The sequence below is a fragment of the Loxodonta africana genome, chromosome 7 (assembly GCF_030014295.1).
Source record: "Loxodonta africana isolate mLoxAfr1 chromosome 7, mLoxAfr1.hap2, whole genome shotgun sequence".
In the NCBI taxonomy this organism is placed as follows: Eukaryota; Metazoa; Chordata; class Mammalia; order Proboscidea; family Elephantidae; genus Loxodonta; species Loxodonta africana.
In genome coordinates this window covers 133,399,618-133,471,706 of record NC_087348.1, presented here as the reverse complement: position 1 = coordinate 133,471,706, position 72,089 = coordinate 133,399,618, and the positions used below count along the sequence as shown (strand labels likewise).

Sequence of the window (72,089 nt, the reverse complement as noted above, 5' to 3'; positions counted from 1 at the left end):
GACGGCAGTTCAGGGAGGCTAGAAGGAATTACAAGCAACAGAAAAGGTATAGATGTGAGTAAATGGGTAGTATGGGCAATTATGACTGCATAAAACAACAATAATAATGCCTGGCAGGCTTTTATACACACACACACATATGTACAAATATTTATATATATATATATATATAAATCAGGAGTAGAGTAAACGGAGTTGAAGTATTCTATGGTCCTTGCGTTGTCAGGAAAGACTCAATCTATAATATACTTTGATAAGTCAAGGATCTTTATTTTAATGACCAAGATAACACATAAAGAATATATAATTACTAATGGAATGGGCAGGGTTAGGGTGAGGTTTGCGGGAAAAGGCTGGGGAATGGAATAGTAAAATAGACTCAACCAATCCAGAGAAGGCAGGAGAAGAGAGAGAGGAAAAAAACTAATGGCATAAACAGAAAGCAAAGTAAAATGGTATATTTAATCTCAGTATTAATTTGACTAAATGCCCAGTTAAAAGTGAAAAACTAGAACACAGATTTTTAAAATATGTGTTATTTACAAGAGAAACACTTAGAAATATTAAAAGAAAAAGGATGGAAAAGTTCAGCATGCAAACACTGAGCAAAAAATGGACTTTAAGGCAAAAAGCATTGTTGTTTTTGCTATTGTTGCTGTTGCTGTTGTTGCTATTGCTGTGGTTGCTGTTGTTCCTGCTGCTGCTGCTGTTGTTAGTGCTGTTGTTGCTGTTATTGTTGCTGCTGCTGTTGTTGCTGTCATTGCTGTTTTCATTGCTGTTGTTGCTACTCGTGCTCTTGTTGCTGCTGTTGCTGTTCCTGCTGTTGCTGCTGTTGCTGTTGCTGCTAGTGCTGCTGCTGTTGTTGCTGCTGCTGCTGTTGTTGCTGTTGCTGCTGTTGTTACTGTTGCTGTTGCTCTTTTCACTATTGTCATTACTGTTGTTGCTGCAGCTGTTGTTGCTGTTGTTGCTTTTGTTGCTGCTGTCATTGCTGTTGTCATTGCTGCTGCTGTTATTACTGCTGTTGTTGCTGTTGTTACTCCTATTGTTGTTGTTGTCATTGCTGCTGTTGCTGTTGTTGCTGCTGTTGTTACCGCTGCTGCTGATGTTGTTGCTGTTGCTGTTGCTGCTGCTGTTGCTGCTGTTGTCATTGCTGCTGTTGCTGCTGCTGTTGTTGCCATTGTTGCTGTTGTTGCTGCTGTTGCTGTCATGGCTGCTGTTGCTGTTGCTGCTGTTGTCATTGCTGTTGTCATTGTTGCTGTTGCTGCTGCTGCACTGTTGTTGCTGCTCTTGCTGTTGCTGTTATTGCTGTTGCTGCTGCTGCTGTTTTGCCACTGGTGTTGCTGTTGCTGCTGCTGTTGTTGCTGCTATTGCTATTGTTGCTGTTGCTGTCATTGTCACTATCGTTGCTGTTGCTGCTGCTGTTGCTGTTGTCATTGCTGTTGTAGTTGTTGCTGCTGTTGCTGCTGCTTCTGCTGTTGTTGCTGCCGCTGCTGTTATTGCTGTTGTTGCTGCTGCTGCTGTTATTGCTGCTGTCACTGCTGCTGTTGCTGTTGTTGTCATTGCTGTTGCTGCTGCTGCTGTTGTTGCCACTGTTGTTGCTGTTGCTGTTGTTGCTGCTGTCATTGCTGCTGTCGTTGATGTTATTGTTGCTGCTGCAGGTGTTGTGGCTGCTGTTGCTGCTGTTGCTGCTGCTGTTGCTGTTATTGTGGTTGTTGCTGTTGCCGGTGTCATTGCTGTTGTTGCTGTTGCTGCTATTGCTGTTGTTACTGTCATTGCTCCTGTCATTGCTGTTGCTGTTGTTGCTGCTGTTGCTGCTGCTGTTATTGTGGTTGTTGCTGCTGTCATGGCTGCTATTATTGCTGTTGCTGCTGTCATTGCTGCTGTCGTTGCTGTTGTTGCTGTTGTTGGGGCTGCTGCTGTGGCTCCTGCTGTGGCTGTGACTGCTGCTGCTTTTGCTGTTGCTGTTGTTGCTGCTGCTGTTATTGCTGTTGCTGTCATTGTTGTTGTCATTACTGTTGTTGCTGTTGCTGTTGTCATTGTTGCTGTTGTTACTGCTGTTGCTGCTGTTGCTGCTGTTGTTGCCTTTGTTCTTGCTGCTGCTGCCGCTGCTGTTGCTGCTGTTGCTGCTGTTGTTGCCGTTGCTGCCATGGTTGCTGTTATTGCTGTTGTCGTTGCTAGTGTCATTACTGTTTTGCTGTCGTTGCTGTTGTCATTGCTGCTGTTTTTGCTGCTACTGCTGTTGTTGCTGTTGCTGTTGATTTTGCCATTGTTGCTGCTGTTGTTGCTGTTGTCATTTTTTTCGCTGCTGTTGTTGCTGCTATTGCTGTTGTTGTTGCTGTTGTCATTGCTATTATTGTTGTAGCTGCTGTTGCTTTTTTGTTGCTGCTGTTGTCATTGCTGTTATTGCTGCTGCTGTTGCTGTTGTTGCTGTTGCTGCTGCTGTTGTTGTTGCTGCTGTTGTTGCTGTTGTTGCTGCTGTCATTGTTGCTGCACCTGTTGCTGTTGTTGCTGCTACTGTTGTTGCTGCTGCTATTGCCATTTTTGATGCTGTTGTTGCTGCTGTCATCACTGTTGTCATTGTTGCTATTGTTGCTGCTGCTGTTGCTGGTGCTGCTGTCACTGCTGTTGTTGCTGCTGTTGTTGCTGTTACTGTTGTCATTGCTGTTGTTGCTGCTGCTGTTGTTGCTGTTGTTGTCATTGCCGTCGTTGCTGCTGCTGTTGTCGCTGCTGTTGCTGTTGCTGCCTCTGTTGTTGTTGCTGTATTGCTGCTGCTGCCTCTGTTGTTGCTGTTGATCTCTGTTGTTGTTGCTGTTATTGCTGCTGCTGTCGTTGCTGTTGTTTCTGACTGCTGGCTCATGGCAACCCCATGTGTGCAGAGTAGAACTGCTCCATAGAGTTTTCAAGGCTGTGACCTTTCGGAAGCAGGTTGCCAGGCCTGTCTTCCAAGGTGTCTCTGGGTGGGTTGGGACCACCAGCTTTGGGCTGGCAGTCGAGCGTTTAACCGTTTGTGCTACCCACTTTAAAGATATCACCTTAAGACAAAAAGCATTACTCAGAGATAAATGTGCCATAAAATAGGAAGGTAAAACAGTTCTCAATTTGTATGTGCTTAATAACAGAACGCTAACATATATAAAGTAAAAATTAACAGAACTATAAGGAGAAATAGAAAAATTCATAATCCAAGTGGAAGATTTTAACACACTTCCCCATAACTGATATAACAAAGATCTATAAGGATAGAGAAGATTTAAACAATATTATTGGAAGTCCCTAATTGACACATATAAAACCACCAAAACCCACTGCCGTCGAGGACATCCAGAATTGAAGGATATGCATTCTTTTCAGATACACATGGAACATTTACAAAATGATCTTATGCTGAACTATAAAGCAAATCTCAATACATTTCAAAGGATTAAAATCATATAGCAAAATTACACTAGAAATTAATGACCAAAAAAAGAAAAATCCCCATGTCAGAAAATTAAGACACATGTTTCAAAGGAGAAATCTCAATGAAAGTTAGAAAATACTTTAACTGAAAGATAATAAAAATAAAACATACCAAAACTTGTGTGTTCTTAAAACCCTGCTGGGAGATAAATTTATAATCTCAAGGGCATATATTAGAGAGGAAAGGATGAAAAACAACAAAGGATTCATGTCAAGAAGTTAAAAAAAGAACAACACAGTAAATATAAAGAAAGTAGAAAAGGAAATAATAAAAATAAGGGCAGAAATTAATGAAATGGAAAACAGACATACATTAAAGAGGATCAACAAAGCCAAAAAGATGGTTCTTTGAAAATCCTTATAAAATTGATAATACCTGGCAAATCTAAACAAAAAAAAAAAAAAGGAAAAATCACAATATCAGGAATAAAAATATCTTGAAAAAGAATAGAGCTAAAGAATTTATACTACAGATAACCAGACCTATTATAAAATTATAATAAAAAACCAAACCCATTGCCATTGAGTCAATTGTGACTCATAGAAACCCTGTAAGACACAGTAGAACTAACTGCCCCACAGAGTTTTCAAGGATCAGCTGGTGGATTCGAACTGCTGACCTTTGGTTTATCAGCCAGTCACTTAACCACTGCACCACCAGAGCTCCAATAATGGTATAAGTAAACTTAATACGTAATAAAGTTTTTAAAGATTTAAAAACAAAACTATAGTTGAAGACAATTTACATTACATAATCCAAGGAAAAATTTACTTCGAGTCCAGAATCAGGAAAAGTTAATCTCTCCTAGTAGATAAATTTATGAACCTTTTTTTTTTTTTTAAGAGAATTAAGATTGTAGTCCATTTCGCTATCCCTTATGGGGAACTTAAATACATTTAGTGCTCAAATGTAATAACAAACTAATTACAAGTGCTTTAAAACACAGCTCTCGGCTCTCTTTTAACGTACTTTTTATTTATTCTACAGAATGTTCTATGTGCACTAGAAAAGAAAGTATACTTGGCTGCTGTTGGGTGGAGTGTTCTGTATTTGTCTATGAGGTCAAGTTGATTGATTGCGGCATTTAGATCTTCTGTGTCTTTATTGAGCTTCTTTCTGGATGTCCTGTCCTTCACCGAAAGTGGTGTGTTGAAGTCTCCTACTATAACTGTGGAGGTGTCTATCTCACTTTTCAGTGCTTTTAGAGTTTGTTTTATGTATCTTGCAGCCCTGTCATTGGATGCATAAATATTTAATATGGTTATATCCTCCTGGTATAGAAACAGTCCCTTTAATCATTATATAGTGTCCTTCCTTGTCCTTTGTGGTGGATTTAACTTTACAGACTATTTTGTCAGAAATTAATATTGCCACTCCTGCTCTTTTTTGATTGTTGTTTGCTTGATGTATTTTTTCCATTCTTTGAGTTTTAATTTGTTTGTGTCTCTAAGTCTGAGGTATGTCTGTAGACAGCATATAGACAGATTGTGTTTTTTTATCCATTCTGCCACTCTCTGTCTCTTTTTTGGTGCATTTAGTCCATTTACATTCAGCATAATTATGAGTAGGTACGAGTTTAATGCTGTCATTTTGATGTTTTTTTTGTGTGTGTTATTGACAGTTTCTTTTTCCCACTTAACTTTTTGTGCAGAGTAGTTTGTCTTTATATATTGTCTTTTCCTCTTATTTGTTGTTGATTTTGTTTCTGCTGAGTCTATTTTTTTCTTGTGTTTTATTTTGATGAATAGGATACTTAGTCTCCTTCGTGGTTACCTCAATATTTGCCCCGATTTTTTTAAGTTTAAACCTAAGTTTTATTTCTTTATATCACCTTGTCTTCCCCTCCTTTAGAAAGATCTATGACTATATTTCTTAGTCCCTCTTTATTGTTTTAATATCATCTTCTTTTACATAATAACATCACTGTTTCCCTGTTTTGAGTGCTTTTTTTTCTCTTGGTTTATTTTTGTGATTTCACTGTCTGGCTTGACATCTGATTGCTCTGTCCAGTGTTCTAGTCTTGGGTAGATACCTGATATTATTGATTTTCTAACCTAAGAACTCCCTTTAGTATTTCTTGTAGTTTTGGTTTGGTTTTTACAAATCCCCTAAACCTCTGTTTATCTGGAAATGTCCTGATTTCACCTTCATATTTGAGAGACAGTTTTGCTTGATATGTGATTCTTGCTGGCAATTTTTTTCCTTCAATACTTTATATAAGTCATCCCACTGACTTCTTGCCTGCATGATTTCTGCCAAATAGTCCAAGCTTATTCTTATTGACTCTTCTTTGTAGATGACTTTTCATTTATCCCTAGCTGCTCTTAAAATTCTCTCTTTATCTTTGGTTTTGGCAAGTTGGATTATAATATGTCTTGGTGACTCTTTTAAAATCTACCTGTGTGGAGTTCAGTGAGCATCTTAGACAGATATCTTCTCATCTTTCACAATATCAGGAAGTTTTCTGCCAACAAATCTTCAACAATTTTCTCTGAATTTTCTGTTATCCCTCCCTGTTGTTGTACTACAATCACTCATAGGTTATTTCTCTCTATAGAGTCCAACATGATTCTTAAGGTCTCTTCATCTTTTTAATTCTTTTATCTGATTTTTCTTCAAATATATTGGTGCCAATTGCTTTACCTTCAAGCGCACCAATTCTGCCTTCCATGTGCTCAATTCTACTCCTCTGACTTTCTGCTGAGTTGTCTATTTCTGTAATTTTATTGTTAATCTTCTGAATTTCTGATTGCTGTCTCTCTACGGATTCTTGCAACCTATTAAATTTTTCAGTACATTCTTGAGTAACCTTTTTAATTTCTTCAACTGCGTTATCTGTGTGTTCCTTGGCTTGTTCTGCATCTTGCCTGATCTCCTTCCTGATTTCTTGAAGGATTCTGTATATTAATCTTTTGTATTCTGCATCCAGTAATTCAAGGAAGGCCCTTTCATCTAGAAGAGCCCTGTATTCTCTGTTTTGAAAGCTTGTTGAGGTGATCATGGTCTGTTTCCTTATGTGATTTGATATTGACTATTGTCTCCGAGCCATCTATAAGTTATTGTATTAGTTTATTTTGTTTGTTTGCTGTATCCTAGCTTCTTGCTTTGTTTTGTTTCGATATGCCTAAATGGGTTGCTTGAGTGAGCTAGCTTGATTATTTTCACCTTTGAAGCTCTGATGTCCTGTCACCAGATGGTTAGAGCTGTTATCAGGTATATCAGTTTACGAGTCCATTCACTTTTCTTGTATGGATTCAGCTCAGGTGTCCAGGTAGCTGGTCATCAAGTGTGTTGTACAGGCTCTGTCCTACAGCCTTAGAGGGGCAGGGGTGATTGGTGTAAGTACTGGTATCTGATTGCAGCAGGGGGGTCATGCTGTAAACAAGGCAAGGGGCTGAGAATCATCCCCCAAATGTCCTTGAGGAAAGCATGTTCCTCTTCCCTAGAGCATACAAGTGGGTGGGTTCTGCAGACAGACCATGGGCACCCAATGCTTTTGGTTGTAAGGACTGGGAGGTACCAGTTATCCTTGGACTCCTGTCTCGGGTGGCTGGGTGAACTGAGTGGAGACACCAGTCCTTAGGCCCCTGATGTGGGTAGGTGAGGACCCTGTTTAATAGGCAGAGCAGTGTCAAACATCAAACACCCACCTCTCCACCACACAGCTGAAACAGTTGCAGTCTGCCAACAAGGGCCTCTTCTCCCAAAATAGGTCCACATGGTCCATGCAAGGGGGAAGGTATTCAAAGTCTACGGACCATTTATGCCTGGACAGGAGCTGCTTCTGTCCTGAGCTCCCCAGTTTAGTGAAGCTGGCAAATTATCTTTTCCCCCAATTGCAAATTTATTCCTTTTCCAAGGCCAGGATAATGGCTCCAGGCACTCAACAGGGCCTATCTCAGGCCCAGGGAAATCAACAGCCTCTGAAGCTGGCTTGGGGGTGGAAAACTAAAAAAAAAATTTTTTTTTTTTTTTTTTTTTTTTTAGTGGTAAAATATACACAAGTACTTAGCTTTTGCCAAAAGTGCTGTTCTTCTCTGGTTCCGGAGGTGTGAGTAGGCTGTGTGGCTGGCTGCTTCTCCCTGAGGAAACTGTGGCGGAATGCTACCAGCCCGCCACAGCTGCTCCCAGAAACGGTGCCTGAGGGATCCCAGCAATTCAGGTCCAGCTACTTCTCTCCACTTCTGAACCATCTCTCCCTCCCCCTGCTGCTCATTCCATTTTCTAACTTCGCCTTTGATGTTCAAGGCTCCTAGCTTCTCATAAATGTAGTCGTTTCACTTGTTTTTTGGGGTCTTTGTTGTAAGAGGGATCGCCAGAAGCATCTGTCTATTCCACCATCTTGGCCCCGCCTCCACACTTTTTATTTATTAACTATTAAGTAAGCTCCCTCAAATTGTTTTTAATATTAAATAAATAAATGACAAACCTGTGTCTTCAACAACTGTTCTTCCTACTGGTTTGCCACTGCAGGCAAAAGAAACAACTAATTTCAAAGATAGCCAGAACTTGGTTAGGTCAAGATGCTTTGACAGTTCCTGATGAATCAAACACATTTACCTGATCAAGCCCTTCTCCAGCTTCCCTGAGATTCTGTAGTTGGTAAACTTCTAGGCTTCTTCCATCATCTCAACAGCACAAATCAATTACAACACACCCCTGGTCCTCAAAGGCGGTAGTTTGATGAAAAGTAACCAAAGGTTTACTGTAGTACATCCCTGAAAGAAGGTGCAGAGTAAAACACAATGAAAAGAGATTCTTTCTTTTCTTTTCTTTAGGAAATGGATCCACAAAATTCACATTAAGAAAATTAAATGATTTTTTTCCCCCTTAATTGACAGGCCTCATAGGTATAAAAGAAGCAGAATCCGCATGTAGGAGCAAATATGCTTTGATTTAGGCATTGTTTGCTTAAATCCCTTGCTGTCCAGTCAGAATCAACTAAAAGAAAAAAACAGGTCATTCAACTGGATTCTGACTCATAGTGACCCTACAGGACAGAGTAAAACTGTCCCTTAGGGTTTCCAAGGAGCTGCTGGTGGATTCAAACTGTCGACCTTTTGGTTAATACCCAAGCTATTAGGTACTGCACCACCAGGGCTCTACTTTTTGCTTATGTCACCTCATATTAATTAACGAATTGGGGCTATTTGATGTAGGCAAACTGTTACAACTAACTTAAAAGTCCTCATGAAATACAGTCCAATGTTTTGAAGGATGATAAATACATTCTTATTACATGGTTAAATACAAAATACTTCTATACTTAAAATTAGTGACTAATTCTTTGAGCGATACGCTCATTACTAAAATTTTCTTATGAAATTCAGTTAGAAAGTAGACAAATATAATAACGTTATGAATGAGGAATATAGAAAGATATTCAGCCAATGTGCTTTGGACTTTGGTAGGATTATCATATTCACATATCAGGAAGTCACAGAAGCAACGAATTAAAGGTCATTGCGAAAACCACAGAAGACCTCTGCAAAAGCAACTTTCTCTTTAGCAGGTATCGTGATATGGAAGCAAACCACGCTAAGAGGATATCTACATGCCATTTTAATTGAATCAGAAAATTAAAAGGATAAAATCATTTCTTAACATTTTCTAGTATACAAAATCCACTGTACTAATTAATAAGTAGCTAGCGCTATCTATGGAAGAAGTAATATCTTTGATAAAGAGAGTATTATATAAGTACTATCCAATGAAGGTAAAAAACCAACCACACGGAAATTTGCCTTTGTGTCCATTTTCATGACAAATATACTCAAAATACTCCACCTGTCCATTATACCAGGGTTCCCAGCCTACCCCGTCTGAAAAGGCCTTCCCCTGAATTTTAGAAGTGAAATTTTCCACAGATTTATCTTTAGAGGCTGTTCAATGAAGATTATGTAGTTCTTGTCATTCCTAAAATGTTCCAGCAAATAATAAAACATTATTTGGCAAAATAGAGTTGTCTGAAATGTGACAGTTATGGGGGCTTGTTTCAATGCCTGGTCGTATCATTGCTGACCTAAACAAATGCCAGCAGTTATCATTCTTCACTGTTTGCCAGCTTTGGTGTGCATATTTCCTGTCTCTACATAAAAAGGGGAACTGCTTAGAACAGCTTGAGTTGAATGTCCTCAGTTTTGTTTGGTTTTAAAACAAAGTAAAGAAGAGTAATATTAAAGTATTATTTGTGATCTGCCCCTTTATTCTTTAATCCTTTTCCTATTATGCTGGGGATAAGGATTTAGGAGTAGTTTGAATAAAAGTGTTTAGAATACAGAAGATAAATATTCTGATGGAAAGCTGAAGCAACCTATATAGAAAATGAATTTCCCCAAAAAATACACTCAAGACTTTTTCATGTATGATTATTATTTGTGGACTTTAAAGTTGCCTAAAATTTTGAATTCTGTCTATTAATTTTTTTAGTAATTGTCTATACTAAGGCAACTATATTTTTTTCAAGGTGACTAGGGTAAGGAGTACATGACCACTAAACAGAATAAATTTAAATAGCATTAAAATGCAACCTTGGTCTCATTAGTACCATACTCTGACAACCTGTGTTAACATAACTCTTGCCAAAGCTACAGAGACTAAAAGTAGGCCCCATTATAATTTGTCTTATCTCTGGGCTCACCAAAGCTATGGTAGTAAGAAGGCATCATTCTCCCTGAAGAAGCAATAGAACATATCACCTGGGCTCCATGGATTGTCTTTCCAAGGCCCACCTTCTCTGGAGGAATCCGAATAACATTATAGCAGAAACTTGGTAAATGGAAAATCCTTTCTTAACTGTTTTACTTAGATTCTAGAATAAAAGATAACCCTTGTATTTGTGAACTAGGCAAGCAGTTAAGAGATTTGTGCAATACACTTGACATTCATATTTAATGGAAGGTTATTTCAAACAAAAGACTTGGGTATTAAAAATATATTAACTTGTGAAAGTCATCATCTAAGGTTTTGAAACAATACACACAAAGTAATCAATCAACAATTCATTATATTTTAATGCTATCAAATGGTGACGCCTTGCTCTCCACAGATAAACTAGATTCCTGCTTTACAAGAAAAGAGAAGATATCAGCCAGGATCATCTTCAATTTCTGTTTGTCCCTCCCCTCCCCAACCCCAACAACTACACTCTCCATTTGCACCCATGCTTGACACCTTCCCTTGGGTGCTCTGGATCTCATGGGGTCATTCTAGATCCCATCCCATCCTGTCTCATCAATATTCATTTATGCAATTATTCATCTAGCTGTTGCTTACTAGTTCTTCTGGAATCTCCTAAAATATCTAATCCTCAAGTGGCACCTTCCCTGACCCTTCCCCACGCCAAAGGCATTTGGTGCCCCTCCTGTATGCCCTCATTTTATCCAATACAGTGATAGAGCTTATCAGATAGTATAATAATTTTCTGCTTGTTCATCTGCTTCCCGCAGTTGACTACTGAGCTACTCAAGGGTAGGAATTGCATCCGATTCATCTTTGCATCCTCATACCAAACAAGAACCTGGCATTTTGGTAGGCCCACAATAAATAGATATTGATGGATTCACTAATGTCATACGGAAACCCTGGTGGCTTAGTGGTTAAGAGCTACAGCTGCTAACCAAGAAATCGGCAGTTCGAATCCACCAGGTGCTCCCTGGAAACTCTGTGGAGCAGTTCTACCCTATCCTATACGGTTGCTATGAGTCGGAATCGACTTGACAGCAACGTCTGTGGTTTGGTTTGTCTAATTATTCAATGAATAAACAAATACTTGTGGTTGTGTGCCGTGGCGTTGAATCCGGTTCATAGTGACCCAATGTGACAGAGTAGGACTGCCCTGTAAGGTTTCCTAGACTGTAATCTTCACAGGAGCAGATCGTCAGGTCTTTTCTCCCACAGAGCAGCTGATGAGTTTGAACCACCAACCTTTCAGTTAGCAGTCAAGCACTTAGCCAATGTACCACCAGGGCTCCATAAACAAACATTTAGGTCATATTAAATTATATTCCTGGTATTTGGTTATCAGTGTAGGTCCTGAAGAACTTGAGTAGCTTACAGAATTTTGTAATCTGTAATATCCTTTGAAGTAAGATCACTATATCGTTCTCTATTCATTTATGCAGCAACTACTTACTGAGTGCCTACTATATTCCAAACACTATTTTAAGTGCTGGGAATACAGCAGTGTACAAAATAGGCAAAAGCCCCTTCTTTTATGAAGCTCAAAATCTAATAAATAATATAATAAGTAAAAATGCAATGCATCAGATGATAATAAGGACTATGATGAAAAATAAACCAAGGAACAAAGATCAGAAATGAGTGTATAAGGATGAGGGCTACTATTTGTAGAAAAAAAATACATGACAAAATCCAGCACCCATTCTTGATCAAAAATCTCAGCTAACTAGGAATAGACGGGAACTTCCTCAACTTGATAAAGAACATCTACCAAAAAGCCTATAGCTAACATCATACTAAATGGTGAGAAACTAGATGCTTTCCCCTAAGACTGGGAACAAGACAAGGATGTCCCCCTGTCACCTCTTACCCCTCCTATTCAACATTGTATTGGAAGTCCTGGCTAATGCAATTAGATAAGTAAAGGAAATAAAAGGTGTACAGAATGAGAAGGAAAAAATAAAACTGTCTTTGCAGATAATATAATTTTCTATGTAGAAAATTCCAAAGAACTGACCAAAAAAAAATACCCCTTGAACTAATAAACAATTATAACAAGTTGCAGGACACAAGGTTAATATACAAAAGCCAATTGTCCTATATACCAAAAAGGAACAACTGGAACTCGAAATGAAAAACACAACACTATTTACACTGGCAAAAATAAAATACTTGATTTAAACCTAACAAAATATGTACAACATCTCTTTAAGGAGAACTATAAAATTTTGATGAAAGAAGATTTAAATAAATGGAGAAATATTTCATGCTCATCTGTGGGAAGACTTAATATTATTTAAGATGTCAATTCTTCCCAACATGATCAACACAATTCCAACCAAAATCCCAGCAAGTTGTTTTATGAACATCAACAAACTGATTCCAAAGTATATATGGAAAGGCAATAGGCCTGTAACCAAACGCCACTCGGGTTCTTGTCCTGTCTTATTAGCCAAATGAAGTAAGACGGACACTGATTGCAACGGAAACAGAAAGTGGCAAGTTTATTGTCTGCACATTTAAGGAGTGCGTGGGGTCTAGGGACCTTAAGGCCACGTGCTCACTGACTAACAGGGCTGGGGAACTTTTTGTTTCCAATGGCATCAGGGGGCTGGGTTTGGTACCCAGAATTTTCTGCCTTTAGCCTTCCCATGCCTGTATTTGGGGGTCAGGGGGGTCAGTTGAAGGATGTGATTTCAATCTGTGCATGCTTCAAGGTGTAACTAGGGCTAGTCAGCAGACGGAGCCTTCCTGCTCAAAACAAGCCTGCTGCGCCTTCCTGCTCAAAACAAGCTTGTGGTTAGCAAGACAAAGAGAGGGCGGAAGGGGTGTTGATTGGGGTTTTCAATACGGCTGAACAGCCTGTTTCAGGCCCGCAATACCAAACACAATACTGAAGAACAGTATATTCCACTGATGTATTTATATATTCATTCAATAATACCACACTGTCTTGATCACTGTAGCTTTGTACTGTAATGGTGGACACATGATATTATGTGTTTGTCAAAGTCCATAGGACTGTACAATAAAAGAGTGAACCCTAAGGTAAACTATGGACTTTAGTTAACAATAATGTATCAGTACTGGTCCATCAGTTGTAACAAATGTACCTCAGCATGCAGGATGTTAATAATAGAAGAAAGTGTTCAAGGGTAAGGAGTATATGGGAACTCTCTGAACTGTCTGCATAATTTTGCTATAATCTTAAAACTGCCGTAAAAAAAAAATAGCCATAACTTAAAAAAAAAAAAACTAATTAGACTGATTAATGTTTAGAGGATTTTTGTTAATTTCAAAAAGCCTTTTTAAAATATATGGAAAGGCTAAAACGTGTGAAAGCTTTTCCACTACAAACAAGCATTTTATTTTATTACAGTGAGAGTCACTACATTTCCCTCAAACACATCCTAGGTAGATGAGGTCCCTGCAGTTACATCTACATTGAGTTACAGTTCAAAAACTTCTCACTGAACCAAGTAATCAAGAGAGACAATAGGAAGTAAATTGTAATTAGAAGATAAAGAGAGGAAGGCGGAGCCAAGATGGCAGAATAGAGAGACGCTTCCAGCGAGCCCTCTTTACAACAAAGACCCGAGAAAACAAGTGAAAGGAGTATATTTACAAGCTAGGAGCCCTGAGCATCAAAGACAAACTTAGAAAACAAACAGAGCAGCGGGGAGAGAAAGAGATCGTTCAGAAGCAGAGGAGTTATCGGACTTGAATCACAGGGAGCCCTCAGGCACCATTTCCAGAGCTGCGGCAGCGGGCAGGTACTAGCGTTTGGCTGCAGTTTGCTCAGGGAGAAGCAGCCAGCCACACAGCCTACTCAAACCTCCAGAACCAGAGAAGAATGGCGCTCTTGGCAAAAGCTAAGTACTTGCATATATTTTACCGCTTCCCCCCACCCCCAAGCCGGCTTCAGCAGCTAGATTCCCTGGGCCCGAGATAGGCCTGGTTGAGCACCTAGAGCCATCCTCCCAGCCTTGGAGAAGGAAAAATTTTGCATTTTTGGGAAAAGATAATTTGCCAGCTCCACTGGGGGAGCTCAGGACAGAAGTGGCTCCTGTCCAGGCATAAATGGTCTGTGGACCTTGAGCATCTTTCCCCTCTGCATGGACCTGTGTGGGCCTATTTCAGGAGAATAGGCCCTTGTTGGCAGACTACAACCGTTTCAGCTGTATGGAGGAGAGGTGGGTGTTTGATGTTTGACATTACTTTGCCTATTAAACAGGGTCCTCACCTACCCACATCAGTGGCCTAAGGACTGGTAGCTCCACTCAGGTCACCCAGCCACCTGCAACATGGGTCCAAGGATAACTGGTACCTCCCAGTCCTTATAACCAAAAACATTGGGTACCCATGGTCCATCTGCAGAACCCACCCACCTGTACACTCTAGGGAACGGGGACACGCTTTCCTCAGAGACACTCGGGGGTCAGTTCTCAACCCCCTGCCTTGTTCAGAGCATGACCGCCTGCTGCAACCAGATACCAGTACCTACACCAATCACCCCTGCCCCTCTAAGACTGTAGGACAGAACCTGTACCACATACTTGATGATCAGCTACCTGGACACCTGAGCTGAATTTATACAAGAAAAGTGAATGGACTTATACACTGATATACCTGATAACATCTCTAGCCCTCTGGGGACAGGATGTCAGAGCTCCAAATGCAAACATAATCAAGCTAGCTCATTCAAACAACCCATCTGGGCATATCAAAACAAAACAAAGCAAGAAGCTATGACACAGTAAGCAAACATAAACTAATACAATAACTTATAGATGGCTCGGAGACAGCAGTCAATAGCAAGTCACATAAAGAAACAGACCACGATCACTGCAACAGGCTCTCAAAACAAAGAATCCAGGGATCTTCTAGATGAAAGTGCATTCCTGGAATTACCAGATGCAGAATACAAAAGTTTAATATACAGAACCCTTCAAGACATCAGGAAGGAAATGAGGCAATACGCAGAACAAGCCAAGAAACACACAGATAAAGCAATTGAAGAAATTAGAAAGATTGTTCAGGAACATAATGAAAACTTTAATAAGCTGGAAAAATCCATAGACAGACAGCAATCAGAAACGCAGAAGTTTAACAATAAAATTGCAGAAATAGACAACTCAATAGAAAGTCAGAGGAACAGAATTGAGCAAGTAGAAGCCAGAATTTCTGAACTTGAAGATAAATCACTTGGCACTAATATAGCTGAAGAAAAATCAGATAAAAGAATTTAAAAAAATAAAAAAAACTTAAGAATCATGTGGGACTCTATCAAGAGAAATAACCTATGAGTGATTGGAGTACCAGAACAGGGAGGGATAACAGAAAATACAGAGAGAATTGTTGAAGATTTGCTGTCACTGAGACATATTATATCAAACTTGCCAAAACGAAAGATAAAAAGAGAATTTTAAGACCAGTTAGGGATAAACGAAAAGTCACCTACAACAGAGAGCCAATAAGAATAAGGTGGGACTACTTGGCAGAAACCTTGCAGACAAGAGGGCAATCAGATTATTTAGAATATAAAGAGAAGAAATTCCTGTCTCTGCAATTGAATTAAGTGACGATTACTCAATTCACTAAATTTAAACACTATTAGTTAATGAACAGTTCAAACTTCCAAGTCTTGAACATGTAAGGCTAGGCAGACGACTCTCAGGCAACACCCAGTGAAGAAATGCTGAGAAATACCTGACATGTCCAATACTGTGAGTCTTTATTTCTAGGAGACTCCCCAGGAGCTTTTATAAACAGCAAATTGAGGTAAAGTAACAAGCACAGGCTCTGACAAATGGCAGCAGGGTTTCTCAAACTGAGATCCAGGGACCACCTGCATCAAGATCACCTGGGGACCTTGTTAAAATGCACCAAGGTCAGGAGGAAGAGGAATCATTAAAACACAGATTTTGGGCCCCTTTTCAGTCCTACTGAACTAGAATATCTGAAGATGAAGTACAGTAACCTACATTGCTAGCAAGCGTTCCAGAGAATGATTCTTAGGTACACTAAAGCCTGAAACTCACTGATCTAGTGACTATCTTAGAATGTAGAATTCAGAATGGTTAATGGAGTTAATTCGTTAAGATTTTTTTTAACTATCAAAAGACATATGGTACAAAAAACTTAGTTTGTCCATTTGCTGAAAGATTTTATGTAAAAGAATTTTGCTATTTCTTATAATCACTGTGAAGAATATATCCCTCCGTGAAGTCAGGCAATAAAGAGTAGAGAGCTGGATGATCTGGTTTCTAGGGTACCCTACATCAACCTGAGCCAGTAACAAACAAATTTGCAGTATTCGTGTTCATATGCACTCACATCCTTCTAAATACATGTGTAAATATAGAGAGGCAGTAAGAGCAACCCATAAAGCCAGTGACTCACTGAAGGTACACCATTAACCTACACAAATGTTTCACAGAGTGTAGGTGACAGGTTGATTGACAGCTAACACAGAGATGGAGATAGAGACTTCTACTACGTATATTTATACATTCCTTTTCAAAGGGACATGTGTACTCATTTATAGGAATGTTAACTTGGTGCCCTTAGAAAGTAGGTAGATAGGTGAAAAAACTATTGTAAACAAGTGGTGCAAGAAATGATGAATAGGTGTAAATTGGGTACTAGAAATACCAATACAGCCTTCTGTACTCAGTGATGAATAACTAATGAGATGGTCTACCAGAGTGACTAATAGCAAGCCTTTGAGTGAGGCACAGGCTGGGTGCCAGGTCTAGTATCAGACACTTAGAGGCTGCTTGCCTGAGTACGTGACTTAAACCTCATCATGGTTCACTGCCCTTGTCTTTAAAATGGACGAAGAGTTGGTTTAAGGATTAAATAAGAAAATATAGTGGAAAATGCTTAATACAAGCATATAGCAGGCACGCGGTGAATGTTAGCTCTCATTATGAGCTATTAGAATCTTCTAGAGTAGATGGATAGAAGGTTATAGAAGAAGTATGTAGATGACCAGGAAAAAAATTAAGGGATTGTGAATGCAACCCCAGTACGACCTTAATTTATTTTATAGTGTCTTACTCCTATGATTTAAAAAAAAAAAAAAAATCCTTCTTATGTGATAAACACTGTATCTAGCATATGTCACTTTGCTACAGCAGTCTAAGTTTCTTGTACTTACAATATGATGCTTCTTAAAAATTTCAAGTTTGAGAAGTACGTACTGAAAATCCTTACAATGCTTGTGAGCCAAAAAGCTCAATGAAACAGGCATAAAAATATGAATCATATATATGTAACTGTCCTGCTGAAAAGGTCAAACAAAATCAGCTGCTAAGCAAATGTCCAAAAGGACCACAGAGCAGATATGAATGATAAATTATACATTTTAAGCACAGTGATGCCACTTTGGAGATTTCCTTACGAATCTTTCTAAATGAAGTTATATACGTTTACGTCTTAGCCAGAATGGAACACTGAGAAGAAAGTTAACTCCCAATTATTTCTAAAAAGACTTCCATCTATCTCGGGTTTAGCACCATCTTGTTAGAAACCTCTGAACTGTGACAGCCAAGTGGAAGAATAAGCAAACACGCAGGCTGAAGTGCAAAAGAAGAAAGACAATGCAGAGGTTCAAGTAAATACTAGCATGTATATCCATGGAGGCCTCAGCAGCCAGAATATGAAATGCCAGAGGTTGGGGATGCTGGTACAGGTTATTGACTGCATGCTGCTGCCTCGAACTTCTGTCCCAGTGGATCAAGAGCTTCCGTCGCCATTCGATCACAGTGAACACCTCTGAGAAGCCCACCTTGCTCATACCAAATCAGTCCCATTTGATCCATTGCCCTGGATCTATGACATTCTGGATTAGTTCTATTCTCAGCTGTGGATGAGTGTGACAAAAAAAAAAAAAACAAATGAAGCTGTTGCCTTTGAGTCGATTCCAACTCATAGCAACCCTATAGGACAGAGTAGACCTGCCCCGTGGAGTTTCCAAGGAGCACCTGGTAGATTCAAACTCCCAACCTTTTGGTTAGCAGCCATAGCACTTAATGATTACGTCACCAGGGTTTCCGAGTGCAACATTTGTGTGATAAATCACCTCTTCTGCTGTCTTAGCTGAAGAATCAAAATAATAAATAAATAAAAAGACTTTACCATGTGGCCCATAGGAGTTCTGCATGTTGTATGCTGTTTCATCTGGGTCATAATGAGGATGTGCTGTTGCTCCATTCACAACAATAAATTTGCTCCAATCCACCTGCAAAGTCCATAAGGAATTTAAAATCTTACATGGGCAGATCTCATTTTAGATGTATAAATAGTAGGGGTGTATTAAATGTTTTTTTAAATAAGATATGAAAAGTATACTCTAAGTTCTAATAGTTTGCCTCTGAGAAATCAAAATCATTTTCCCACTAAAGGCGGAGAAACTGAGGCCAAAGAAAAAAAAAAAACAAACCCTGAATGGATTTGTCCAAGATCACAGGAAAATTCCAAACAAGCATTAAAATTAAAATTCTGGCCTAAATTTTTATCTCATTTTTAATTAATGTGTAAAGTGAAGACAGTATGGGCTAGACAACCATCAGTCCAATACTACCTCTAGCTAGGAAGAAAATGAACTGTCCAAAATAGATCTATACTGTTCTGAGGCAGCCCAAGATGCAGCTTAGTCACAAACACCATGTCATCCCTCTATAGCAAAGAGCTGTGAAACCAAATGAAACAGATACTGATGACAATCTGGAAACTCAGAACAGCAAACGGAAGGATGAAGAATTCGATCAAACACCAAAGGGAAGGAAAAACTGAATGAAAACAATGAATGAGGAAACTTACAGACTGTAGGTGCCCTGACAGCCAGCCCGGCACAGCACGGCCATCTTGAGACACAGTGAGCAGCATTCCTGAGTGAGGAGCACAGGAAGACCGCTTCACAGAATCCTTAATAGAAGACAGAGATACTGTGTAGAGAAACCCAGAGTGAAGCAAAATGACTAGAACATGAACTGGATCTAAGGAAGGAAAGTGCAGGAAGGCAGACGAGAGCCCTAGGGATCCAAGTGACCATAGAGCAGAGAGGGAACCAGAAAATAGGGACAGAATTACTCAACAGCAGTGGTCCCTGATCATTTGGGTAGGTGGCACTGGCAAAGTGGAGGATCCTTGGAGCGGCGACTAGAAATATCCCACTCAACTGGGCCCTGGACACCTCCTCTTCCTCACATTTGGTCAAGGCTGGGTCCTGATCACCAGCTGCACTCTTCAGGGAGTGCCCTGGCACCCATGCCAGAGACTGTGGGAACACATTCCTCCCCTCCTCTCTCCCCCACTTCTGGTGACCAGGAGTGTTTCCCCCTGTCTGCCACCTGGTGGTCCTCAGTGTACAATCCCTTCACCACCAGACCAGCAACTGAAGTGTCATGCCTGCTCTGCCCACCCCCATGCCACCCTACCCACCCAGCAATTGGCAGCACGTGCTCCCACTGCCAGACTGGTGATTCATTTACACACAGTAGACCCACCCTGTTCATTTGAGTAGCACTCTCTCACAGCAGATATGGAGATCTCCTGTCCTGACCTCCAGAGAACACACTGTTAGCACCAACGCAGAAAGAACCCAGGGTCCCACAAAGGCTGTGAAGGAACCCTGATCACTAACAATTGTCACCCAATATCAAGGAAAGAACCTGCTCTCCCACTTCCACTCAGTCGGTAAGGGAAAACCTACAAGTATAACCACAGAGGACTCGCATGTAGCTGTGACTCACCATATCCATTAGTGAGAGGAAATCACGACCAGCCAACAGGCATCACCAAAGGCACAAATAGACCAGAACCACAAAACACAACAATTAAAATAATACAAAGGAAGAAAGATATTTGAAAGAGAAAGAGAAGAAACAAAGCTCCAGATACATTTTTTAAAAAAGCACAAAATAAATACACATACAATCAATAAATAAATTAAGATCTTAATGCCTCAGCGACAGCAGACAATAACCAATCATACGAAGAAACAGGATAAGATGGCTCAAACAAGTAAGCAAAATAAAGGGGCAGAAAATCTTCCTAACGAAGAAATGGTAATAGAACTACCTGATAGGGAATTCAAAAGGCTTATATATAGGATTCGCAAAGAGATCAAGGAAAACACAGAAAAATCCTAGAAGAATTCAGGAAAATAATACAAGAACAAAATGACAAAATAGAAAATTAGAAACCATACAAAAACAACAACTAGAAATCCAGAAGATTAACAATAAAATATCAGAAATAGATAACTCAATGGAAGGACACAGAAGTAGAATTGAATCAATGGAAGTAAGAATCAGTGAAACAGAGGACAAATCCCTTGATACTAATTTGTTTGAGGAAGAATCAGAAAAAAGAACTAAGAAAAATGAAAAGGCCTAAGAGGTATGTGGGACACTATCAAGAGGAATCATTTATGCATAATAGGAATTCCAGAAGAGGATGAGGGAAAAAGTATAGAGAGTATTTTTTAAGATTTATTGGCATGTCTCTACTATTCTACTTCTCCTTTACCATTGTTTTCAGATTTTAAGACTAAGGAAGGAGTCTAGGATTATCTTTAAGGAAAACACCTACCCCACAGGCCATTATAATCAGAAAAGAGATGTACAGTGACCTGAATCAGTGAATAATTTTGTTTTTGTTATTTTAAAAAGCATTTTGAATGGAAAGAAATTTTAGGTCTATTTTATTTATTTTTTACCTAAATTTTGCCTTTCCTGTGTTTTCCAGGGTCTCAATGTCCACTTTATAAAGTTGGTCTCAGTACTAATGTAGTAATCACCCTTATACTGTACATAGTTGACACTGGTGTTGTCAGTTATTACTGAAATCAAACCCCAGAGTTATTTAAGCACCACAGCTCTAAGCACACCACAGAGGGAGAAAGCTGTTACAGCATCTTCTCATACACCATTGTATATATATTATATATGTATATATTTCAAGATTTACAGTTGTATAGTTTTTCACATACCATAATGATTTTAAATATCATCACTAATCATTAAAAACCTGAAAATTCTGAGCATATTAAAAGGTTGCTTATGAGGCATCTCAAACTTTGACATGAAATGTTCAAAAATATTCTTGCATGAGGGAGAATGAAGAAAACTAAACACACAAGGGAAAGATTAGTGCAAAGGACTAATAGACCACATCTATCACAGCTTCCACCAGACTGAGTCCAGTACAACGAGATGGTGCCAGCTACCACCACTGACTGCTCTGACAGGGATCACAATAGAGGGTCTCGGACAGAGCTGGAGAAAAATGTAGAATAAAATTCTAACTCAAAAAGAAAGACCAGACCTGCTGGTCTGGCAAAGGCTGAAGAAACCCTGAGAGTATGGACCTCAGCCACCCTTTCAGCTCAGTAATGAGGCCATTCCTGAGGTTCACCTTTCAGCCAAAGATTGAACAGGCCTATGGGAAAAAACAAGACTAAAGGGGTACAATAGCCCTGTGGCTGGGACTGGAAAGTAGGAGGGAACAGGAAAGCTGGTAATAGGGAACCCAGGGTTGAGAAGGGAGAGTGTGGACATGTTGTGGGTTTGTTAACCAATGTCATACAACAATGTGTGTACTAACTGTTTGATGAGAAACTAGTTTGTTCTGTAAATCTTCATCTAAAGTTCAATTAAAAAAAAAAATTCTTGCATGGATCAGGGAAAGCCAGTGTGCCAAATTCTGAGATCACAATTTGATTGTAAACAAGTTCTATCACTCTGTAGAAACTTGCTCCTGTATGTAACTGTACCCTTCTCCATCCTGAACTGGTGAAGCAAGTCCATTCCATCAAACCAGTGGTTGTACCTTTAACAGGAGCAAAAATAGAAAAACCATTAGTAAGAAAAATATAGGGTCAAAATGAGAGATGGATGATATATCTTTATTTCACATTCAGAGAAAAGAAAATGGGATAGGTTCATAGCACAATTTGATTAGTCAGAGAATTTGAAATTAAGGGAGGATGCATTTGAGTATATCCTGGGGTACAACAGGAAATAGCAACTTACATTATCCTGACACTTACCTCCTTATCACCCTGTCAGAAAGCTCACAGTTTAGAGGATTAAAAACCCTATGGTGGTGACTTCTAAGACAATTTTGGTCTTTACCGCATGGCCAAGGGAAAAGTATGAGAGGCTATGGAATGCTTAACATTTCCCAAATTAGAATGGGTTCCTAAGCTATTAGAAATGTTTATCTTTACAAAGACACAAACAAACTAAAACTCAAAGGATAGGAAAAAATATCAAGCAAACACCAATCAAAAAAGAGCAGGAGTGGCAATATTAATCTCTGACAAAATAGACTTTAAAGCAAAATCCACCACGAAGGATAAGGAAGGACACTATATAATGATTAAAGGGTCAACACACCAGGAGGACATAACCTTAATAAATATTTATGCACCCAACAACAGGGTTCCAAAATACATAAAACAAACTCTAACAGCTTTGGAAAGAGAAATAGACAGCTCCATGATAATAGTAGGAAACGTCAACATACTACTATTGGTGAAGGACAGAACATCCAGAAAGAAACTCAATAAAGACATGAAAGACCTAAATGCCTCAATCAACCAACTTGATCTCATAGACATATATAGCAGCCAAGTATACTACCCAATAGCAGCCAAGTTTACTTTCTTTTCCAACACACATGGAACATTCTCCAGAATAGACCACATATTAGGTCACAAAGCAAGCCTTAACAGAATCCAAAACATCAAAATACTACAAAGCACCTTTTCTGACCATAAAGCCATAAAAGTAGAAATCGATAACAGAAAAAGCAAGGGGAAAAAAAAAAACAAATACATGGAAACTGAACAGCACCTTGCTCAAAAACTACTGTGTTATAGAAGAAATTAAGGATGGAATAAAAAATTCACAGAATCAAATCAGGATGAAAACACATCCTACCAGAACCTTTGGAACACAGCAAAAGCAGTGCTCAGAGGTCAATTTATAGCAATAAATGCACAGATCCAAAAAGAAGAAAGGGCCAAAATCAAAACATTAACCCTGCAACTCAAACAAATGGAAAAAGGGCAGCAAAAGAATCCCCCAGTCACCAGGAAAAAGCAAATAATAAAAATTAGAGCAGAATTAAGTGAAGTAGAGATAGACAGAAATATAATCGAAAGAGTTAATAAGACCAAAAGCTGGTTCTTTGAAAAGATCAACAAAATCGATAAACCATTGGCCAAACTCACAAAAGGAAAGCAGGAGAGGAAGCAAATAACCCAAATAAGAAATGAGATGGGCAATATCACAAAAGACCCAACTGAAATTAAGAGAATCATAATAGAATACTATGAAAAATTGTACTCCAACAAATTTGAAAACCTAGAGGAAATGGGCAAATTTCTAGAAACATACTACCTACCTAAACTAACAGAGGTAGAACAACTAAATAAACCCATAACAAAAGAAGAGATTGAAGAGGTAATTTAAAAACTCCCAACAACAGCAACAAAAAAAGCCCTGGCCCTGATGGCTTCGCCGGAGAATTCTACCAAACTCTCAGAGAAAAGTTAACCCCACTATTACTAAAGGTATTTCAGAGCGTAGAAAAGAATGGAATACTCCCAAACTCATGCTATAAAGCCAGCATAACCTGATACCAAAACCAGATGAAGACACCACAAAAAAGAGAAAGTTACAGACCAATATCCCTCATGAACTTAGATGCAAAAATCCTCAACAAAATTCTAGCCAGTAGAATTCAAAAGCATATCAAAAAAAAATAATTCACCATGACCAAGTGGGATTCATACGAGGTATGCAGGGATGCTTCAACATTAGAAAACAATCAGTGTAATCCATCACATAAATAAAACAAAAGACAAGAATCACATGATCTTATCAATTGATGCGGAAAAGGCATTAGGCAAAGTCCAACACCCATTCATGATAAAAACTCTCAGCAAAATAGGAACGAAAGGGAAATTCCTCAACGTAATAAAGGGCATTTATACAAAGCCAACAGTCAACATCATCCTAAATGGAGAGAGTCTGAAAGCATTCCTCTTGAGAACGGGAACCATACAAGGATGCCCATAGTGCTGGCAGTCCTAGCCAGAGCTATTAGGCAAGAAAAAGCAATAAAGGGCATCCAAATTGGTAAGGAAGAAGTAAAAGTATCCCTATTTGCAGATGATATGGTCTTATACACAGAAAACTCCAAAGAATCCACAAGAAAACTACTGGAACTAATAGAAGATTTCAGCAAAGAATCAGGATACAAGATATACATACAAAAATCAGTTGGATTCCTCTATACCAACAAAGAGAACTTCAAAGAGGAAATCACCAAATCAATACCATTTACAATAACCCCCAAGAAGATAAAATACTTAGGAATAAATCTTACCAGAGACATAAAAGACCTACACATAGAAACTACAAGACACTACTGCAAGAAACCAAGAGAGCTACATAAGTGCAAAAACATACCTTGCTCATGGGATAGGAAGACTCAACATTGTGAAAATGTCAATCTATCCAAGCGATCTACAGATACAATGCAATCCCAATCCAAATTCCAACATTTTTTAATGAGACGGAGAAATGTTGATCTTTATATGCTATATACATTATGTTGAAAGGAGTGGTCCGAACACAGCCTGCCACCTTTCCCTGTGGCCCATGAGTGAACCTTATGCTTAGGATCAGATGTGCTAGCCTGTCTTCTTGGAAAGGATATGAGTGCGGGCTATCTCCCTTTCTGGGGTGTCTCCACCCTGAACGCATCACATTGTAGATAATGGTATGTCAGCACAACTTTCCCCTTCTGCCGTGAACACATACCACCATTCCCAGGAACTACATAGCTAATCACCTGGGCAACTCCACTACTATATCTGTTCCCCACAGAGATGGAATGGGGCCTGCATCTGCAGCGCAAGAAAGGTATATCCAAACCATTTCCCTGCCATGGCTAAAGAGAAAGAACCACTAGCCAGTGGGGACTGACATCCCTATTGAAGCTGACCTTACTCTGACTCTTCTCTACGTGAGTAAAGTGTTGTTCTATCCAGCGCCTCTTTGAGCCATGTCTTTCTTGGCAATCCCAACACCTGCAAACCATGGAGTGGGTTGTCATCCTAGGGCTGCTATTCCTGGTGACAGGCAGGTGAAAGGTGCTCTTTGCTATCTTTCACGTGGTGGGACTGGAGGTGCCACTTGCTCAACATAAGGCTTTATCCATTTTCTTTAAAACTTACAAATTTATTAAAATTATGCTAACGTAAACAAATGAGAAGACTGTTCTTCCTGAATAATCATTTTTGTTTATATTAGTTACACTAAAAATGATCTGTTTAAATGATGGAACGTTGAAAAACTGTAAGGAAATTTTGTAGCTTTGTTTTTAAAAGGGTGAAACATCGTATGGTCTTTTCCTTCATATGTCTGAGGGATTAAATGCTTAATGCCTTCAGCACAGATAAGCAAGGCTAACATCACTGTCTTAAAAGGCAATGATTCTTAGGATATCATCCAGCCATTAAAAATTATGGTCATTCCGACTTTGTAGCAACATGGATAAAAAACACTTATATAGTGTTAAGTTTTTAAAAAGCAGGGAAAAAATCTACGTACGATATGACTGTAATTACATTAAATAAATCTATAGAAATTCAGGGGAAAAATGGCAGAAAATACACCAAAATGCTAACAGAGGATGTGTCAAGCTGTACATGCTTTTTCTCCCCTCTTTTCTGTATTTCAAAAAGTTTTATACAGATTTAAAAAATAATAATGAAAAAATTAATAACATTTAAAAATGTGTAAGACAAAGCAGATTGCTTCCTGACCCTGGGGGTTTCTTCACATCTCTTCATGTCTCAGTAGAACACGTACAGAGAAATGGTGCAGAGAAATTATATACTAATGAGTTATGGGCCTTTCCTTTATTTGCATATATTTATTAAGTTCTATCTAGGTGCTGGGCACTATTCTAGATATTGGATATGAAGTGAACAAGAAAGAAAAACCTCCTGCCCTAGTTAGAGATGGAGTGATATACCTCTGCATCTAGTGGGGGAACACAATTAGTAAACAAATAAACAAACGAAAAATACTGAAGAGTGATAGTCCTGTGCAGAGATTTAAAAACGGATGGAGTTTTTAGGATGGATGATCAGGGAAGGTTCAAAGACATGAAATTTGAGCTGAGATATGAATGACAAGAACAGACCAGACTCAGGAAAATGAGAGAAGGCAGATGAGAGAGCTAACACCAAAGTCCTGAGCAAAAATAAATGTGCCAGGTTTGAGAAACTGATAGAGGTCATTACGGCTGTGGAGTACTTAGTGAGGGAAAGAGTGGTATGAGGAACCTCAGGGACTTGTGATGAAATAGAGCAGGCAGGTAATATCGGGAGCCCCTGACACCTCTCCTCTTTTGTCATAAACCTTCCTAAGTCTTCAAATTTGCAATATTCTTCAGAGCAGAAAAATCGAGACCCTTTAAAAGGAATTGAGTCTCTTTTTTGGGAAGTCGTCCATTTTTCTCCTATGAAAACCAAAACCAAACCCACTGCCGTCGAATCAATTGCAACTCAAAGAGAACCTATAGGACAGAGTAGAATTGCCCTATACAGTTTCCAAATAGCACCTGGTGGATTTGAACTGCTGACCTTTCAGTTAGCAGCCGTAGGTAGCACTTAACCACTACGCCACCAGGATTTCCTTTTCTCCTACAGACTACAATTTTCTTTATCTGTAATAAAAGGGATTGAACGGCAATGTTCCTCAGAGAGGAAGCAGATATGAATTCACATTCCATAGAACTATCCCATGCCAAGAAATGCACATTGTTCTCCAAAATCAAGGCTTACTTACCCTTTCCAAACTTGAATTTCACAGGTCTGATTAGACGTAGAGCAGCCATTGAGCCATGCAGGAAAATATCCTTGGACTGGGGCAGAGATGATCCGTGGAGTCTCCTCCACCGTGGTCGGTAGTGGTGCAACAGATGGCAGACGTTTCCGCTTACCTAAGATCATTTTTTCTGGTGAGTATTTTCCATGTAGTTTTTCAAAACTTTGAAGAGGAAACCAAAAGCACAAAAAAAATTCACCAATCATCTATAAACATGCCTGTTTCTCCATAGACAATAATCTTATCTACTGGCAACTTAAGGGAAACCTAAGTCTAACGCCAAATTTAGTCTCCAAATTCCTCTCTCTCCTTCCTCATTCTCAGACCATCAACTCTTTGGTTCTCCATTTTCAAACCATTACAATTCCTCTTGTACTTCTCGTAGTACAAATCCACCTAAGAATAATTCAGAACACTAATTACTATTATTATCACTTTTCATAGGTGAACAATGCTTGTCTTTTTACAAAAATAAATCTACATACTAACTCCACATGTGCTGATGGCGACCTCATTGCTATGATCAAAAAATAACCACCATTCAATACTACACCCAGGATGTTGTTCCAAAGGCTTCACAGAAATTGCTGAGAATTTAATAGGATCTTAAATTCAATTCCTTCTATTTTAATAGCATATACATGAATGTACATGGCAATTCCTAGGAGAAGCATGTTATAAATTAAATTATGTCAGTGATAGCTGGCATGAAATTACTTGAAGTGCAAAAGCCACAAGAAGTAAGAATCATTATTGTACAATCAGAGGCTAAATGTTGTTATTATTTCATCCTTATTGAGTATTCACAAGGCAGGACTGCATAACACAGAGGGGTGATTAAATACATAATTAATTAGGTACTGTAAAATATAATCCTTTATTTTATTTCATAAAAGTTTATCACTGATATAAAAGTCTAGACTAGAAAAACAAATTAACATATAGGGACATTATTCCTCTGAAGAGGTGAGATTTGCATTCTTTTAGCAAAACAGTTTACAATATTATATCTATTATCCCGTTTTTGCCAAGTCTTCCAAAAATTCAGTTCAGAACACACGAGACCTTCTACTCCCCTACATGTAATAATCAGTCAAACCCACCTATTTCCCGATTTCCCAAATAAAATTCACATTCACCCTGAAAGCCCTTCCCACTGCTTATCCCTAAGGAAATTCTAAACATTGTTCAAAGTCCACCTCGATTGCTAAATGGTGTAATATTAAGAATGTGACTTTGGGCTCTGCCTGGCTCCAGACTGCATGGGTTCAAATCCTGGTCAACCACTTTCCAAATATGTTCCCTTGAGCAAGACACAACCTCTCTGTGCTCTGTTTCCTCCTTTCTAAAATGGAGATAATCTTTCCTAAGGCTATAAGCAATAAATAAGTCCATTTCCGTAAAGCTTTCAGAACATAGTAAATACTCAAAAATGTTAGCTATTATTATTTACATAGCTTTCTTTTCACTTTTTAAAAAATTTATTTGTTGTTGAGAATATGCACAGCAAAACATACATCAATTCAACCATTTCTAAATGTACATTTCAGTGACATTGACTACATTCTTCAAATTGTGCAACCATTCTCACCCTCCGTTTCCAAGTTGTTCCTCCTCCATTAACATACACTCACTTCCCCTAAGGTTCTTTTCTAATCTTTGAAGTTGCTGTTGTAAATTTGATCCCATGTAGGTATTTCTTAAAAGAGCATAATGCTCAAGGCAGACTTTTTTTTCTAGTTAAACTAGACTATTGCTTAAGAAAACTTCAGGGAATATTTTTGGTTTAAGGTTTAAAGATTATCTCAGGGCAATAGTTTCAGCCCCTATGGCTCCAGAAAGCCTGGAGTCCATAGAATTAGAAATTCTGTTCTGCAAATCCCCCTTTTGATCAAGGTTCTTCTATAGAATCTTTAATCAAAATGTTCAGTAATGATAGCAGGGCACCATCCAGTTCTTCTGGTGTCATGGCAAAGGAGGTAGTTGTTCACAGAGGCAATTAGCCACACTTTCCATATCCTTCATATGGTTAAATATATAATTAACTAAGTACTACAAAATCTCCTTTCTCTGTTGTTCCAGACAAATAGAGACCAATTGCCATGCCTTGGATGGCTGCTAACAAGCTTTTAAGACCCCAGGCATCCTGCAACTAGGAGGTAAACAGAAATATTAAACATTTTATTAGGCCAATTAACTGGGATGTGCCGTGAAACCATGACCCTAAACCTCCAAACCAAGCTTGTACATAATCAGCCTCAGCAGCTGCTGTTTTTTTTTTTGTCATTGTTGAAAATACATCTATCATATAATTTTTGCCAACTCAACTTCTTACAGGTGTGCCACTCACTGACAGCACTTACAATAATTGCCTGTGCAACTCAACCTTACTCAATCAGATTTTTCCGTCACCGTTAAGCCCCTCCTCCTCCCTCCCTCCCACCGCTGGTAACCACTAATAAACTTCCCTCTCTATATGTTTGCCTTTTCTTGTCTTTTTATATAAGTGAGATCATACAACACTCATCCTTTTGTGATTGACTTATTTCACTGAACATAATTATTTACATAGCTTTTAATGATCAATCCAACAAAATGTAATATCTTCTTCCTTTGAATTATTTTATTCATTCCACAAAATGCTAGGCACTGTTGAGTGATAAAAAGTATTGGATCCTGCTGTATAAAATACACAGAAGGATGTTTTCCTGACGATAAGGAAACAAATCCTGGCTCAGCCTTCTTTAACTTCCCGCTCTGTGGTATTGCTGCCCATATCACTCCACACAGAGCGGAAAACTTCGAAAGATCCCGGTAATCTTCAGAAAGAGGTACAAAATTCTAAATGCACAATGGTAGAAATAGGAGAACAGGGAGGAGGAAGCGGCAAATCCCCTGCGTGGGACCCAATGCACTTTCACAGAACGGAAACTCATTGCAATGGCAGAAAGATTGCTGGAAAAAACAGAGACTCTTAAAAAACACTTTTGAGTTCAGTACCAGCAGATTCCATGATTTCCAAATCCTCACACTGTCTGACAGCTGTATGCACCACTAAACAGTGAACACTCATAGCACTTCCTGGCTCACTGACAGATTTGGGGCACCGAGTGGGGCTTTGTCTGCTTACAATGTTTCTTGGCCTCATTTCCCTGGCAAGTATCCCAACAACCTATCTCTGAGTAGCTATTTGACCTATTAAAATCGTTGCTGTTGCTAGGTGCGGTGGGGTAAATTCCGACCCACAGCGACCCTGTATACAACAAAACACTGCACGGTCCTGTGCCATCCTCACAACCGTGGTTATGCTCGAGCCCATTGTAGTAGCCTCTGTGTCATTCCGTCACATGGAGGGTCTTCTTTTTCCCTGACCCTCCACTTTATCAAGCACGGTGTCCTTCTCCAAGGACTGATCCCTCCTGATAACATGTCCAAAGTATGTGAGACATAGTCTCGCCATCCTTGCTTCTGAGGAGCATTCTGGCTGTACTTCTTCCAAGACAGATTTGTTCATTCCTTTGGTAGTCCACGGTATATTTAATATTTCTTGCCAATGCCACAATTCAAAGGCGTCAATTCCTCTTCAGTCTTCCTTACTCACTGTCCAGCTTTCACAACCATATAAGGCGATTGGACCACCAATAAAAGTCTCTCTCCCTAAATTCTCTCCTCTTTTGAATCTGTCCTCACATTACAGTTAAGTCATCTGATTCACGGGATCAGTTTCATTATGCCACACTTCTCTTATGAAGTATCCATATCTCCTCTTTCCTCATAGAATAAAGTCCAAATTTAGTCTGGCAATAAAGGACTCTACAATCTGGCCACAACCTTCCTTTCATCTTTTGTCTCTCTGCTTTTCTATCATTTCTTCCTTCCTTTTCTATTCATTTAATTTACATGACATTTTCTCACAATCTAGTATGAGTAAGGCCCTGTGAAGGTATGCCCTTAAAAAACTTATAATCATATATAATTTCATTAATTTAACAAACATTTATAAGGACCAATATATCAAATACTGTGCTACGGACTGAGAATACGAAGTAACAAGATTCAGTCTCTGCTCTCTAGCAGTATTCCCCTTTGTGAACTCTGATTCCAGTAAAGTGATTTTCTAACATACTATGAGTTTTTGTTCCTCTGTGCCTTTGAACAAACTTTTCTCTGAAATACCCTCCCTTTTTACTTTTCAAAAATTCAATTCAAAATCAACCTCTCTAACTCCCTTGGCTAAAATGCATTCTAGCAACTCCCACAGCTCATACTGCAATCTGTTGGCCTTATCTTTCACATTAATAATACATGCTTGGAAAAAATAACTCAAGAACATTACTTATTGATGATGGAGTAGACTCAGTAGTTATTTTGTATTTAGAATACTAAAGGACTCTGTAAGGTAAATGAATGACTCAAAATCCACTAACATTAACTCATTTAGTATTAAAAATTTTCATTTTTTATAGTTACTTTTTTGACCTCCAGCCTATCCTGTGCCATCAGTGTATATCTCTACAACAATAATCTTTTCTACTTAATATCCAATTTTTTGGTAAATATTATTTTATTTTACTGTTGTCATCCTTTTTTTGTATGGGTATTTGTTATACAGTTTATATATGCCTTAATAATACTTTAATGAAATGAGATTTTATTTTACTTCAGGCAGCAGCAAGGTAAACATGCTTTCTACCTGAGGAATGCCAAATTCCCTGTGGTACTATTTGCAAGTGGGTCCAAATTTGTGATTGTTTATATTGGCAAAACACACATAATATAAATTGGATTTTCTATATGATTGAAAAATAGGTGCTGTGATTTAACAATAATCTGATTAATAAAGTTATTCCATGTATTTATATAGCATATTGAAAGTTTTCAATAAGATAGTTGCAGTACCTAACATGAAAGGGGGAACTTTTTTAGCTAGATTGGTATTAGAGATCCTGTAATCCAAATTAAATTTCTGAATTATAATAGGACTGAAGTGACTTGCCAAGGTTGTCTTGTTGTTTAAGCCAATTTCTACTTCTGGACCACTAACCTTCATTCCATACCATACTCTGCTAAGGCTTCTGAATATAATCAATTAACTGCACACATTGATATGGTTAATGCATAAAAAAGTCAACTCATACAAGGTTCTGGTTAATAATTTCTGGTTTTTATTTTATTTCTTTTAGTACAAGAAAATAATTTTAAATGCAAAATTTTTGTCAGGCATACATAATAACTAAGAGTGAAGATAATCAAATTATATTAAGTAGCAATAGCACACAGTTATAGTTTACTACATATTGAAAAAACAGAAAAATTATCTTTAAGGTTTTAATTTTTTTAAATAATACGACCATTAAAAAAAGAACAAAACATTTTAAAACAATCTCCAAAGCTATCTGCTACTTTAAAAAATACTATAAATGAAAAAGTACAATACTGTTAAGCATTATCAAATTAACTCATTAAGTCCCTTTTATAAGAAAGGGTAGGAGTTTTAAGAAAAATGAAAGAATCTACGTATGTTTTTATAAAATGTCTCAAATATTCCACCCTCAAAACAAAACAACATACTTCATATTAATGTTCGGTTTAAAGATTCTTTTAAATCTAGAAAAGAAATTCAAGGAATGTCCCCTTCTATGTTTAAGGAATACATTTTCTTTTAAAACTAGAGAGATTTCAAAGCATAAATATTATTTTTTCATTACAATAATAATGGGATACATAGCTTAAATTCTCAGCTTGTTTTAAAGACACAACTTTATCTGTGCAGTGTGTTTGCAATCACCATAAACCTCTGTCTCAGGAGCTCTCTCTTTTGTATTAGGAAGTTTTCAATAGTATTGGCTTCTTTGAAGAGTCCATCTAGCTCATCAATGTAAGATGCATCTACGGCTGCTCTCTCACTAATGAGAAAAAAAGTTTTACATTAAACTAAAAAGTTACAATGTCTAAACACATCATCAAAGTGATGTTCTTTACTATGTTACCAATTTAATTTAAATGGCTTTGTGCACCAAAAATTTATTCACTCTTCAGTAAAAGTGAAGTTGGTCCCACAAATATTCTTGACTGCTTAATATATCTCCCCACACAGCAGAAAGCATGTCCTATACATTATAACTCTAATATTAAACTATATTCTTTTAAAAGCCACACAAACTATTACTCAAATACAGTGACTGCCCAGTGGTTTCTAAAACTGCCTTATAAAACATAATGATCTCAGGTCAATTAAATATTTAAATTCCAACTTCAAATATCTAGATAAATACAAATATGCAAAATAAATATTTGTCTTTAATATTGCCCTATTATCATTAATTTCAGCCAAACTGTATTTTTCTCAAAGAAGTTTTTACATAAAATTTAACATGTAATGTCATCTAATTAGAGATCATTATGTATCCAGACCGGTATTACTTCTGGCAATAGGAAAACAAAGGCTATTTAGTGGAAAAGTTGGGTTTATTGCCTGAAAATAACTAACTAATCTATTACAAGAAACTGAGGTAGAATTAAAAAATTCCAAAATTATAATTACTGAATAGGTTTTTCAGCCACTAAACTAAACTTCCTATTATGGAGTTTCCAAAAAAACCTTCTAAGGAAGGGACTCAAGAAAATATACTATAAGTACTTGCCTTAAGATCTTTGCATATGTAGACAGCATTAGATTAATTTCCTTGCTCATATCTGTTAAAAAAAAAAAAAAACCTTCTACATTATAAAATCAATGTGGTGTTCTTTTACAGAGAAATATAAGCATTTTATACATCACCATTCAAATCTTTCTCCAGGGCTTCATCTTTATAAAACAGTCCAGAGCTTTCAGAGAAAGATGAATCTGATTTTCCAAGAGAGGACAGCTGTGGACTATCTGGCATTTGAGGCTAATGGAAGAAAGCAAGGAAAACAAGTATATACTCAATAAGATCTTGAGGACATACCCAAACCAAACCAAACCCACTGCCATCAAGTTGATTCCAACTCATAGCAACTCAGTAGGACACAGCAGAACTGCCCCACTGGGTTTCCAAGGCTGTAAATCTTTACGGAAGCAGACTGCCACATCTTTCTCCCTCGGAGCAGCTGGTGGGTTCAAACTGCAAACCTTTTGCTTAGCAGCCAACCACTTTAACCACTGTGCCACCAAGTCTCCTTGAGGACATATAAACTCTATTTTTTAAAAAAGCAATTAAACATTTTTCAGAAAAAAAGCAAACATGCCAGAAATTATATACTTTTGTGCCCTAATAAGTCATTTTGAAATGTTATTATCAAGGGAACTTTTAAGCCAAGAAGCACCTTGCTCAACCTACTAAATTTTATTTTGGTTTTAAATTAGACTTTTCATACGGTTTTAATGCCCCAATGAAAAAGCTTCCTGTATTTTGAACCAGTTGATGTTTCCATAGCAATATATAAAATAGCAAAGCTGTCACTTGGACAATGCTTAGCAAATTTTCAAGACAATATAATATTCAAGAGAGCAAATAATGACCCAAGCCAAACAAATCAGTTGGTGGGGATAGTAGTGAAGAGGGAGAGGGTACAGTGAGTTCCCTTCTTTAAAAACACCAGTAACTATTGTGCCCTAGGTATCTGATCATAGCAAAATAACTATTTTAAGTCCTATATATCGTAAAAGCATAAAATTTGTCTCTTTATGACAACCACAAAGAAATTTCCCAATAGTTCTTGGAGGCCTATCTTTAGAAAAGAGCTGTTGGAGTCAACATAGAGACTAATGGGACAAATCTAGCTCTGGGCCTATGACAACATTAAATTGCATTTATCAACAGAACTTTCTTAAATGGAAGAACTTTGAGAGGTATATAAAATAGAATAAAAAGATTAAGTAAGGCTCCAGGGTCATTTTACCTCCAACTCTCTTGGTCTCTTGCAACTTCTAGTATCAGGTTTCACAAGGTGGCTTGCCATCATATTCTGGAGGTATAAGCTGCAAAATTTACAACAATGCCAAAATTCGCTTCAAACTCTATGCTACACAGCTCTCTTGAAACTTTCCCTTTGTTTCCACTCCTACTGCCACTGTTTTACTTTAGGCTCTCATCTGCCACCTAAACTATTCGATTTCTCCCTTCTCTAATTCATCCTACCAACTGCTGTTTGGGTGATCTTTTCAAAACTCTGATTCCTGCATTCCCTTAACTCGAAATCCTTCCTTTGAATAGCCATTGCCTCCAGAATATGTTCAAATTTCATAGCATGGCAGCCAAGGTCTTAAATCACCTGGTGCCAACCTACCAGTCCCATCATTTCCAGCTACTCCTCTTTATGCACTCAGCCAAACTAGCTTCTTCAGCACTTTTGCCTTGTTTCGGGGTTGGCTCATTTAGGATTCTTTTATCTTCACAAAATCTTAATGTTGGAGTAGATCTTAGAGTTCATCTAATTCAATCTCTTTTTTTACAAAGGAAAAAACAGGGACAGGGATGGTTGACCAAGTTCAAACAAGTGAAACTGGGCCACACCAGAACCAAGATCTCCTCACTCTTCTAGATTATTTCCACTGTCCTACTTTACCTTCATATAGCATTAAATTTTAAGTTACTTTCCCATAAATTCTGAAGGTTTTTTCCCTAGGTGTCTGAAAGATTAAGTCTAAAGAAAAATTGTTGAGAATATAAAACGTGTTCTACATCTTAGAGATGAGGAGCCCTGTCTATATTCAAGTCATCGATTTACTTTGTTCTTCGAAAAACTTTGCTGACCTGGATAACCGTAATCAATCTGTTTGATTATTAAGACAGACAGCAACAACAAACTATAAAGATTTTTGTTTAGTAAATCCCATATAGTGCCTCTACATTCCTGTCAGTACCTTTATAACTTTAATATACTACACATGTACAGCAGGGTTGACTTTGCCTTGGAAAGCTGGAAAATGTTTCAAAGAAGGCAACATGAGGGTTGTTCTCCTTTCCCTTTCCCGTTAATAGAATGTGCACATGTGTCAAATTAAAACTTTCTAGCTAATTCTTTGTTTCTGTAAAAGTAGACTAATTTTTCTGTCGTAACTTAAACCAAAAAAAACCAAACCCGTTGTCGTCGAGTCAATTCCAACTCATAGCAACCCTATAGGACAGTGTAGAATTGCCCCATAGGGTTTCCAAGGAGCGGCTGGTGGATTCGAACAGCAGACCTTTTTGGTCAGCAGCACAAATCTTAACCACTGTGCCACCAGGGCTCTGTCATAACTTAAGTCCCCAGTTTATCTGAATCCAGGCCTGGTCAAGAGTCTAGTACTCATTCTGTGACAAATATCATTCACAGCAACAAGCCCAAACTATGCAATCTAAGGCGTTGGTGACAAGTCATAACCAAGCACTACCCCCTTTGCCTTACACAACTCTTTTCTTTCACGTTTCTTTTTCTCAACGCCACCGCGGCCCCTCAGGCCATTTCACCTAACTTTTTCTCCTTCCTGCCCCCCCCCGCCCAGAATCTACCCCCTTTTTGCCCTACTTGTGCTTAGCCCCCCACAATAGACCCCGAGAGGAAGCATCCGCCCTCTCACTGCCTCATAGTCATACTCTCACCGGCGTTCATCCCTCTAGTCCCACCCCAAAACCACTCCACCCAGCGTCGGGACCTTCCCAGTCAGCGAAAGCGCGGGAACGAGGGTGGCGCGCGCGCGAGTGTGAAGAATCCGCAGGCGGCGCTCAGCGCGCGGCGCTCCCGGCGGTCAGCGCGCGAGCCACGTGACGGGGCCGCGCCCCCCCACCCCCGGCTGGCGCGCGAGCCCTCCCGGGTCTGGCCTGCGGCCCTTCGCGATCGTACGGGAAAGCGGCCTTCTTCTCCTTACTTCTTTTTCTGTTTTTTCTTTCCTCCCCGGGAATCTCTGTGAAAAATCTCTCCCCGCCTCTCAACGTATGTGGTTGGTGGGGAAGGGAAAAAGTTGTAACTGGCCTCTCAAGAAAGAAGAGCTGCCACAGCAAGGCCTGGGTGTGCCCAGCTGCCTGGAATCTCAGTAAAACCAAACCAAACCCACCGCCATCCAGTCGATTCGAACTCATAGCGACTCTGAGGGACAGAGTAGAACTGCCCCACAGGGTTTCCAAGGCTCGTAATTTGTAGGGAAGCAGACTGCCACGTCTTTTCTCTGATGGAGTGGCTGATCGGTTCCAACCGCAGACCTTTGGGGTAGCAGCCGAGCGCTTAACCACTGTGCCACCAGGGCTAAAATACTACACCCATTCCCTCTTTTCCATTGAAAGTTATATCCTGTTTTAAATAATTTGCCTGAAAAAAGGGTTTAAACCTGAGTTGCCCTGATGCACAAACAAGGCTCCTAAATCCAGAGCCTCTTTTTCTTCTTTTCTGTGGTGCAACCAAACTTTTAGAATCATACTCATTTAGAAAATTCCTTTCTTGATGCATCAGTTAATTTAGTAAACTTAATTAGCTTTTTAAAAATGCTCTAACACTCGTGCCTCACATACTTGTAGTTCAGCCTCATTTGGTGCATTAATGTGGAGACTTTGACCTGCGATTTCAAAGGCAGACGCATTTTAAACTTACACCTAGTTGGTCATGGGAGAAAAAAATTGAAAGAGCATTATCATCTCATAAAACAAAGGTCAATAACACTCCTCCATAAATTTCAAGTACACAATCTTAAACCTTATCAAGTTATATTAACATGTATACATTATTAATGTTTTCTTCCCTTTTTTGTATTTAAATGTTAGTTGTTATCAAGGCTTGGAAGTACTGTGTGTATATGTATGCATATATACATATATTTGCTGTCTGTGAAAATGCCAATTATATTAAGTTTAACTTGATTTGCTAAAATTGTGAAATACAGATCTAAAATATTAAAAGAAAAAAATGTTGAGAACCTAGAATAGGTTCTACATCTTTGAGTCAATTTATGTTTGTTTTTTGAGCATCAATTTATGTTCAAGTCGTCCATTTATTTTGTTTATTTTTTGAGAAACTACGCTGACCTAGATAACTATAGTAAAGCTGTTTGATTATGGTGAAGTTAATGGCACAGTTTGTAACAGTATCAATCACTGTCAGTCTGTGTTGAAATTTTCACCACCTGTGGTAAAATGAAGGAAAAAGTAGTAAGTTTTCCATAAAGCTAAGTGCATTCACTTTAAAGGACTGTCCTTTATTTTGATACTGTGTCTTTCCTAATTCTTGTGGTATTGAAGTGTCATTTCATGAAACAAAAATAAAAAGATTTTTGAATTTTTGAATGTCCTTATTGGTGAAATATAAAGCTGCCTACTCAGTGATAATCTCTTCTTCATTATTATCATTATTGTTGCTGTTATTTTAACAATCCATTAAATCCAAATGGCTGGGAAATACTGATCTAATTCCTCACCCAGCCTTTACATTTATATCTAGACAGGTGGTTATCCATCTGGTTCTTAAAATATTTCCAGGAAAAAATGATTCCACCTAATATATAAATGCTTTAATCAAATTAGGAGAACATCAGGGACATTTATTTTATTTTTTAACTAGCTCATCTCCACTGTATAAGTTAAAGAAAAAAATGGATGAAAAGTAAGTAAGCCTGAGTTGTGGGGGGAGGTAGTTATAGTTGTCTAGTGCTTTAAAATATGCAAAAGGTTCTCATTGAATCTTCTCAAACAATCCTATTAAGTAGACAGGCACTGGAAAAAGTTTGTCCCAAAACTAAAAAATAGATAAATTGTGCATTCTACATCTTTAAAACTGGAAAAAAAAAAATCACTAGCAATGGGCTATTAAAAATTAGAGCTTTTTTGGTGCTGTTTGATCCCATCTCATGTTTTCATGTTAATTGGCCCTATTGGACACTACAGTTGAAGGATGAAACCTTGTTTTTTCAGTCACATACGTATTCTTATCATACACTTTAAATGTCATAGATATTTTTTTTTTCTTCTGATAGTCACCACACCAAGTTCCTCAGACCATCCTTCTACAGACTTCCTTTGTAATCACTGTTACGGACATGATGTTTTTATCACCTTATGAAATGAAAGCCGTCTTACCTTGCTCAGAACCAAACGAAAAGAAATAGCTGCTTATGGAAGCAATTTGTTTTGTAACTCCAGAACCTCTCTGTTTTCATACTGTCTTTGAACTGGCCAAAAAACCAAAAGCAACAACAAAAAATCACCTTGTTAATTCTTTTGCTAGCAAGTTAATACTATTGGCATATATTCAAGGAAAAAATGTCTACAAAATTTTGTTTCTTTTAATCATTTTCAAAGTTGGGATATTTACACTCTGCTCTTTAAAAGTTATTTTAGGTGCTCTGATTACATTGTAAGAATTAACTCCAATAGGATTGATTATTTCACACTGTTAGATATGAATTAACACAATCCGGGGAAGTTTTGTGCCGAAGAGTGTGTGATCAGAAAGTCCAAAAGCAGAAAGAGAGATATTAATGTGTGAAAATCAGGTGCTTGGAATGACCAAGCAGATGCTTTTTTAAAGTTCTTGGATATCCTCTGAAAGAGGTACGGGCTGCGGAGGGTCTAGAAACTGAACGTTTACAGAAGAGATGATTTCATTAAAATAGTGAGTTTGCATTAAAAGAAATAACCAGTATTCTCTGACACTTTATTTCAAGTTCTATTGCCCTACGGGAAACAATGGTGGCGTAATGGTTAAATGCTACGGCTGCTAACCAAAAGGTCAACAGTTCGAATCCACCAGGCGCTCCTTGGAAACTGTGGGGCAGCTCTGCTATGAGTCGGGAAAGAAACCCACATTTGAAGGCGGATCCAAGGCGTGCCAGTAGCAGTCTCCTCCCTCCACATTCTTGTTCTCTCACAAGCGCTTGGTCCCCCCTTTCCTCGCCAGACGGCTGGTGAGTCCGGACGAGCAACAGCAAGAAATTAGTTTCCAGGCTTTCTGTACTTCTGGCTGCCTGCTTTGCCTGCTGAAGGGGCTGGCACCTTCTACGATCTACATAGCCTCAGGAAAACGAAAGCGACTTTCTAGATCGCTCGCTCTCGTAGGAAACTCTTGGACATAGGTAAGAAATATTCCTCTGTATTTGAAAACCCAGGCATGGCAATTAGAGGTAAATAAGCTAGAAAAGTGATTGAGAGGAAATTAAATCTTCTGACATCACTACGATTGACTATAGGAATGTGAGTAACAGGCAAAGTCAGAATAGAAACTAATTTTCTCTTATCAAATACTGGAAAGTATCATTTTAGAGAAGAGGTTCTCAAACTTTTTGATCTCAGGGCTCCTTTACACTCTTAAAAATTATCTAGGACCCCCAAGAGTTTTTGTTTATCTAGGTTATTTACTGTTTTACTGTAATTTACTGCTAGAAATTAAAACAGAAATTTTTAAAAAATAACTTATTTCATTTAAAAATAACAGTAAACACATTGTATGTTAACATAAAATTATTAATTAAAAATAACGGGGTTTTCCAAAAATCTAGTTTGAAGAGTGTCATTTTTCATTTTTATAAATCTCTTTAATGTCTGGCATAACAGAAGGCAGCTGGAATCTTATCTGCTTCTGCATTTGGTCTATTACAATATCATATATAAAAATAATAATAATAATAATGTAGCCTCTGTTAAACTCCATTGTACACTTGTGAGACAGTAAGAGTGAAAAAAATTAAAAAAACTTAGAATTTTATTTGAAAGTAGTTTTGACTCCATGAACCTCCAGAGAATTCCTGCTTTAGAATGATTAAATAAGAGTCTCTTAAAGGGAGTATCAACTCTGAATCGACTATTAAAAACAAGCAAACAAAATGCTTGCTCAGTGCTAATACCCTTGATGGAATCTGCATCTCCACCTTGAGCTGGGCTACAATTGGACATTATAGCCCTCTCCAAATCCACCCAAAGCTGTTGCCATCGCATCTATTCCAACTCATAGTAACCCTGTGGGACAGAGTAGAACTACCCCCACAGAGTTTCCAAGGCTGGAAATCTTTAGGGATGCTGACTGCCAGCATCTTTCTTCCATAGAGCTGTGGTGAGTTCCAACCGCTGGCCTTTCGGTTAGCAGCTTAGCACTTTAACCACTGCGCCACCAGGACTCTTTTAGCCTTCTCCAGGAGGATTTTATTTTAAAATAAAGACAGAGTCAAAGAATTATCCCTATTTTGAAGTACGAATAACAAAAATTAGGATACTCTTGTTATTAGTTGCGGTAAAAAAAAGACTGTTCTGTCTGCCCCACACAGCAACACTGTTTTGACTATCACATCAATTGTGTATCTATCAAATCTTAAGCGTGCCTCTCTCCATCTATTCAAATCCAAAGCTTCCTTTAAGGTTAAATTCAATTCTCTTTCCTACGCAAGACCATTCCAATGATATCAGTTCCATTTTGTTTGGGTTTGGGTTTTTTTTTTTTTTTTGCTTCTCAAAAGTATTATAGCACTTGAGTCTGTATTTAACAGTTGATTAAATATACCTTTATCATTAGTTATTTATTTAATTTTTTCAGTCTTCTTTCATTCCTACCCCTACCCCCTACCCACACATTCATAAGATGGCAAGGTTTTCAAGGATAAAATTATTTATAGACCTGAAAAATTACGTTTTGATCTTGATGCTGTAAAAATTACTAGCCACCGGACTTTTTGTATGCTTCCTCATTTCATCCCATACCTACAGCATTCCACAGAATTATTTAAGAATAAACATTAACTATAGTTGCTTTTCAACCTCAAGGCATTTTCGCTTCTAATTTAATAGTATGTTTTTAAACCCTAGTGACTGAACAATTCTGGCAATGTAACTGTTGTTAGTTGCCATCAAATTGATTCTGACTCATGGTGAGCCTATTTGTGCAGAGTAGAACTGCTCCATAGGGTTTTCAAGCAGATTGCCAGGCATGTCTTCCGAGGTGCCTCTAGGTGGGTTTAAACCGTCAACCTTCCAGCTAGTAGTCCAGCGTTAGCGACACCCAGGGACTCTTTTGATTATATAATAAATACCCAATAAATATGTGCTGTCTTGGAATTATGAGAAAGTGGAATTAGGAAGGTTTAATAGAACTTGAAATAGTTATTTATTTGCCACAAATAAATGGTTCTTTCCTTGCAACCTTAACCAGAATCTAGAATCACAGAATACCAAAATTGGAAAAGATCTTAAGGATTGATTCATCCAACTTCCTCGTACAAATGAGGAAACCGAGACCCACAGAATTAAGTGACTTGCCCAGACAGGATTGCAGTTCATGTGGCCTAATTTCAGTAATGATATTCTATTATTCACTAGCTTCTGTCTAGTTTCTAAAGGACCATATAACTAAAACATTTTGTTATTGCTGTTTCAAAGATGCAGTTGATGCTGCATAAACCTGGGAAGTTCTTTCTGAGGTGGTATACTCTTTATAAGTTAATAGTCTGAGCATCTTAGAGGAAATATCCAAAGCATTTTCATCCAAATGGAACTATAAGTTTCATAGATTAGAGTGAAGAAAGCAAATGAATATGCATGAGAAAGGAAAAGAGAAAAATTGGGAGGAAGAAGGAAGTTGGGAGAGAACACAACACTTGGTAATCATAGATGTGTTCAGGACCTAACAGAGCTGTGGAAAAGAAAACAAATGAAATAAACACATGAAATAAAAAAGAAAATATTAGGAAAAAAAGAGGGAAGAACATTAGAGAAATTATTCTATTTTTAAAAATCTGTTTTCAGGCCCTCTTTGTATTTTTTCTCTTTTTCATTGGCTTTCGCATGGAGTCAAAGTTTTAAGACCAAAAAAAAGAAAATTGACTAATCCTTCTACACACTATTGTCATGGTGACAAGTTTCATCATAGCAAGTGTTTATTCATTTAACACTTATTGAGTTCCTACTATGTAATAAGCTCTCTCCAAGTGTTGAGAATTCAAACCCTTTCCTTAAAGAAACTCTGAGTGAAGCTGGGCAGACCTATTTATAATCAAAGTAATCTCACTTCAGCGTAGTAAGAGCATTTCAGAAGCATAAACAGAGGGCTAGGTGGCAATAAGGGGAGAATGATTAGCTAGGATTGGAGGGTCAGGGAAGTGTTACTAGAGGAGATGTTTGAGCTGGAACTTAAAAGATGAAGGAGAATTTGGGCAGGCAAAATAAACGAATGAATGAATGGAAAAATTCTAGGCTGGCAGAGGGTATACTCTGGCAACAGTATGGAGTGGGGGAGAGTCTAAAAGCAAGAAAGCCAAGTAGAGAAGTATTAAAATAAAAGATGCCAAAAGTGATATGGGCTTGATTTAAGACAGTGCTGATGGAGATGGAAAGATACCAAATTCTAGAGACACTTCTGAGTTAAAATCTACAATATTTATCAGACAGGGGAAAAGTAAGACAAGGGCATCAAGAAGGACACCCAGGTTTCTGTTTTGGACAGGTAATATGGACAAGTTTTGAAAAGTAATTCAGAATATCTTATAATAGGAACTATGGATCTGGAGGTAGAAATAGAAATTTGTTAAGTTACATATCCCCCAGTAACTACCTCCCTCTCAGTTAGCAGCCAAACACTTAACCCGTAACGGTCACACCACCAGGGCTCCTTTTTCACGCTATATTCTGAACAATTACTCCTCTAGACCAAACTTCAAGGTTTGTAAAGTATGGGAGAAAGAGGTCTTTGGAATTTTTTTCTTTGCTTTCCCCCAAATCTTTCTCATTTTCTCCAGCCCCTCTAACATCAGAGCCACAAACTAACAAGTAATTTTTCCAAATATTTTGGATTCACTTAATTTGGATTAAGTTTTCAGCTGAGTTTTACTTTCCTGCCTCTTCTGTCATATATATATATATATATATATATATATATATATCAAATATATTTGGCCTCAGACTATGCTAGAAAAAAATTCGAATAAGTTCTCTGCTTATGAGCCAGACTTATAAATACCCCCATAGATACTGATGACCACCGTGATCCAGCCACCCTCCTTGGAGCCTGACTATAACTGCCCTCAGGAGCCCAAGGCACTGCTGAACTCTGTAGGAGGTCTTCTTATTGAGAAGGCATGGATCGCCTTGGGCAGTCTGTGAAGTCTGTAGACGCCTTCTCGGAATAATGTCTTTAAAAAAAAAAATCGTAAAATTAAATACTTTGGATTACATAGAAAACCAATTAGAGTTATCAATTCTTTTCAAAAACAAAATTGTGGTATAGTATGTGCCTCTTTATTAACACGTTAAGTAACAAAGATCTACTGGTTGAACAAATAGCTTCTGTAATTTCAAAGTAGTAATAAACTTAAGCCATATTTCAAGATATCTGCAATAACTGTAACACAAAAGAAAAATATGTATTTCTGTTAGTGACAGAGCCACAGTTACTGCTAATAAAACTGTGGTTTGTTTCCTACACTCCTAATGAAAGGAATGCTGAATGTCAGTTAAAAGTTGGTGAAAATAAATGTGTAATTTTTTCCCATATAAGTTCACAAACTTCCTAAGTTTAGAACCATTGCATATAGGCAAATGTCTACAAGGGCGCACACCATACTGGTGTGGGATGAAGTGCGGCAGAGAGGAAGAGCAAGAAGAGGAACTTTCAACTCTTTCAAGTCTTGTATTTTTTTTTAACAGCAAGAATGTATTCATGCATTACTTGTGTAAAAAAATATATAGTATAATCCAAATTCCAGAACAAAAGCTGCTGCTCCTAAGAGAGAAGGAGGACCATCAGATACCAGAGCCCTTCTGCCTCCTCCCATCTTGGCCCTACCCCAGGCAGAAACACCATTTTTATCATCACATCACCTGTAGCACTTTGACAATGAAGTCACAAAACTTCAGCCTCTCACCCATGGGAGCCCATTGGTTGTAAGACAGGGATGGAATCAGTTCCAGGTTAAAGGGCAGGATTAGGTGTGTTTATGGAATCCTCAGCTACAGCTATATTTTAGATTAATAATTATATCCCCCACCAAAAAAAACTAAAACACACAACAGAGAATCACTGATGGAGCAGGACAAAAGTGGGATGCAGACCTCAAATTCTAGTAAAAAGACCAGACTTGATGGTCTGACTGGAGGGACCCCAAAGGTCATGGCTCCCAGACACTGTGTTAGCCCAAAACTAAAACCTTTCTCCAAGCCAACTCTTCAGACAAAGATTAGACTGGACTATAAGACATAAAATTATACTGGTGAGGTGCGTGGTTCTTAGCTCAAGTAGACGCATGAGACTATGTGGGCAGCTCTTGTCTGGAGCTGAAATGAGAAGGCAGAGGGGGACAGCAGCTGGTTGAATGGACATGGGAAATACAGGGTGGAGAGAAGGAGTGTGCTATCACATTGTAGGGAGAGCAGCTAGGGTCACATAACAATGTGTGTATAAGTTTTTGTATGAGAAACTGACTTGAATTGTAAACTTTCACTTAAAGCACAATAAAAAATTTTTTTAAAAAAAGAATACTAAAACAGTAGTTGAGTTTGATAGTAAGCTATCCTGTGTTTCAATGAGAAAATGCTTTCCATATCTAAATATTGGATGATTTGCAAGGGAAGGTTTGGAAGAACATGATGTTCATAAGCTGAAGACTTCCAGCATTTATTAAATGCCTAGTGTGTCGTTGGCATACTGATGCTACACTGACTTCTGAGTTTGGAGGTGGTACAGAGTGACGAAGGAACGATGGTTACCTCTGACTTCTGAGTTTGGAGGTACTACAGAGTGACGAAGGAGCGATGGTTACCTCTGACTTCTGAGTTTGGAGGTAGTACAGAGTGACAAAGGAGCGATGGTTACCTCTGACTTCTGAGTTTGGAGGTGGTACAGAGTGACAAAGGAGCGATGGTTACCTCTGACTTCTGAGTTTGGAGGTGGTACAGAGTGACAAAGGAGCGATGGTTACCTCTGACTTCTGAGTTTGGAGGTGGTACTGAGTGACGAAGGAGCGATGGTTACCTCTGACTTCTGAGTTTGGAGGTGGTACAGAGTGACGAAGGAGCGATGGTTACCTCTGACTTCTGAGTTTGGAGGTGGTACAGAGTGACAAAGGAGCGATGGTTACCTCTTAACAGATGGCTCTTTGCTTTCTTTAGGAATGAAGATGGCTGCTGAACTAGTAGAAGACAGTTGCATCAACTTCGTAGAAATGAAATTCATTGGCAATACACTCTACTTTATACGTAAGTCTAAAGCCAGAAGCCAAATACAGATTTCAGAGAAATTACTTCAACTAGAAAAAATGTTGTGAGGTAAACTATTAAGCAACTCTTTTTTGTCACTAACCTCCATTGTAATATTAATGACATTCTTCTCTGGAAAAAAAATATTGGGCCTCTAGAATATAACATGGAAACCCTGGTGGCATAGCAGTTAAGAGCTTCAGCTGCTAACCAAAGGTCGGCTGTTCAAATCCACCAGACGCTCCTTGGAAACTCTGTGGGGCAGTTCTACTCTGTCCTATAGGGTCGCTATGAGTCGGAATCGACTCGACAACAATGAGGTTTTTTTTTAAATGGGTTAGAATATAACATGTCTGAGGTCCCAGTACCTTGTTCCAGCACATATCCTGGCACTTCAATTAATGGTAGCAGGTGCATATCACGAAAATCCTACAAAACTGGGTACAGTCAGAATACTGTTTCCAAAAGCAAAGTGGCAAATTGTATAAGAGATATTTTAAATCTAGAGTTCTGTGAGTGAGATATATCATCTTATGCAAAGATATTTGACAAATTAAAATAGATTCTTATGATTAATCTTCCATGGGCAGTTCTTCCATTGAAAGTTTGGCTTCGTTTGAATGCTTCATAGAAAGTCCTCAGGTGACTTTTCATTGAAGCAATAAATGTACAAATAGAGCCGACCACTTTACCTACAAATTTAAATTTATAAGCTGGATTTAAAGTTTTTTATCCAACTTCCCTTACACTACACTAAATCTAATGAACTTCTTTCTATGGGACCTTTGGACTGATTATATATCTGATGGAGGCTAATGAAGGTCATCACAGGTAAGATAGGGGTTAAAAATGGGAAGTGGTGGTAAAGAGTGGTAAAAAAGGTAGGGTAAGGAGAGATTCTAAGTAGAAATACAGAATTTAATATATTTTGTTTCTCTTTTTTTTCCCCTCAGCTGAAAACGATGGTAAAGTATAAATTTACTTTTCTCTTTGCAAAATAAGTAGCTGTTTGACCAGAGTTCCACAGACACATACATATCACCATTCTCAGATGGGAGAAACTGCCCACGTGGTACAGGTCTATTGGGAAGCTAATCTTCCCTCAAGGGAATGTGGACTCAACAGCCTTGGAATGAAGGAAACCATAAGTGATTTTTAAAAACCATTAACAAAATGTGCTCCTCTACATCTTAGGAAATGCTGAAGCTCTTAGAAGCTACGAAATAAACCTTATCTGTTACGTAGGTCCTAAACTTAGGAGGGAGCCATGGATTCTCTGGAGGGCATAGGAAAAGGGGACCGAAGCATTAGAATTATTATCCAAAATCAAGAACATCTTTCTTCTTCAACCCTCTCTCTCAGAAGTGCTTTGGACAGAAGTCTGGGAGGTTCCCAGGGGCCAGAGAATTCTGGAAGTAAAGGAGATGGGGAAGGGTGGGCCAAGGAGAACTATGAGGTTGAGTCATTAAATCTTCTTAATGAAGCCTTCTAGCAGCTGGTCCTGGCATTCAAGGAAGATCATACTCACATGTAACCTATGATCCTCTAGCAGACCCCCAGATTATTAAAGATCATTAGTTTCTAATACTGTTTTCCTTAAAAGTAGCAGTTTCATCATTCTTAAGGTGATCCTTACTGGACTGGAAATAAAAAACAGCAACTTTTTTTTTTTTTTTCAATACTAGTCCTTCATGTTTCTTAAAGATTAAACTGTTTTCCATTGATTTAATTCAATAATTATTGGTATCCATATCCCAGGCACATGGGATCATATAGAAGGGGCATCTAACTCATTCCAGCAGGTTCTGGGAAAATACTTTGAAGGAGATGTAATCTAAAGAGAGACTTGAAGAGCTAAGAGGAGGTGTCCTTGGCAAAGAGAAGACCACATACAAAGGCCAAGATATGAACGAAAGCATGGCATGCATGAAAAATTTAGAGTAATTCAGAATGGCTGAGTGCAGACTGGGTGTAGGGGAATTAGGAGAGAAGCTAGAGTGATAAAGAGAGTACAGATCAAGAAGGTTTTATTCCAAGCTGTGGAATTTGGGCCTCATTTTGGGAGTAAGGGAGAACCATAGCTAAGATGCAGAGTCATTTGCTATAACAAAGAGACCTAAAATATTAGAAAAATAGACTTTTTCTCTCAAATAAAAGTCAAAGTAGGCAGTTCAGGACTAGTGTGGCTGATATGCAGATTGATAATTTTGGGATCTCAGGCTTCTCCCATCTTGTTACTCCATCAACCCGTAGGTAGCTGAACAAATTCCCATAGTTAAGAATCATCACCCCGCTTCCTAGGTCCATATTCCAGTTAGTGAGAAAGAGGTACGGATAAGGGAAAGACAAGTTCATTACTTTTAAAGTCTTTACCTGGAGGTTGTACACATCAATTCCAATCATATACCACTAACTAGAATTTAGTCACATGGCCACGCCTAACTGCAGGGAGTTTGGAATATATAAGTTTTATTCTAGATGAACGTGTGCTCATTAAAATTCAGAAATAACATGATCGTATTTTTATTTTTAAAAATATCTTTCTGGCTTCAGTATAAAGAATTGATGGGGAAGGCAAAAAAAGGAGAGGGCAGAATACCACTTAAGAGCCAATTATTGGAGTCCCTATAGGAAATGGCAGTGGTGTAAATTAAGGTGGGTACAGTGGGGATGAAGAATTATGAATGGATTTTAGACATATTTGGAAGAATCAACAGGACGTGGTTTGGGGTTGAATACAGAAGGGGATGGGAAGGAAGGAAGGAAGGATAATGCTTAAGTTTTTCACTCAGGCAATTTATACCATTCAGTGGTATAGGAAACACAGGAGGAAGAAAGGTTTGGTATGCAGGGAAAAAAGGGAGATAGATGATGAATTTTCGTTTTAGATCTTGATATGTCTGTGGTACGTCCCAGTAGAGATTCCAGTAGACTGTTAGACATACGGAAATCCTGTTGGTGGAGTGGTGAAGTGCTACGGCTGCTAACAAAAAGGTCGGCAGTTCAAATCCAAGAGGTGCTCCTTGGAAACTCTATGGAACAGTTCTACTCTGCCCTATAGGGTCACAATGAGTTGGAATCGACTCGATGGCAACTGGTTTTTACTGGACATGCGGATATGAGCTCAGGACGAAGATTGGGCTGGAGATACAGATAGCAGGAGGCTTATGGCATCTGAAGCTATAAGAATAAAAAGATAACCCGGGGATAATGCATAGAGTGAGAAAATACAAGTCAAGGACTAAACTTTGAGAAATACCTACACTTAAAGGATGCAAAGGAAAGAGAAACTAATAAAGAAGATAGAACAGACTAACCAAAGAGGAAGAAGAAAAACCAAGACAGTGTTGTGTCATAGAATCCCAGATAAGTGTTTTATGATGGAGGTAATGGGCACTCTGTTGAATTTTGCAGTCCTGAAAACCAAGGTCCAGAAAGCATCTTTTTTAGTTTTAGCAACAAGGAGTTTGGTAATGTCAGTGCAAACAGCTGATGGAGAAATGCAAGCAGAGGCAGATTGCAATGAGAAGAGTGAATGGAAAGTAAGGAAATGATACAGACAGTTCTTGCCAGTAGCTTGGCTATTAAAAGGCGAGAAGGCTGTAGCTACAGAGGGATAGGGTTGATGGAGGGTTTTTAAAATCTCAAAATGAGTTGTTTCTCTGATTATAAAAATAATATCTGTTTATTATAAATAAGGTGATAAAAATAATGTGAAGAAAAAACATGGAAATAACCATTGCTGTCATTTTGATGTACTATTTCTATATTTCTTTCGGTATATATATACATTACACACATAAATACTTATATTTTTATTAAAAGGGATTATACCTGTTGCTTTTTCTAGTTAATGATAAATGTGAGCATCTTTTCATGACAATGAATAATTACAATTATAGTAACTTTTTAGTAGCGCATAGTATTCCACAGTAAGAGCGTATCAAAATGTATTTAATCAGTTCCCAATTGGTGAACATTTGTTTCCAGTTTGTTTTTATTATTAACAGTCCTCCCATAAAGATTCTCATATATAAATACTTACATATTTGTCTGACTGTTTCTTTAGAATAAGACCCAGGAAGTAGAATTGCTGGGTTGATAGAAGAGAGGGAATGATTGGTAAACCAAGGTCCCAATAGAAAGAACACAGATGGGGTTAGCCTTAAATACCAAGAGGGCATCTTTTCCACATTTTCTCTTGAAGTAGCAGCAGGTCATTTGCTGAAAATGAAAGCAGAGATGATGGTATAGAGGACTTGAGGAGAGTGAAGAAGGTATGGGCTATGGAAGAAAGTGCTGAACTGAAAAACAAAAGTATTGAAGGCCCAATTGATGCATTTGTAATGGAACCAATTTGCACAGTTGTGTACTTTTTCTCAGCAGCACTCAGATTTGGAGTTTTGTAGTAGAAAGACAAGTGAGTTACGGATTTAAGATATTGACAGACAGGTAGATAAAATGATTAACCATGGGATCTGGGCTGCATAGGGACAGAAAGGAAGATAGGAAGAGATTGTTAGATAGGGAGGAAATACAAGAGTGAGGCAACCAGAGGACTCGGTGACATCTAAGAATATGTATAGTTGGAGTAAGAATATGAGGAAATGAAAAAGATAAAAGATTATGGTCGGAAAATAGGATGTTTGATTTGAGGTTTCAGAAGTAGAGTAGTTCTGAGTGATAACATGAAAAAGGAAGTAGTTAAAAAATAACAGGCAACTTCATCGTAGATGCTTCTGTAACAGAAGATTGTAATTAGTGGTTACTGAAAACCGAAGTATATAGTACGCCTATTTGTAGATGTTATTAAAAAACATAGTTTTCCTAATGATATTTAATGAATATTGTAGGAAGCCTGGAATCAGATCACTTTGGCAAGCTTGAACCAACTAAATTCGCAATCATACGAAATTTGAACAACCAAGTTCTCTTCATTGACCAGAAAAATAAACCTGTGTTTGAGGATATGCCAGATTCTGACTGTAACGGTATTTTTTTTTTTTAATATTTGTAAACATAAAAATGACTAGCTACTTCTTCCTTTTCTATTTTGCTGCCTATATTTTTCTATACTAGACCCAATTCCTAGGTGAAAAAGTCTCAGGAGTAGGAGTAATTCCACTTACAAGAAACTTTATAGGGCATCCATACTTTTTATTTGCTGTGAAAAATTGGATACAATAAATACATGGCTAGAGATCGGGCCACTCTGAGGTTACATTTGGATCACCATGCCCTTCACTGGAATTGCATTAACTGTGAGAGATCCTTATAAAGTTAGATCCTTAATTACTACTAGTTGTAGCTGAATATGCTAATAGTATTTTCAAATTTCAGAATTTAAAAATAAACACACAAACATTTCAAATGAGTCTGTCTTCCACCCGAACTTCAAAGTGCCTTAGAAAATAATTAAGTTTCTTGGCCATCCAAAATATGTGAATTCCCAATATCAGAGTTTTAGGCAGAGGTGAGACAATGAATGTGCATTCATGGGAAATACTGAATTTTTACCTTAATAAATAAAATTTTAATATTCTTATTAACATTTAAAAGTTAAATCATGTCACAAAAGGACAAATATTGTATGACCCCACTTATATGAAAATAGGCAAATGTATAGAGACCAAAGCTTATTAGTGGTTACAGGAGTGGAAGGGAGGGTGAATGGGGGAGTCATTGCCTAAAGGGCACTGAGCTTGTGTTAATGGTGCTGGAATAATTTTAAAAAGGATAGTGGTAATGGTTGTACCGTATGATGGATGTAATCAATAACACAGAATTATACATGTAAAAATTATTCAATTGGCAGGTGTTTTGTTATGTGTTTTTATCACACAAAAAAGTTAAACACAATCTTTTGAAAATTCAGAATATCTTTAAAAGACGGAAAAAGTTGCTGCATATATGCTGTAATACACACTTGAATGTCTTGTAAAGAATGTCTGGCCAGCTATATACAGTCTCCTTCTCCTGATTGGTCGAATCTCAGAGTGCAGGATTGGTAATGGGTCTGTTAGGACTATCCTTTGGTTAATTTCCATAAATATTGATTTGCAAAAATTCTTCTACTTAATGTTCTCATTTATTAATGTTGATTTCAGATAACGCAGCCCAGACTGTATTTATCATAACAATGTATAAAGATAGCCAACCTAGACGTCTGGCAGTAACCGTCTCTGTGAAGTGTAGCAAAAGAATTCTTACTCTCTCCTGTGAGAACAAAACTGCTAACTTTAAGGTAAGACTGAGCCTCAATTCATTTTTAGTCTTATTTATGGACTAGAACAGGAATAGCAAGAAGCAGAGAATCATTAAAATGGAAAATTGCTAAAAATTGTCAAACCCCATAACCCATTAAAATAACATCGTGGTTTTTCTGAGTCTGTCACAGGGAGGAAGGAGAAAGTTTCATAACCTGGGTCTTCTGAATAATCAATCTGGAGATAAGTAAAAATACAAAATACCTATGTGAATTACCGTATTTATTTATGAATACCATGTGACTTCCCAGATTAATTCCTGGTGCATAGAGTGAAGCTAATTCTTCTTCTGAGTATCATCCAGTTTGTAAATTATGATGATAATATTTAAACCCTAATTGTTTGTTCCTGCTTCTTAGCCTAAGTCTTAGCCACATCCTTCAACTTTTAGTTGATTTATGTTATTTTTAATGTTAATCTAAGTGAATAAAATTAACAAGATCAGCTGTAAAAGTAATGCATCTCAAAGCCAGGTTTCTGGCCACTGCTTTTTTTTTTTCTCCATTATTGAATAAACAACCATTAACTATAGCAATAGACTGACCCAGAGAACTTCCCTCTCAATGAGAGCAGCCAGGGGATGCTCACAAATTGACAATGGTAGCTACTTCAAAGGAGAATCCCATATTATGAGGACTTTTTCTGAGTGGAGATGTGCCAATAAAGAACTACTGTCACAATCACCCAGTCCCTATTGAAGGAAAGTTAGTGATGATCTTAGTGCCGGTGACAAGGGGAAAATTGAGAAGGAGGAAAAAAAGCCACTCTAAAATATAATCAAAGTAAGAACAGTGTGTATACAACAGATACAGCCTCCAGACAAATCCCTTGGTCATCCCTTTCAACCAGAGTACCACCCCTTCAGGTGGCAATAGAGTCCTCACTCTTATGACCTGACAGGCAATTAACTTAATTATTATAGTGGCATTAGAGGACTGGAGTTGAAAGGGTTAAGCATGTTATTGAGCAATAGAACCAGAAGGGAAGGAAGAGATGGCCATGCTCAAGCCATGTGGGGTGGAGAAAAACTAATTCAGCTGCAAAGGCAGATTTGGAAAATGGGATAAGCCTGACCTACAAATGGATTCTTGTTGGAAGACACTAGGGAGAGTGTTAGGAAAATGGAAATAATGTTTGGCACATAGTAGGAAATGGGAAAAATCCAGGTTTTTGGGTGCCTGAGATTTATACAATTTTGGTAGTCCTTTTAAAGAAAAACAATATAAAATTACCAAAGGCATAAACTCGACAGTTTAGTTGGAATAGGAAAAGAGGGGATCTTGGAAGAGGCCTGTGTAAGTGAAGGGCTCTGACACTTAGGTTTCATTGTCTTCACAGCTTCTGTTAGGAACTCAGTAAACATTAGTTGGAGGAAGGAAGAAGGAAGGGAGAGAAAGAGGAGAGAAGAAGGAGTAGACTAGGACCGGTTTAGCTCTTGGTCTTTATTCCCTTGTTTCCCATTAATAAGGATCTTAGCAGTGGTTATAGATGTAGACTAGGTTCTAGATAATAAGACACAAGTGGCTACCATTTTGTGTTTACCTTTCAGTGTTGGTTAGTAACTATAAAGTCATAGTGCTCAGGGCTACATCTGTTTTTCTTTGAGCAAGAACCTTTACAACACTGAAAGGGATTTGCTTTAAGAGGTTACTGTCAGTGTCTGTTTTTCTGTGTATACATCTAGACTTGGTCACGGTTCTCTCAGACTTGCTAATGCACTTAGGAGAGGACTAAAAGAACAGATGGTAAAACTGAGCTTAGCTTTCCCCAGGTTCAGGTTCAGATTCAACTCCTCCTGATCTAAAGAACCCCTTAGACTCTTGGAGCACCAGATAGGCCTTTCCAAGTTGATGGTTTCTGCAAGGTCACCATGATTGTTTCCATATACATTTGTTGTGCATTTTCCCTGTAGTGACTCTGAGTGGCCTATCCCAGAACCAAGCAAAGCTACTACTACAGGATTTCCTTGCCTCTATTTTGAAACTTGATATCTAACTATGGTTAGATCATTTATCCTATCTACACCAATCCTCACCTTCAACTATGACTTTCCATATTAGGTCTGAACCAAGGTTCATCTCCCTCTGTAGTACTTCTTGAGCTTTTGGAGTTTTAGCAAAGGTTTATTTTTCACTTACACATTAGACTTCTGATTAGTCCCAAATTGGCTTCCTCAGCTTAGGGCTCTTCCTTAGGTCTGGTATACTTTAGAGAGCTGCAGAACTAGGCTCCAATGGAGGAACTAATTTATACTACCATCAATTCAGGACCCACACTTGTTGCTAAAGGGCAAAGATCTAGATTTATGAGTGGCTGGTGGATTCAAACTGCCAGTCTTTTGGTTAGCAGCCTGAGCTCTTAAGTACTGCACCGCCAGGGCTCCTGTGAAAGACAAGAAAAAGCAAATGTATAGAGACCAAGGTTTATTAGTGGGTACCTGGGGTGAGAAGGCAGGAGAAAAGGGGGGTTAACAGTAATGGAAAAATTGCATTGATTAAGGGTAGGGTTGCACAGCCAATTTTTGTAATTGCTGTCGATAAGTTATACACCTGTAAAAACTTAAATTGCCAAAAGTTGTGGGATAGATATATCTACAACAATTTTTTTTTAAAAAAAGAGTAGCTACTGAGTCTGTTTATGTACAATCAAAACACCTCATCTAATTTGATTCCTTGATTTGGAGGTTTAGGGTCATGGTTTCATGGGACATCCCAGTTAATTGGCCTAATAATGTGTTTAGTGCTTCTGTTCTACCTCCTCGTTGGTTGTGTAGTGCCTGGGGTCGTAAAAGCCCGCAAGCAGCCATCCAAGACACAACAGTTGGTCTGTATTCACCTGGAACAACAGAGGAAGAAGGAGAGTCAGGAACAGGAGGAGGATATGGAATGTGTGGCTAATTGCCTCCATGAACAACTACCTCCTTTGCCATGAGACCAGAAGTACTGGATGGTACCCAGCTACCATTACTAAACATTTTAATCAAAGATTCCTTAAAAGAATCCTGATCAAAAGGGGAAAAATGCAGAATAGAATTTAAAATTTTCATGGACACTAGACTTTCTGGAGCCATGGAGGGTGGATGAACCTCTGAAACCATTGCCCTGAGAAAATCTTTGAACCTTGAAACAAAAATATTCCCAAAGTCGTCTTAAAACCTAACAGTAGTTTATCTTAAATAGTAAGAAAAGTCTTCCTTGAGCATTATGCTATCTTAAGAACTATCCATATGGGATCAAATTGATAACAGCAACTCGAAAATTGGATGAGAACCTTAAGGGGCAGTGAGTTTATGTTAATGGGGGAGGAACATCTTAGAAAAGGAGAGTGAGAATTGTTGCACAACTCAAAGAATGTAACCAATGTCAGTAAATTGTGCATGGAAAAACTGTTGAGTTGGTATATGTTTTGCTGTGTATATTCTCAACAGCAACAACAAAATAAAGGAAAAAAACAGTATAAAAAAAGAGTTACGACTATAAATTTTATAATTGATTGAGAAGTTCAGAAGCATCCCCCAGATTCTTTCAGGCATCTTGGAAGGATTCTGGAATGCTATCTTGGGTCTAGGGGTCTCTGTCAGTCCATAAAATCTTGGGAATCTTTGCTACCATATAGAGTCAAAATTAAGTTCAAAATATTTGCCAGTTCCAGGATTAACATGGAAGAACCTTGAGTGGTTCCTACATTTTCTAGTCCATCCTGAAAAGTAGACATGATGCAATAATAGGAAAAGTGTGGGCAGTACTGACAGATGATCAACAGGATTATAGTTTCAAGTGATCTATTCTGTGGCTGAAAGATACATAAAGATTAGAATTTGACCTTCCAGGGGAGAGCCTGGCCAAGTAGGTTACGTCCTGGACAGTAGTAATTCAAGACTATTATGGAGCTGATGAGGAGCCCTGGTGGCACAGTGGTTAAGCAATCAGCTGCTAACCAAAAGGTCGATGGTTCGAACTGACCAGTGGCTCCTCAGGAGAAAAGAACTGGTGATCTGTTCCCGTAAAGATTACAGACTAGGAAACCCTATGGGGCAGTTCTGCTCTGTCATATAGGGTCACATGTATTGGAATCGATTCTAGGACACATAACAACAGCAACATGGAACTAAAATGCTTGGCAGAGAGACAGAGTCAAGGGCTTCTGATTGAGCCATTACAGCTAGACAGGAACCCAGGACCTAGCCTTAGAACAATACTGGGTCTATTTACAAAAAGTTTCAGATCCAGGCCCCAATAAAAGAAGGAGCTGAGATTCCTGGTATTTCTGCCTCTCTCACGGTTGACTCAGAAACTACAGCCAGCTTGGGCCTGTTGGTGGAGGACATCAATGTCTTTAGCTATGAATAGTTAGAGAAGACAGAAATTGACAAGGAAGTTGTGGTCCTTGCCAAAACTCTACTTCATCTTGGACAGATGTGGACTCCATTTGATGAGACAGGAGACAAAGAAGCTATCTGGTGCAAACCCACTGCTGCAGAGTCGATTCTGACTCATAGCGACTCTATAGGACAGAGTAGAACTGCCTCATAGAGTTTCCAAGGAGCACTCTGATGGATAAATTGTGGCAAAACCAAGGACCTGAACCTGAATGTGTCTCTCATGTGGGAAGAGCCAGAGTGGGCAGGGAGAATAGAAGATTAGGAATTAAGAAGGAGAAGTAAGTAGTCCTTTATTCAGCTTTTTTTTTTTCCCCTAACTCTGGAGAAGAAAACCTTTCTTAATTCTGAGCAGTATGGTACTTCAGAATAAACTGTTTGTATTCAAATGTTACATGTCTTTAAAAAATTAAGTAATTTCTTGTTTCTTCATAGGAAATGAGTCCTCCTGAAGATATCAATGATACACAAAGTGACATCATATTCTTTATGAAAGGTGTTGAAGGACATGATGAGAAAACACAATTTGAATCTTCATCGTACCCAGGATACTTTCTCGCTTCTGAAAGAGATGCAGACCTTTACAAACTCATTTTGAAAGAGAAGAACCAAATTGGAGATAACTCTGTAATGTTCACCATAGACCTCCAAGAACTTGGTGTTAAAAGTTCATAGTTTGCGCTTTAAAGGTCTATCTACATGAGATAAAACTGACAACAGCAGCTGTTAATGGGAGAGGTACAACCAGAAAAGGAGTATGAGAATTGTTGCACAACTCAAAAAATGTAATCAATGTCACTGAATTTCACATATAAAAATTACTGAATTTGTGTATGTTCTGCAACAATAAAAATAAATTAAAATTTTTTTCATAGTCTGAACTTACTTAGTTTGTGTGTTTCAAGAAAGTTTTTAAGAAATTTCTGAGCCTGTAATTCCAGTGCTGAATAATGGTTTTAAACAGAAGAACTGCTTTAACGAAATTGAATTGACCCCCCCTTTTTAGTTTTTTTATCCAAGTGAGGAAACCCTGGTGGTGTAATGGTTAAGAGCTACAGCTGATAAACAAAAGGTCTGCAGTTCAAATCCACCAGGCACTCCTTGGAACCCCTGTGGAGCAGTTCCACTCTGTCCTGTAGGGTTGCTATGAGTCAAAATTGACTCGATGGCAAGGGTTTTTTTTTTTTTTTTTTTTCGGCGTAACCAAGTGAGGAGCCCTGGGGCGCAGTGGTTAAGCATTTGGCTGCTAACCAAAAGGTTGACAGTTTGAATCCACCAGCCTCTCCTTGAAAACCCTATGGAGCAGTTCTACTCTGTCCTATAGGGTCACTATGAGTCGGAATCGACTCAGTGGCGACGGGTTTTGTTTTTGTTTTAATCCAAGTGAGTAAAATATTCATATAACATCGTTTAAAAATTGCATAGTTTGAACACACAGTCTACATTGTTAATTGGTGCTTATATTATACTCAATAGAATTGTTTTCAATCTTTTGGGCTATGGGTCCTAAAGATGAAAGATGCTGATAATTGAATTTTCTAATTTTTAAAGAATGTTACTAAAACCATGAAGATTTTATGAGAAGATTATTTCACTTGACAAAGTTCTGCACTTCTTCCAAAGCCAGGGTATCTTTAAAAGTCATTCTGACTCTGAATTCAGCAACATAGCAAAAGGATTATACACTATGGCCAGTGGCATTTATCCCTGGAATGCAAAATTGGTTTAATATCCTAAGATCAATTAAGGTTATATGGTATAGTAATAGCATATTGTATTTAATAAAATATAGGGTAAAAACAATGATCATTTCAATGTTGCTGTTGTTGTTAGGTGCCGCCAAGTCGATTCCGACTCATAGCGACAGTATGTACAACGGAACGAAACACTGTCCAGTCCTACGCCATCCTCACAATTGTCATGCTTCAGCCCGTTGTTGCAGCCACTGAGTCAATCCATCTCTTTGAGGGTCTTCCTCTTTTTCGCTGACCTTCTACCGAGCACGATGTCCTTCTCCAGGGACTGATCCCTCCTGATAACATGTCCGAAGTATGTGGGACATAGTTTTGCCATCCTTCCTTATAAGTTGCGTTCTGGTTGTACTTCTTCCAAGACAGATTTGTTCATTCTTTTTGCAGTCCATGGTATATTCAATACTTTTCACCAATGCCACAATTCAAAGGCGTCAATTCTTCTTCAGTCTTCCTTATTCATTGTCCAGCTTTCCCACACATATGATGCGATTGAAAACACCATGGCTTGGGTCAGGCACAGCTTAGTCTTCAAGGTGACATCTTTGCTTTTCAACACTTTAAAGAGGTCTTTTGCAGCAGATTTGCCCAATGCAATGCATCTTTCGATTTCTTGACTGTTGCTTCCATAGATGTTGATTGTGGATCCAAGTAAAATGAAATCCTTGACAACGTCAATCTTTTTTCTGTTTATCATGATGTTGCTTATTGGTTCAGTTGTGAGGATTTTTGTTTTATGTTAAGGTGTAATCCATACTGAAGGTTGTGGTCTTTGATCTTCATCAGTAAGTGCTTCAAGTCCTCGTCACTTTCAGCAAACGAGGTTGTGTCACCTGCATAATGAAGGTTGTTTATGAGTCTTACTCCAAGCCTGATGCCCTGTTGTCCTTCACATAGTCCAGCTTCTCAGATTATTTGCTGCCCATACAGATTGAATAGTTATGGTGAAAGGATAAAACCTGACACACACCTTTCCTGACTTTAAATCACAAAGTATCCCCTTGTTTTGTTTGAACAACTGTCTCCTGATCTATTTACAGGTTCCTCACGAACACAATTAAGTGTTCTAGAACTGCCATTCTTTGCAATGTTATCCATAATTTGCTGATCCACACAGTCAAATGCCTTTGCATAGTCAATAAAACACAAGTAAACATCTTTCTGGTGTTCCCTGCTTTCAGCCAGGATCCATCTGACATCAGCTATGATATCCTTGGTCCTATGTCTTCTTCTGAATCCAGCTTGAATTTCTGGCAGTTCCCTGTCGATACACTGCTGCAGCTGCTTTTGAAAGATCTTTAGCAAAATTTTACTTGCATATGGTATTAATGATATTGTTCAATAATTTCTGCATTCAGTTGGATATCTTTTTGGGAATAGGCATAAATATGGATCTCTTCCAGTCAGTTGGCCAGGTAGCTGTCTTCCAAACTAACTCAAATTGGATCAAATACCTACACGTTAAACCCAAAACTGTGAAGTCCCCAGAAGAAAACCTAGGGTTAAAACTATGGGACCTAATCTTTTTTAAAAATAGACTAAAACGTAACTACAAATTCAAGAAAAGCAGAAGGCAAATTAGATAATTGGGACCTCATAAAAATTAAATACTTATGCTCATCAAAAGACTTTATCAAAAAAGGAAAAACACAACCTACAAACCAGGAAAAAATCTTTGGAAACAACATCTGATAAGGGACTAATCTCTAAAATATATATATATAAAAAAAAACTTCAACAACTTAGCAAGAAAAAGACAAACAACCCAATTTAAAAAAGGAAATAGGACATGAAAAGACACTTCACCAAAGAGGACATTCAAGCGGCCAACAAACACATAAAAAGATGCTCATGATCATTAGCCGTTAGAGAGATACTAATTAAAACTAAAATGAGATACCATCTTACTGAGGCTAAAATGGCACTGATTAAAAAAAAAAAGATAACAAGAAATGTTAGTGAGTGTCTTGGTTATCTAGTAGTGCTGCTATAAAAGAAATACCACAAGTAGATGGCTTTAGCAAAGAGAAATTTATTTCCTCACAGTAAAAGCAGGCTAAAAGTCCAAACTCAGGGCATCAGCTCCAGGCGAAGGCTTTTTCTCTCTGTCAGCCTTCTCATCAATCTTCTCCCATACTAGGAGCTTCTCTGTGCAGGGACCCCAGGTCCAAAGGACGCGCTCTGCTCCCAGCACTGCTTTCTTGGTGGTATTAGGTCCCCCCTCTCTGCTAGCCTCCCTTTCCCTTTATCTCTTGAGAGATAAAAGGTGGTACAGGCCACACGTTGGATCAGGGATGTGACCTGGTAAGTGTGTTGCAATCCCACCCTAATCCTCTTTAACATAAAATTACAGTTACGAAATGGAAAACAACCACAGAATACTGGGAATCATGACCCAACCAAGTTGATACACACATTTTTGGGGGGATATAATTCAATCCATGACAGTGAAGATATGGGGAGATTGGAAGTCTTATCCGTTGCTGGTGGGACTGTAAAATGGTACACCCACTATGGAAAATGATATAGCACTTCCTCAAAAAAGTAGAAATACCTTATGATCCAGCAATCCCACTCCTAGATATGTACCCTAGAGGTCTAATAAGAGAGATATGGACAGACATATGCACACCTGTGTTCACTGCGGCATTATTCACAACAGCTAAACAGTGGAAATAGCCTAAGTGCCTTTCAATGGATGAATGGATAAGAAAACTGTAGTTCATGCAGACAATGTAACACTATATGATCATAAAGAAAAATGATGAGTCTGCAAAACATAACATGGGTGGATCTGGAGGACATAATGCTAAGTTAAATAAGTCAGTGACATAAGGGCAAATATTGTACGATCCCACTTTTATAAGAAGACAAGAATAGATATATATACAGAGACCAATGTACATTGGTCATTATGAGGGATGAGAGGAGAAGAGGGAGAATCACTCTCTAGATCATGTTGTTTTTGTTGTTGGGTGCTATCGAGTCAAGTCCAGCTCATAGCAACCCTGTGTACAACAGAACAAAACACTGCCCAGTCCTGCACAATCCTTACAATTGTTGTCATGCTTGAGCCCATTGTTGCAGCCACTGTGTCAATCCATCTTGTTGAGGGCCTTCCTCTTTTTCACTGACTGTCTAATCTACCAAGCATGATGTCCTTATTCAGGGACTGGACCCTCCTGATAATATGTCCAAAGTATGTAGAAGCACCATCCTTGCTTCTAATGAGCATTCTGGCTGTACTTCTTCCGAGACAGACTTGTTCATTCTTTTGGCAGTCCATGGTATATTCAATATTCTTCACCAACACCACAATTCAAAGGCATCAATTCTTGTTCAGTCTTCCTTATTCATTGTCCTTATTCATCTTCCTTATTCATCTCTAGATCACAGATACTTGTTATTTTGGGTGATGGGAAAAGTAGCACTGAATGCAGGTGTAATGAACACGGCTTGACCAAAGTAAACAATGGCTCTAAGAAGCACACAAGAGAATATGATGTTTGTGCTAAAGAATATGACATACATAATTTGGCAAAAACACCAACAATAACCAAAAAACGAGTATGGTCCCGTATGTACGTGTGTACATATTTATGCACAGATAGAAGTATCTATGTGTATGTGTATACACAGATGTGTGTGTGCATGCATTTATATTCATAGAGGACACTGTTATAGATACTTCTCAGACATAACCAAACACCTCGAGAGATTAGTTTTCTGAGTTTGAAGGCTTAGGGCTTTAGTTTCACGGGACAACTTAGTCAATTGACATAGATCACAAAGTTCATGTTCTGCATGCTAGAATGGTGAGTAGCACCTGGGGTCTTAAAAGCTTGCGAGCAGCCATCTAAGATACAACTACTGGTCTCTACTCATCAGGAGCAAAAGAGAAAGAAGGAAACCAAAGTCTCAGAGAAGAAAATAGTCTACAGGGTGATAACCTACATGACCCATGGCCTCATCTACTCTGAGACCAGAAGAACTAGATGGTGCTCAGTTACCACTATTAACTGTTCTGATCAGGGCCACAATAGATGGAACCTGACAGAATGGGAAAAAAACATGGAACAGAACTCAAATTCTTAAAAAGTCCAGACTTTCTGGACCAATTGAGACTAGAGGACTCACTGAGACTATCACTCTGAGATACTCTTTAAACCTTGAACAAAACTATTCCCTGAGGTCACCTTTTAGCAAAATAACAGATTGGTCCACAAAATAAAGGATATTACTGTGACTACTGTGGTCCATTAAAAAAAAAACTATCTATATGAGACCAAAAGTTCAAGAATTACTCTAAAGATGAAAAGATAAGGCACTGAAACTAGAGCACTGGAAAAAGAACAACCAGAATGCAATTAAAGACAATGTTGACACATTATGAAAAATGTAACTAATGTCACTGAATAATCTGGGTAGAAATTGTCAAATGGGAACTTAATTTGCTGCGTAAACCTTCACCAAAAACACAATAAAATATTATTTAAAAATAAAAAGAAATCTGATAATGTTTTGCTATCTAATTTATAAGCCTTGTTTCATTGAAGCTGGCATTTCTTAAACTTTTTTACAACAAAATAAAAAATGATGAGTATTTAAGACAGCACCCAGGGTATCTGAGAACAGTTGTATCTATCCTTGTCAAGTTTAAGAAACTGAGGGACTGAGTTTTCTACATCCTTAGGTCTTACTTCTTTATAACTTTGACTCCTGATAATATAGTGTAGATATTTAAAGAGGCAGTATGAAGTTATGCGTGAGGAGACAAGGCTTTAGAGGCTTACAAACTTGTTTTGAATCGTGTCTCATAACCCAAGACTCTACTGTACTTTGAATACATCTCACTCTGAGGTTCAGTTCCCTCACATATAAATTGGAAATAAAAAGAAATATCTACCTCATAAGGTAATTGTACAGATTAAATGAAATAATAAATATAAAGCTCTCAGTAGTATCTAGTGCTGGAACATGATAGCTAATGAATATAATTTTTCTTCTTACACTCCGCCATACAACCACCACTCACTTCTGCCTCAGCGCGCGCGCGCGCGCACGCACACACACACACACACACACACACACATCACTCAAAAAACAAAAACCAAACCCAGTGCCCTCGAGTCAATTCTGACTCATAGCGATCCTATAGGACAGAGTAGAACTGCCCCATAGAGTTTCCAAGGAGCACCTGGCAGATTCCAACTGCTGACCCTCTGGTTAGCAGCCACAGCACTTAACCACTACACCACCAGGGTTTCCACACCCCTTGTGAGAGAGAAAAGGGCACTTTTCCTTCCTACGAGAACTAAATCCACGCTGTTTTACGTCATTTCCTCTCCTGCAACGTGTAAACTTGTTTCTCACTCCGAAGGAATAAAAACATCACCGCTTTTTCTACCATTCTTTCTGACATATGTTGCTTTTTCCCTATCTTCTCTCAGCACATGGGCATCACAATTGGAAGAGAAAATTCTAGGATATAAAAAGCCTCTTTTGGTTTGTTTTTCAAATTTCAAACCCTTGATTTTGTTACACAAGAGAAATCCAATTTAACCTAGTTCACAGAAAATAGCAATTCACAGTTTGGATTTTGCTAAATCTGCTTATGCGGTGTTGTTTCTGGGCCCATAGAACTCATACAGCGGGACAAAATTTTCTATTTGCATCTGAAGGCATGCTCAGAATTTCACTATTTTTTTTTTTCCCCCACCAATGGCAATGGGTTTGATACATGGATGGGTCCTTACCTCCATGACTGGACCCAGTCTTTTGCCTAAGACCTAAATTAAGTATACCTCACAAAGCTCCATAAGGAGCCCTGGTTGCATAATGGTTAAGTACTTGGCTGCTAACCAAAAGGTCAGCATTTTGAACCCACCAGCAGCTCTGTGGGAGAAAAGACCTGGCGAATTGTTCCCATAAAGATTACAGCCTAAGAAACCCTCTCATGCAGTTCTGTTCTGTCCTATTGTGTCGTTATGAGTCAGAATCGACTTGATAGCACACAACACAGAGCTCAGTTCAGGAAACTAGGTGGTAATAGTATTCAAAGAAACACTCATTTGAAATCATAATATTTGAGGCAAGATGCTGAAAGACTCCACCTGCCCCAAAGGAGATCCTCAACTGGACTACAAAGGAAGCAATTTTTCTTCCTCCATGGTCTGTGAGATATTAACTCACTAATTTGAAGCCTTTTGACATGGTGGAGATATTTTCAGAAAGCTCTCAGTAGTACCATATTCTGAACACACTGCCTTTAAGACCAGAGACACACATGAAGGTAGAGCCTTGGCCCTTCCAAAGACACCCTGCAACAAAAGTGATAAAAATAAAGCACTGAGGGAGAGAGGTACTTCTGGTTGTCTAGTTGGCAAAGCCTTCACAGAGAAAGTGTCATTCAAGCTGAGCCTTGAAGGACCAGAAGAATTTCAATAGACAAATGAGAGGAAGGACTCCCTTCTCTTAGTATGTGAGCATGGATTTGTTGGAAGTCATTTCTGAAGATCAGAGTATATAAAATAACATAGCAGGTATGCGTTTCAGTCCACAAACTCTGATTGATAAGAAACGTAAATTTACCAAAAGCAAAGACGTTTCCTGAATAAACTGAATACTTCAAAGGCCAGGCAACAGGGGTAGGGGTTTGGGGACCATGGTTTCAGAGACATCTAAGTCAATTGGCATAATAAAATCTATTAAGAAAACACTCTGCATCCTACTTTGGAGAGTGGCGTCTGGGGTCTTAAATGCTAATAAGCTGCCATCTAATTGGTCTCAACCCACCTGGAGCAAAGGAAAATGAAGAACACCAAAGACACAAGGTAATTATGAGCCCAAGAGACAGAAAGGGCCACATAAATCAGAGACTACATCATCCTGAGACCAGAAGAACTAGATGGTGCCAGGCTACAACTGATGACTGCCCTGACAGGGAACACAACAGAGAACCCCTGAGGGAGCAGGAGAGCAGTGGGATGCAGACCCCAAATTCTCATATGACCAGACTTAATGGTCTGACTGAGGCTAGAAGGACCTGGGAGGTCACGGTCCCCAGATCTTCTGTTAGCTCAAGAAAGGAACTCTTCCCAAAGCCAACTCTTCAGACAGGGATTGGACTGGACAATGGGATAGGAAATGATACTGGTGAAGAATGAGCTTCTTGGATCAAGTAGACACACGAGACTATGTTGGTATCTCCTATCCGGAGAGGAGATGAGAGGGTAGAGGGGGTGAGAAGCCGGTGGAATGGATACAAAAATAGACAATGGAGGGAAGGAGTGTGCTGTCTCATTAGGGGGAGGGCAATTAGGAGTGTATAGCAAGGTGTATATAAATTTTTGTAGGAGAGACTGACTTGATTTGTAAACTTTCACTTAAAGCTCAATAAAAATTTTTAAAAAAGAATGTGAATTTATATTCTGTATTTTAATTTCTGCTCCAAGTCCCAAGTATGCTGAGGGTAGTGAAAATGTAATTTCAGTAATTGCAGGACGTCCCTCCTTTTCCAGAGTTGGATCTAAGTTCCACAGGGTAAGTAATGCCAAAGTGTCAGGGGTAGAACGGTAGGAAATTTGGTCTATGGCCCTTATCTGTCAGTGCTAACATCTGCTGCAATGTTCATCATCCCCTTCTGGTCCCTGACTGACTGTCCACATAGTGACTGTTGAGTAGACCCCTACTCCTGTCCACAAAGCCCTTTTAACAATGTAGCTCTCTCTGTCTATATGGTTGACATTATAGGTTGCTGTTCCAGAATCCATTTCACCCCTCTCCATTATGTAGCAGTCAGTTGGCTGTGGTGGAACTGGTTGGAAGGGGGTGGTTTATGTCAGGTCAAAGTGATTCTTTCAGGGATGGACATGTGACTAAAGTTGGTCCAAACTGAAGCCCAGGAGTATTTTCCCACTGCTGGGAGAGGAGAAGTTCTCTATCTTAACAGGCAGATATGAGGCCTGGAACTGATGCAACCATTTTGCAATTAGGAGAGAAACCAGCCTGAGGATAAGACAAGACACAGAAGAGAACAGAAATGGAACAAGTGCCTGACCAAATCATTTTTACTTCTGAGCTTTTATTACTGAGCCAATAAAATCCATTTATTGTTTAAATCAGTTTGAATTGTATTTTCTATTACTTCCATCGAAAAGTATTCTAACTAATCCAGTCTAGTTCAGTGGCACTTCTGGTTGCATTGAAAATATTCTGGTTTTTCTGGACCCCATTAGGGCTCAGGGAACTCTGTGAAGCTGTACTGTCTTGCTGCCTCCTAGGATTACCCAGTAGGGAAGCAGAGATCCCCTCTATTTTATATCTCACACGCCTATGGCACAGGGGTTGTCAACTACATCCTACCCTCAGAACTCAGCCTGATGAGAAGTTAGGTCTCACTGGTTCCCTTTTACCCGCCACCCACCCCCACCCCTGTGTTTTGGCTAAGGTTGTATGTCAGATTGGCTGGGCCGTGATGCTCAACAGTTTGACAGTTATATAATGATGTAGTCATCCTTCATGGTATGAAGGGGAGTTTCCTGGGGAGGAACTCAGGGCTTCCTAATGCAACTTACTTGCACCTGCAGTTTCTGCTCAGGCTCTGTATATACCACTTCTATTTAATAATGGAGTGGCGCTGCTCTGCCCAACCGACTGTATGACTGTGGGTCAGATAACACCCAGTTCATGACAGGCAGCTCAGGCTGCATGGTGACTTGGCGGCCCATGCTTAAGCATTCAGTCTCTACTAAGGCCCAGTACAAGCCAAAAGCTGTTTCTCAAAAAAAGAGTAGTTATCTGCAGAAGATGCCAGGGCTTTACTCCAAAATCCTAAGGGTCTGCGCTGTGATTCACCAATAGGGGGCTGCCAAAGACTCCAAACAGCATCTCTATCTACCACTGACACTTCAAGCACCATTGGATCAGACAGATCATATGGTCCTAGTGGCAGAGTGGCTTGCACAGCAGCCTGAACCTGTTGTAGAGCTTTTTCTTGGTCTGGGCCTCACTCAAAACCAGTATCGTTTTGAGTCACTTGATAAATAAATCAGAGTAAGAAGTAGCACACCCAAATGAGGGGATATGTTGCTTCCAAAAGCCAGAGAGGCCACCAGGCAGGCCATATGTAACAACTTACTATTCACTTTGAAAGGAATATCCTGATATGCCCCACACTACTGGACCCCTAGAAATTTCACTGAGGTGGAAGGTATCTGAATTTGTATCAGATTAATTTCCCACCATCTAGCACAAAATAAGCTCAGAGTCATTGACGCTGCTTCCTTGCCGGGTCCAATCAGCATAATGTCATCAATGTAACGGACCAGTGTGACATCTTGAGGAAAGGAAAGATGACCAAGACCCTGTAGACTAAATTATGACATAGGGCTGTAGAGTTGATATACCCCTGAGATAAGACTGTAAAGGTGTATTGCTGGCCTTGCCAGCTGAAGACAAACTGCTTCTGATAGTCCTTCAAAACCACAACTGAGAACAATGCATTGGCCAGCTCGATAGCTGCACACCAGGTCCCAGGAGACGTATTAATTTGCTCAAGCAATGAAACCATATCTGGAACAGCTGCTGCAATTGGAATCACCTACTGGTTAAGTTTATGATAATCCACTGTCATTCTCCAAGATCCATCTGTTTTTTGCACAGGCCAAATAGGTAAATTGAATAGCGATGTGGTGGAAACCACTACCTCTGCATCCTTCAAGTCTCTGATGGTGGCAGTAATCTCTGCAATCCCTCCAGGAATGCAGTATTGCTTCTGGTTTACCATTTTCCTAGGTAGGGGCAGTTCTAATGGCTTCCACTTGGGGTTTCCTACTATAACAGCCCTTACTCCTCTTGTCAAGGAACCAATGTGGGGGTTCTGCCAGTTGCTGAATATATCTGTTCTAATTATGCATTCTGGAACTGGGGAAATTACTACAGGAACCCACTGGACCCACTGTGAGAGGAATCTGAGCTAGACTCAATTAATAATCTGACCTGTATATACCCCCACTCTGATTGGTGGGCCACAGTGGTATTTTGGGTGTCCTGGACTTAGCATCAGCTCAGAGTCAGTATCCAGTAATCTCTGAAAATTCTGATTGTTTCCTTTTCCCCCAGTGAACAGGCACTCTCATAAAAGGCCACATATCACTTTGGGGAAGGCTGGGAGAAAGATTAACAGTATAAATTTTTGGCAAATAGTGGAGTCCTTTCTCAAGGGACCTGGCTTCCCCTTCATTCAAGGGCTTGTGGGTCTGTAAACTAGCTTAGTTTGGAAATTGATTGAGAGGCCATGACTCTCTATTCTGGCAGTTCAAGTTAGACTGCCATTTACTTGACCTAGAATTCTCTTGCTTGTACAGATCAAGCAAAATTTAGTAGATTTACTGTCTATTTCACTCCTAGGGACACCATCTATTAACCAAAGGGTCGGCAGTTCGAATCCACCAGGCGCTCCTTGGAAACTCTATGGGGCAGTTCTACTCTGTCCTATAGGGTCGCTATGAGTCAGAATCGACGGCACTGGGTTTTTGTTTTTTTTTTTTTGTTTGTTTAGGGACACCATGACTAAGTAGCCAATGCTATAAGACCCTATGAGTCAGACTATTCTGCCTACTGCTTTGACTCTGCTGTCCATTATGGTAACCACACCCACCTTGTCTTTGTTGATTGAGTGCTGCCATCTGGCCCTTACCACCATTGTGTCCAATCAGCCCCATTGTAGTCAACAAAAACCTCAAACTCATTGCTGTCAAGTCAATCCTGACTCATAGCAACCCTACAGGACAGATTATAACTGCCCCACTGCGTTTCCAAGGAGCAGCTGGTGAATTCGAACTGCCGCCCTTTTGGTTAGCAGCTGAGCTTTTAACCACTATGCCACCAGGGCTCTACATTGTAGCTAGGTGTCTTAATTCAGTTAGGGCAGTTCCCATTAACAAATATGACTTACATAAAATAGCAATCAGAAGTCTTCAGGGATTTGAGGCTCCCTTCCCAAATATGTTCCCCACCATTTTGGCAAAAGATGTGTCCTCTGGACACTCCACGTGTGGGTCTGTGGGTCTAAACTGATAAATCTACTCTAATATGCCAATTTCCCTAAGCCTTTGCATTTTTTTTTTTTTTTTTTGCATACCTTCTTCTACAGTATACCAAGGCAGGTCTGATACTTCAACTAGATTTAGTGTAGGCCACCTCAGAATCCATGCTTCAGCAATCCAACCAAATAAACTATTAGATCCTTTCCTAACCTCTTGAGCTGAAACATTGATTGGAGAATCTGTGCTTATTGACCCCTTATCAGTAAGCTCAGACTGATCCAACTTTATGTTCCTTTCACCATTATTCCACACTCTTAATAGCTATTTCTACACATATTCTCCAGGCTCTTGTTTGTATATATTAGAAAAGTCAAGCAGTTCTTTTGTAGTATAGCACACCTCCTCCTGGGTCACACTTCATACATCACCTTTTGAGGTTCACTGGGACTTAAGTCTAGTTATAGGTCTAGAAGTAAAAATGGGTGGTGGTGGTGGGAACATTCAGCAATATCTTGTAAGGCATCTACCCCAGGCAATGCCTCAGACACTGCCCCAGGTGATGACTCAGACAAAGGCCCTTCAGACACAGCTGGGTTATTCTTTTCAGGTGTGAGTGGATGGGATAATGCCCATGGTCTACACTCCTGTCACATTACCTGCCCTCTTCCTCCGAGTGTGTACCTATGGCCTCACGGGAGTTCCTTATGATCAGTTCACTGAGGAAGAGAAAACTCGTGCCTGATTTACAGACAGTTCTGCGATGACATACAGGCACCACTCACAAATGGACAGCAGCACCACAACACCTTTCTGGGACCTCCCTGAAGGACAGCGGTGAAGGGAAATCCTCCCAATGGGCAGAACTTCAAGCAGTGCACGTGGTTGTTCACTTTGCTTGGAAGAAGAAATGGACAGATGTGCATTTGTATTCTGGTTCATGGGCTGCGGCCAGTGGTTTGGCTGGCTGGTTAGGAGCAGGGAAGGAACATGATTGGAAAATTGGTGACAAGGAGGAATGGGGAAGAGGTATGTGGACAGACCTCTCTGAATGGGCCAAAGAAGTGAAGATACTTGTGTCTCATGGGAATGTTCACCAAAGGGTGACCTTGGCAGAGGAGGATTTTAACAATCAAGTAGGTAGTATGACACAGTCTGTGAAAACCAGTCATCCTTTTTCACTAGCCATTCATGTCATTGCCCAATGGACTCATCAACAAAGTGGCCGTGGTGACAGGGATGAAGATTAGGCATGGGCTCAGCAATATGAACTTCTACTTACCATGGCCAACTTGGCTAAAGCAAGTTGAGTGCCCAGTTTGCCAGCAGCTGAGACCAACACTCAGTCTCTGATATGACATCATCCCTTGAGGTGATCAGCCAGCAACCTGGTGGCAGATTGATTACATTGGACCACTCCCATCATGGAAAGCACAGCATTTTGTTCTTACTGGAATAGACACTTACTCTGGATATGGATTTTCCTTCTCTGCACGCAATACTTGTGCCAAAACTACCACCCACAGGCTTACAGAATGCCTTATTCATCATCACGGTACCCCACACAGCATTGCCTCAGATCACTTCATAAGGGACTCACTTCACAGTAAATGAAGTGTGGCAGTGGGCAAATGTTCATGGAATTCACTGGCCTTACCATGTTCCCCAACATCCTGAAGCAGCTGGCTTGATAGAACAATGGAATGACCTTCTAAAGACACAATTACAGCACCAGCTAGGTGGCAATACCTTGCAGGGTTGGAGTAATGTTCTCCAGGAGACTGTGTATGCTCTAAACTAACATCCAATATACGGTGCTCTTTCTCCCATAGACAGGATTCATGGTTCCACAAATCAAGGGGTGGAAATGGGAATGTCACCACTCACTATTATCCCTAGTGTCCCAATTGCAAAATTTTTGCTTCCTGTTCCTGTAACCCTATGCTCTATAGGTCTAGAGGTTTTCGTTCCAAAGGGAGGAATGCTCCCACCTGGAGACACAACATAGATTGCACTGAATTGTAAGTTAAGAATGTCACCTAGGCACTTTTGTCTCCTCATGCCCCTGGATCAACTGACAAAGAAGGGAGTATCATACTGGCTGGTGTGATTGATCCTGTCTATCAAGGGGAAATCAGATTGGTGTTGCATAATGGAGGTAAAAAAGGGTATGTCTGGAATACAGGAGATCCCTTAGGGTTTCTCGTAGTTCTATCTGCCCTGTGATTAGTCAGTGGAAAATGACAGCAACCCAATTTCTACATAACTACTGTGTTAATTATCTAGTGCTGCTATAACAGAAACACCACAAGTGGATGGCTTTCACAAAGAGAAATTTATTCTCTCACAGTCTAGGAGGCTAGAAGTCCAAATTCAGGGTGCCACCTCCAGGGGAAGGCTTTCTCTGTCGGCTCTGGAGGAAGATCCTTGTCATCAATCTTTCCCTGGAATAGAAGCTTCTCAGCACA

At 38.9% G+C, this 72,089-nt stretch overlaps 2 protein-coding genes across 3 annotated transcripts; one reads left to right on the top strand and one right to left on the bottom strand.

Annotated features, from left to right (window-relative positions):
• Positions 1 to 31,550: 31,550 nt before the first annotated feature.
• Positions 31,551 to 36,556, bottom strand: TEX12 (testis expressed 12). The gene is made up of 4 exons (XM_010595469.3): positions 34,945 to 36,556; positions 33,842 to 33,953; positions 33,705 to 33,756; positions 31,551 to 32,966 (listed from the first exon to the last, which is right to left on the bottom strand). Exons 1-4 carry the CDS (start codon positions 35,005 to 35,007, stop codon positions 32,822 to 32,824), a joined length of 372 nt encoding a protein of 123 aa, XP_010593771.1. The 5' UTR covers positions 35,008 to 36,556; the 3' UTR covers positions 31,551 to 32,821.
• Positions 36,557 to 39,877: 3,321 nt separating this feature from the next.
• Positions 39,878 to 57,676, top strand: IL18 (interleukin 18). 2 transcript variants are annotated; one of them, XM_010595467.3, is made up of 6 exons: positions 39,878 to 40,081; positions 46,095 to 46,181; positions 47,135 to 47,146; positions 51,035 to 51,172; positions 52,289 to 52,425; positions 57,261 to 57,676. In XM_010595467.3, the coding sequence occupies exons 2-6, from the start codon at positions 46,097 to 46,099 to the stop codon at positions 57,498 to 57,500; spliced, it is 612 nt and encodes a 203-aa protein (XP_010593769.1). In that variant the 5' UTR covers positions 39,878 to 40,081; positions 46,095 to 46,096; the 3' UTR covers positions 57,501 to 57,676. The 2 variants fall into 2 exon arrangements, with proteins under 2 accessions (XP_010593769.1, XP_010593770.1); XM_010595468.3 differs by lacking the exon at positions 47,135 to 47,146 and having other exon boundaries at positions 57,261 to 57,675.
• Positions 57,677 to 72,089: the final 14,413 nt, after the last annotated feature.

What these genes read in the sequence shown, in the direction of transcription:
- IL18 (XM_010595467.3), top strand. Translation starts at nt 46,097, where the DNA reads ATGAAGATGGCTGCTGAACTAGTAGAAGACAGTTGCATCAACTTCGTA. An exon ending in GCCAGATTCTGACTGTAACG is followed by an intron (nt 51,173 to 52,288) that starts GTATTTTTTTTT and finishes TGTTGATTTCAG; the next exon opens with ATAACGCAGCCCAGACTGTA. An exon ending in ACAAAACTGCTAACTTTAAG is followed by an intron (nt 52,426 to 57,260) that starts GTAAGACTGAGC and finishes GTTTCTTCATAG; the next exon opens with GAAATGAGTCCTCCTGAAGA.
- TEX12 (XM_010595469.3), bottom strand. Translation starts at nt 35,007, where the DNA reads ATGATGGCAAGCCACCTTGTGAAACCTGATACTAGAAGTTGCAAGAGA. An exon ending in AGAGACCAAGAGAGTTGGAG is followed by an intron (nt 33,954 to 34,944) that starts GTAAAATGACCC and finishes TTCTTCCATTAG; the next exon opens with CCTCAAATGCCAGATAGTCC. An exon ending in CCTGGAGAAAGATTTGAATG is followed by an intron (nt 33,757 to 33,841) that starts GTGATGTATAAA and finishes TTTTTTTAACAG; the next exon opens with ATATGAGCAAGGAAATTAAT.